This window comes from Felis catus, chromosome A3, assembly GCF_018350175.1.
Source record: "Felis catus isolate Fca126 chromosome A3, F.catus_Fca126_mat1.0, whole genome shotgun sequence".
In the NCBI taxonomy this organism is placed as follows: Eukaryota; Metazoa; Chordata; class Mammalia; order Carnivora; family Felidae; genus Felis; species Felis catus.
Window position 1 is genome coordinate 101433126 of NC_058370.1, and position 72089 is coordinate 101505214.

A 72089-nucleotide genomic window follows, 5' to 3' on the forward strand; every position below is an offset into this window, starting at 1 on the left:
TAGCAGGTCTCACGGACTCTGCACCAAAAGATGAGGCCACCTCATTACTGCCAGGTAGTGCAGAAGTCAGGCTACCCACCTCAGTCTCCGCCGATACTGCAGGTGGTGGGGATTGGGAGTGGGGAGGTAAAAGAGGAAACTTATTGCCACTGGGCAGGGATAAAAGCCTAGGCTTCCACTCGACCTCAGTTGTTGACAGGTACTTGTTTTTCTCATGGTGTTTGGCTAGAGTAGAGTGAGTATTTTCAAAAATGTTTTTGATCTACTAGGCCTCTTTTCTTCCAATCCTTTGGCTAGAGATTTTCTTGGAGATTAGTTTTTGTTTCTGTTTTTGTTTTACACCTTTTGGTGTTTCCAGAGTGAGGGAAGCCATAATATACATAAGAAGAGAGAATAAGAAAATCTAGGAACTTATTACCATGTCGTTCCTCAAATCCAGAGGTTCCTATCCAACTTCCCTTTTCACCTCTCAGAATTTTCTTATATTTGTCTTATTTATTATGTCCAGGGTGTTTGGTTTACTTGGAGGAAGAGGGATAAATGTGTCTATTCCATTTTGTCTGGAATCAAAAATCTCTATTTGATAACATTAAAAAATTATTAGGGCTTTTCCAAATTTTATTGAGATATAATTGATGCACATTCATTTTTTTGAAGTATAATTATGAAACTGTGCTTTTTAAATAGTTCTTTTTGGGGTGGCTCAGTCAGTTGAGCATCCGACTCTTGTTTTCGGCTCAAGTCATGATCCCAGGGTCATGAGATCAAGCCCCATGTCAGGTTCTGTGATGAGTGTGGAGCCTGTGTCTCAAGATTCTCTCTCTCTCACTCTGTCTCTCTCTCCCTCTGCCCCTCCCCCACTGCATTCAAGTGTGCATGTGCATGTGCTCTCTCTCTCCTCCTCAAAAAAAAAAATAATAGGGGCGCCTGGGTGGCGCAGTCGGTTAAGTGTCCGACTTCATCCAGGTCACGATCTCGCGGTCCGTGAGTTCGAGCCCCGCGTCGGGCTCTGGGCTGATGGCTCAGAGCCTGGAGCCTGTTTCCGATTCTGTGTCTCCCTCTCTCTCTGCCCCTCCCCCATTCATGCTCTGTCTCTCTCTGTCCCAAAAATAAATAAACGTTGAAAAAAAAATTTTTAAAAAAATAAAAATAAAAAAATAATAATAATAATAATTCTTTTTGAGGTACATACTGAAATATTTATGTATGAAATAATGTGAAAGCTGGAATTTATGGCAAAATAATTCAGTGGGGATGGAGGCTGGCAGGGACATAGGCGAAACTAGAATGTTCAGAAGTTGGTAATTGTTGAAGTTGAATGATTCATTTAAAGTGGGAATTCGGGGTCACCTGGGTGGCTCAGTCAGTTAAGTGTCCAACTGTTGATTTCGGCTCAGGTCATGATCCCAGGGTCGTGCTGAGCATGGAGCCTGCTTGGGATTCTCTCTCTCTCTCTCTCTCTCTCTCTCTCTCTCTCTCTCTCTTCCTCCATCCTCTCCCCTACTCACACTCTCTCTCTAAAATTAAAATTAAAAAACGAAAAAAAAATTAAAAAACGAAGTGGGGAGGGGCACCTGGGTGGCTCAGTTGGTTAAACGTCTGACTCTTAGTTTTGGGTCAGGGCATGATCTCACGGTTTGTGGGTTTGAGCCCCACATCCGGCTCTGTGTTGATGGCACAGAGCTGGCTTCGCTTCTCCTCTGCACTTCCCCTGATTGCTCTCTCTCTCTCTCTCTCTCTCTCAAAATAAATAAGTAAACATTAAAAAAAAATGAAGTGGGGGTTCAGTGTTCTATATCAGCTTAATTCAATAGAAATTTAATGTGAGCTATATGTATAATCTAAAAATTTCTGGCCACATTTAAAAAGGAATGAAAGGTATTGTTAACTATAATAATACAGTTTATTTACCCCACCAAACCCAAAAAAATTAATATAAAATTATTAATGAGATGTTTTACATTTTTTATACTGTTTTTGAAATCGGCGGGGATTTTACACTTATAGCACATTTCAATTCAGACTAGTCATATTTCAACTATTTAAGAGTCGCATGTGGCTAGTGGCCACTGAATGAGACAACACGGTTTTTTCTTTTTTTTTAATTTTTTTTAATGTTTGTTTATTTTTTTTTTTTCAACGTTGATTTATTTTGGGGACAGAGAGAGACAGAGCATGAATGGGGGAGGGGCAGAGAGAGAGGGAGACACAGAATCGGAAACAGGCTCCAGGCTCTGAGCCATCAGCCCAGAGCCCGACGCGGGGCTCGAACTCACAGACCGCGAGATCGTGACCTGGCTGAAGTCGGACCCTTAACCGACTGCGCCACCCAGGCGCCCCAAATGTTTGTTTATTTTTAAGAGACAGAGAGAGAGCTCAAGTGGAAGAGAGGCAGAGAGAGAGGGAGACACAGAACCTGAAGCAGGCTCCAGGCTCTGAGCTGTCAGCACAGAGCCCCACACGGGGCTCAAACCCACAGACCGCGAGATCATGACCTGAGCCAAAGTCAGACACTTAACCTACTGATCCACGCAGGCGCCCCAGAGACAGCACAGTTTTATATTCTCTTCTTTTGTTAATGTTTGAAACTTTTCATAATAAAAAGTTTGTTTAAAAAATCTAGATCTGGGGGCGCCTGGGTGGCGCAGTCGGTTAAGCGTCCGACTTCAGCCAGGTCACGATCTCGCGGTCCGTGAGTTCGAGCCCCGCGTCGGGCTCTGGGCTGATGGCTCGGAGCCTGGAGCCTGTTTCCGATTCTGTGTCTCCCTCTCTCTCTGCCCCTCCCCCGTTCATGCTCTGTCTCTCTCTGTCCCAAAAATAAATAAACGTTGAAAAAAAAAATTTTTTTAAATCTAGATCTGAATTCAAACCCTGTGCTCCTAACTCCTATTTTCTTTCACTCCTGCAGCCTTGCTCTATAATTTGGGACTCCTTTAAACACTGCCTAGCAGGGGCGCCTGGGTGGCACAGTCGTTTAAGCGTCCGACTTCAGCTCAGGTCGTGATCTCGCGGTCCGTGAGTTCGAGCCCCGCGTTCAGGTTCTGGGCTGATGGCTCAGAGCCTGGAGCCTGCTTCCCATTCTGTGTCTCCCTCTCTCTCTGCTCCTCCCCCGTTCATGCTCTGTCTCTCTCTCTGTCTCAAAAATAAATAAACGTTTAAAAAAAAAATTAAAAATAAAAAAATAAAATAAAATAAACACTGCCTAGCAAAGAGTGACACACATCGGTCTTGGGAGAGGCACACACCTCACCAACTTCTCGTTTCTCTGCCGCTGCCCTTTGCACAATCCAGCATCTATCTCCTGCTGTGTTTTTGAAGGTCAGACAGGTCAGAGTTCAGGCGCTGGCTCTCCCTCACACCCAATACGTACTCAGCACAAAATTCACGTGTCATGTACAGTGACTAAGCAAACGAATGTTAAGCAGGAGACAAGAGCTCCTGCATATTGTGAAGTGGGTGACAGCAAAAGAAAATTGAACACTTGAAATGTGTTACAGGCATTTTCACACATGAGATCTTATCAAACCTTTGCAAAATATACGTGCCTGAAGTATTATCATCACCCCCCTGCAGATGAGGAAATGACTCAGAGTGTCTAAGTTACCGGTCATTACGTGCGAAAGCCAAGCTTCTGGCCAGATGTGCCTTGACCAAAGCTCCATCACACCATCTCCCCGGAATTTGCCCAGCAGCTGGAAGGGAGTGCACGATAATCCGCCCTCTCTTGCCCTCCTCACTTTTGCCCGGGTTGACCTTTCTCAGCATGGGGTGGACAGAATAATGGGCCCCAAAGATGCCTATGTGCTAATTCCCAGAATCCATGACTTGTTAGGTTTGATGGCAATGCAGAATTAATACTGCACAATAAATTAAGGCTGCTAATCAGCTGACGTTAAAATAGGGAGATTATCCTGGATTAAGCAAGGGGGCCCAATATAATCCTAAGGGTCCTTAAAAGTGGAAGAGGGGGTTGGAAGGGGGAACCAGAGATGTGGCAGCATGACAAGGACTCAGCCTGGTGTTTCCTGCCTCCAGAGCAGGAAAAGGCAAGGAAACGGGTTCTCTTCTAGAGCATCCAGATGGAACGTAGCCCTGTGGTTACCTCAGTTTTAGCCTACTGAGACTGGTCTTGGACTTCTGACCTTCAGAACTGTAAGACATTCTGTTTTATTGTTCAAGCCACAACATTTACGGGAACTTGTGGTAACAACAATGAAGAACTAATACATAGCCCTTGCCCTGGCCCAGCCACCCTCAAGGTCCAGAATGAGCTGCCATTCTCATTCATTGCCTTGCTTCTCTTGAACCCTGATAGGCCAGCTGGCATTGAGTCAGGCGCCATGGAGGTCTTGGTATCTCTGATACCTTCCAGCTCTTTTCTGGTCCTTCCTGCCCAAAGCTTTTGGGGTTTCTGAGGTGTCGTTGGCTCTTTAAGTCAGTTGCGTCCTTTGTGGTGAGTCTTGCCTGGTGCCCGAACTTTCTGCAGGCTGCCTGGCATTTTGTTACTCTTTGCCCTGTGTTTCCGTGTGGATGGGTCCTATCCTGGCCTGTCTTTAGCAGGTGTTCAGATGAAATTCCTGCAATAACCTGGCCTGTATATCACAGCTGTATCCACTTGGCGCGGCACAGAGCTAAGCTGACTGTCTCCTCCTGGGTCAGAACCATTTTTTCCCCTGCAAAGCTGCGGAGGGTAGGAAAAAGGTTTTGGGGCCCCGTTTCAGAAGGTCTGGGTCAATGTCTGAGATTAACGTGGGCCAGTCGCCAGTTCACTCTGCTTCCTCATAGGTAAAGTGGGGATAATGATAATAATACCCAGCTCACAAGGTTCAGTGTTCAATTTAACTCACAAACAGTTAGAATTAGTAAATAATGACTAATCGCAATTGAGTGATGTGTGCTCCAGGTATTATGCTGAGCATTTGACGTATTGTTTAATCCTCAAAGCAGGTGTTTTATAGTTAAGGAAACACTGTCATATTGAAGTAAGAATGCTATGAGCCTACTGTGTACATATGTCCTCTGTTTTTGTTCTTCCAATGCTCTTTGCTTCCATTAAAAAAAAAAGAATACAAAGAATCAATCTTTGTACAATTAATTTACAGTGATAATCACTGGTGACATTCAGCCTTAGAAATAAAAAAGAGGGAAGAAATCTGACATCAGCTAAAATGTGCACAGTGGAATCTGAAAACTGAAGCATCACATCGAGAGGGAAAACACCTCTGTTTATCTCTACTGCACTTCTGCGGTCATGGAATACTTCATTTCTGGTCACTAGGTGTGTGGGTTTTCCCCACCTAACAGCTCTGTAACACCCCCCAGATGTCCTCTAATTCAATTCTCATACTAACTGGAATTAGTTCCGACGCCACCGGGTAAGGGCTCAGGGCCACAAGACTGTCTTCCTCAACTTCAGACACCAGCTGCAAGTGGTGGGTCCCAGCTTACCTGCGACTTGTCCAAGTTGGCTCTAAATTGGAGGTTTGGGTTGGATCAAACCTTCCCTGGGTTTGACCATTTGCTAGAATGGCTCGCAGTAAACTCCCAAAAGGGTTTACCTATTAGATTACCAGTTTATTACATAGGATCTTGAAGTATAAGAATGAACAGCGAAGAGACACCTAAGGTGAGGTCCAGAAGGTTCTGGAACACAGGAGCATCTGTCGCTGTGGAGTCATGGTGCAAGTGGATATGTTCTTGTTCACCAACCTGGAGCTTTCCAAACTCCATCCTTTTTGGTTTTTTATGAAGACTTCATTACATAGGCACAGTTGATTGAATCATTGGCCATTGGTGATCAGTTCAGATTCCAGTTCCCTTTCCTTCCCCAAAGATGGGGTGGGGGCCTAAAAGTTCCAACCCTGTAATCATGTGGTTGGCTCCCTGGCAACCAGCTCCAATCCTGTGGTTATCTAGGGGCTTTCTAAAAATCACCTCATTAACAAACTCAGGTGTTGTTGAAAGACGCTCATTATGATCAAAAAGAAACATTCATTTACCCTTGTGTCTCTGGACCTATTTCAGAAACTGAGGACAAAAATCAAATATTATAACAAAAGATGCTCTACCACTCTAATAACTTAGGAAATTACAAGGTTTTAGGAGCCACAGGCAAAGACTAAAATGTGTATTTTTTTTTATTACAGTCACAATGTCAGATCTTTTGAGTAACATCAAAAATGCAAAAATTGGTCCAAGAAAAATTGGTCTGTGTAAAAATATTCAACACATAATTAAGCTGTGAATGGTTCAAGCTATATACAGTAAAATTGGTTACAGATTAAAAATTGGCAGAATTAAAGTTTCTTGGTAAAACTGCAAATTTCAGGCCTGACTAGGAAAATTAGATTTGGTGGCAATAGAAACCACAAAGCAATAATCACAGCGCTGGGAGAATGGTGTCATTGTTTAATTTGACAAAAATAAAGTCTTGACTGATGAGCAAGTCATCTGTCATTGTTTAGTTTTAGAGCAAGAAGAGAAAACACAGGATCCTGATTAAAATTCTTCTGTAAAATAAAAATGAAAATAAGGGGGAAACTGTATAACTGTGTTGGGTAGAAAATTGATCTAGAAATCATACCAACTTACTGAGACTTGCTCCTGAAAATTCTCTCTTGGTGAAAAGTGTATTAATATTGGTAGAGTTCTATTTCTTACATTTTATATTTACAAACCCAGAGTCCAAACACGTTCAGGTCACTATGATGATGTATCATTGGGGTTTCAGCACAAAAAAGAAGAAAAAAATACTTTGCATATTTGAAGAAGGAGGGTTTACTGTGGGGAACGAGGAGCTAAGAGTGAAGAAGCCATCAGGGACCATTAGATTTTGGTCAGACTGCCCCTGCAAGTTTTAATCCAGAGGTCAGAACGTGCAAGAACTTGCTTCTGCCAGCACAGATGACCAGTGGACGACGGGAAAGCCAGCTGACCGCTGCAAAAACTCACACCTGCAGAAGCTTAAGTACGCTCTAGTCCCCGGTGCTGGAGAGAGGATGCCTCTGCCTTGCTTCCGAATCTCCTGCAAGTTGGTCCTTTGGCAGAACCATTACCCGTATCCTTGCTGGCAAGGGAGACTGGGATATGTAGTTCTCAGGTTTCTAGCCTCTGCAATATGCTGGGGAGGATACAAGGGGGGAGGAATGCATGGTGATCACCTTCAAACGACATCCAACACCGGAGGGGAGTGATGGCTAATTTTATGAGGCAACTTGTCTGAGCCACGGGGTGGCCAGATATCGTTATACATTGTTCTGGGTGTTTCTGTGAGAGTGTTTTCACACGAGATTGACATTTGAATTGGGAAGACTGAATAAAGCAATTGCTTCTTCCAGCTGAAGGACTGAATAGAACAAAAGGCTGACTCCCCCGCCCCGCCCCCCCACACTGGCCCCCCGGAGTAAGAGAAAATTTTCCTGCCCGACAGTGTTCCACCTGAGACATTGGAAGACCTGATTCTACAGCCCTTTCCAGCCTTCACAGACATGAACTGGACCATCAGCTCTGCAGAATCTGGACTTGCCAGCCTCCATAATCATGTGAGCCAATTCCTCGTAATAAATCTCGTTATACGTATATATAAATATACATTCTCTACATAACTATTTGTGTATTAATATCTAATCTTTTATACGGATATAGAATGAACATCCCGTATGTTCGGTTTCTCTGGAGAACCCCGACTAATACAGGGGCCAGAACAGCTTGTTTCTAGATAAGTCTTAGAGAAGTTCACCTGACTAAGATCACCGTGTGAGGTGTGGGGTCACGGAGCCGAGTGAGGACTGGGCCTGCCCTCTCCGAGCTTCCTGTGGGTGGAGGGAGACAGACACGGAGTATCTTGTGAGGCGTGGCCACAATTGCACGCTCACAGTGGCGAGCTCACAGTGAAGCCGCGGGGAAGGAGCAATTCGTACAGTCTGGAACAAGTGGAGTCAAGAAAAGGTTTGAAAAGCCGCCAGTCTTTAGTTGGGCGTTCAAAGGGGGCTGCCTTCACAAGGTGGAGAGACCTTGGGCTTGCCAAGAGGAGGAAACAGCCCGAAGAAGGCCCGGCAGTACCTTCTGCATTTGGCCGTGCCCTTGGGCTCTGAGGAGTTAAGGCCTCAGGCACTCAGCTGGCTGGAAGAGGACCCAGCATGGTCAGCAGGGCACTGATGGGTGTGCCCCTGTTGGCCGCAAGCTGTGGAAGGAAGGCAGCCGTCGAGTAGCAGCCAGAAGCCCCTTAGAACTCACCAACACAGGGCTGGGCCCTGTAACCATTCTGGGCCATGTTCCCCAGGGGCACGGCATTGCAGGACTGACTCCCATCTCTTCCTCCCCCCGCCCCACACAGATTCAGTCCTCTATTGTAGCTAATCCACCTCCCCGTACTGCTTTCTGCTTTCGGGCTCTAATTTCCTAAACTTCCAACAAGTAAATGCTTTTTATAATCTTCCAGATTTTCCAAATCCATCTACCAAATTAGCAGTTCCTGGGGGGTGGCTGCTCCAGCCGGTGCAACACTGAGAGATGGGTTGGGTTTTTTCAGTCATAACTAGCTTTTCACAGCTCTCTGAGCAGACCCTACAGTTGGTGAGCCCTGAACCCTGGCCCAAGGGGCCCGCTGATTTCATGCGACCAGATATTCGACAAGGTTGGAGAAAAACTGGCACGGACGTAACTGAAAAGGTGATGCTGCAGAGCGCAGAGCCTACTAAGGCCATTCACTTTTGATATCCCTGTAAAGTAGGTATAATCATGCCCATTTTACAGATGAGCTAACTGAGTCCCCCCTAGGTAGAAAGAGGTACGGCTGAGACTTAAACTAAGCTCTTTGCTTCCAAGTCTAATGCTCTTCCCACTGAACCACAGGGCAAACCCCTCATTTGATGGCCCTTTTCCTCTATCTTCTTTGATATTCATCCTTGAAGGATGTTCTATAGTTAATGTCCAGACGGGGATACGATTTGGTGACAAATGGTGAACTTAGGGTGCTAGGACAACAGATGCAAACCTGACTGTCCCTTTCAAACTGGGCTGCAGGGTCACACTATTTATAGTGAGCCGAGTTTGATGTGCAAGGTGGGTTGGGGGCGGGGTGGGGGGGAGATGTGTGCATGTAAATGTACATATACAAACAAGAGTATGGGCAGATTTGTCCTAGGAACAACCTAGAGATGGAGTACAGGATATGGATAGCTCTAGGCACCCCTGGGAATGTATCTACTCCATCCCATCCTGCTTCTAAAATGCTTAGAGATCATCCATGGAAGGCCCCCACCTGGATGCCAAGCTTCCCTGCCAGGCACCTCCCTCCCTCCCCCAAATCTATTCTCCCTCCTGTAATCTCCATTAATATTCTGGTCTGAACTGTGTCCTGTTAGGAGGCAGCAGGAAGCTCTGCCTGGATTAGCCAGGCAAAGTGAGATTCTCAGGGGACAAAAGACGTCCAAATCTTGCAGGTGTGGCTGAATCCCAAGTCTGCTTGGCAGGAGAAGGGCTCCAGAGGTTTCCAGGGATATGCACATTCTCTCTCTCTCTCTCTCTCTCTCACACACACACACACACACACACACTCAATGTAAAATCTTCCCTTTAAGTTTGAGAAGTCAGTCGCACAAGAACACGATGGAGAATATCAAACCTCACTGAAAAACATCTGAAGGTTCTTCCCTCATCCCGTGTGTCACCTGAGCTGGCTGGGTGATAGGCTTGCTAAAAACACTCCTCTGAGGTTCAGTTTCACCATCTGTAAAATAAGAATAATATTTAGAGGGCAGAGGGTAGAGGGGTGGGCAAAATGGGTGAGGGGAGTGGAAGACACAGGCTTCCGGTCACGGAATGAATAAGTCACAGGGATGAAAGGTACAGCACGGGGTATAGAGTCAACGGTATTGTAATAGCTGTGTATGGCGACAGATGGTAGGGACACTTGTGGCGAGCACAGCATAATGTATACACTTGTCCAATCACTGTGTTGTACCCCTGAAAAGGCTGTAACCCCGCATGTCAACTGTACTTCAGTTCTTTCAAAAAAGAAAAAAAAAATATTTCATTCAATGAATCTTTGATGGCTCCGCTGGTTGTACTTCTGAAAATACATGATAAATTCTAGGGTTAATTCAAATGCGCGATGTGGTGACAATGAGGACAAGATGGTAATGAAAAAGGATGAAGAGGAAGAGGGTGCTGGTGAGGATGTTGGTGACGGTGATGATGGTGACGACGAAGATGAGGAGGAAGAGGAACGTACGAGAATGCTAATAGTTGAGGGACAGACCACTGGAGAGTTGTCTTCAGATAGTTGAAGAGCTGACAGAGGGGCAAAGAGTAGGTATAATCTTTCTAGCTCCAGACTAACACAAGGGAGGTAAATCCGCATTTCTGGAGCACCTGCCATGTTTCAGGGGTGCAAGGAGCCTTCACAGCCATGCCTTGCTCACCTCCCAACTCCCCAAAGTCTCCACATCAGTCTTTTTTTTTTTTTTTAATTTTTTTTTTTCAACGTTTATTTATTTTTGGGACAGAGAGAGACAGAGCATGAACGGGGGAGGGGCAGAGAGAGAGGGAGACACAGAATCGGAAACAGGCTCCAGGCTCTGAGCCATCAGCCCAGAGCCCGACGTGGGGCTCGAACTCACAGACCGCGAGATCGTGACCTGGCTGAAGTCGGACGCTTAACCGACTGCGCCACCCAGGCGCCCCTCCACATCAGTCTTAATAGGCAAAGCGATTTGCCTAAAGTCATGTGAGCTAAAACAAACAAAAAGAATACGGTTGGGGTGCCTGGGTGGCTCAGCCAGTTAAACCTCCAACTTCGGTTCAAGTCATGATCTCACAGTTTGTGAGTTCAAGCCCCGCATCAGGCTCCGTGCTGACAGCTCAGAGCCCAGAGCCTGCTTCGGATTCTGTCTCCCTCTCTCTCTCTGCCCCTCCCCGACTTGGGCTCTGTCTCTCTGTCTCTCTCTCTCAAAAATAAATAAACATTAAAAAAAATTTTTTTTTAAAGGCAGAGCCAAAACTGAGGCATTTGGGGTTTTATAAATTCCACCTTTATATTCTATTTCCATGCCAACAGAATGGCATCTTTAAGAGAAGAGAGGAAAACATTACAGGAAAGTCCAGAAGCTATACAAACATCTGCTTATGGGGGTTATCATCTGGTGAGTCAAGCCAGGTGTCCTCCTGAACTGTCAGCTCTGTGTCAGAACATACATACCTTGGTGCCCTACTGACATTCTGTACCCCCTGGAATGACCAGTTGGGTTCATCTCTTTTGGCACTATAAAATGGTGGTTAAGGCCCAAGATTCTGGAGTCACAGAGATCTGGGTGCAGGTCCCAGCCCGCATTTTATAGATAGGCATGGAAGGCCCAGAGAGGGTAAGGCCCTTGCCCAAGAATGCCTACTGAGGCAGCAGCCAGGTGCAGAACCCAGGTGTCCTGGTTCATCATATTCTTCCCTAAGAGACCAAGCCCTCCTCTGTGGTTGCCAATCTATGCTGTCTACACTGCTTCTCGAAGTGGCATATTTAACCAGCTCTTCTGTATTTACCCAGCCAGTGGGCTGATGGTCACATGGGTGCCCAGAGGCTGTTACTGATTTCACCTGCTTCAAATAGCTCATCATGGGCCTAAATCAACCAGAATCCTGGCAAACGGACAAGGGTGCTCCTGTGAAGACAGACAGTGGTGTGTGTGTGTGTGTGTGTGTGTGTGTGTGTGTGTGTTGCGGTGACTGTGAGGGCAGCTGGTCTACCTCGGTGATTTTATGTACACCTCAACCACATCTCAGTGAAGCAGGCAGGGCAGGGATAATTATCTCTTGTTGACAGATGAAGAAACAGGCTCGCTGGGGTGACCTGCCAGTTACTCCCCTCTGTGGGCCTCAATGTCTTCACCTGGGCATAAGGTCTTTTTCAATTCTAATAGTTAACGCCTCTATAGTTTGTCCAAGTCGACACAACTGTTTAGATGCAAAATCAAAACTAGGACACAAGTCTTGGGGCTCCGAGACCAGTGATCTTTTCAACGCTGGTTGTATTTGTTTCCTAGGGCTACCACAAACTGGGTGGCTAAAACCAAGAGAAATGTACTATCTCATGGTTGTGGAGGCCAGAAGTTTGCAATCAAGGGGTTAGCAGGGCCACGTTCCCTCCGCAACCTCTAGGGAAAGAGCCTCCCTTGTCTCTTCTAGCTTCTGGTGGCTCCGGCTCCTTGGCTTACGGCCGCTAACTCCAGTCTTTTGTCTCAGTCTTCACGTGGCCGTCTTGCCTCTATGCCTGTGTCTTCAAGTGGCATTCTCCTCTCTGTGCACATCTGAGTCTCAATTTTCCTGTTGGCATAAGGACCCCAGTCATACTGGATTAGGGCCGCTCCTAATTTCGTCATCTTAGCTTGATTACATCTGCATAGACCCTATATCCAAATCAGGTCACATTCACAGGAACCGGGGGTTAGGACTCCAACGTATCTTTCTGGAGGACTCAAGTCAACCCACGACACTAATAATGCCTAACATTTATAAAAAGCTTTTCCTTTATGCCAGGCTCTTTTACGTGGATTATGCCATTTAACATAGACGTGCCGTAAGCGTTATTATTATCTCCCTTTTACACATTAGGAGACCCAGCAGAGAAGCGGAGTTGACTTGTCCAAGGTCAAATAGGTCCTAAGGGGCATAACTGGGGCCCAACCCTGCCTCAGCTGACTGCAGAGGCTGCACCCCTAGCCACCAGGCAACCCCGCCTCTCTGTTCCCTGTGGCCCTGTGGTCGCCGCAGTGTGGTTTCCTGTGGGGGTGGCTACGAGGAAGGTGCGTCTGGGTGGTAAAGAGGACCAAACATGGCTGGTAATTTTGTTTTCTCAGCTGAAACGCCAACACACAGTGAGTCGATATTGAGTCTGGCGTCTTCCCCACGATTCCCTGAGTGGCTGTGGGTTCCCAGAGCAGCCGAGGCCCGGGGTGAAGTCACCCCGGGTGAGTGGGCATGACGTGAGTCCTAGGGAGGCAGGAACTCTGGGAACTTCGTCTCAATGTTGGGCTTGGTGCTGGAGGGAGTGCAAAATGCATGCATAGGGGAGCAGCCCAAGCGAGGCAGAACATGAGTGGTTTGCGGCAGAGTGGGTATAAGCAGGGCCTGTGGATTCAGACAGCCCTGGGATGAGATCCTTGATCCATCACCTATTAGCTGTGTTACCTTGGGCAACTTACCTCAATTCTCTGAGCCCAAGCTTCCTCAGTTGTTCAATGTAGATCGTAACTGTCTCTACCTCATGGAGTTGTGAAGACACACAGGAATAGTATGAGAGCCCAGAACCTAGCACAGAAGAAATGCAGCAAATGCCTACACATGGTGGGTAGTAGCACAGGTTTTGGGTGTGCCAGAAAGTGGGAAAGAAAATGGAGTATTGATCCCCTCAAAAAACTAACAGACAAGAGGTTGTACAAGAAAGTGGTCGTAGTACATTTAAAGGAAATTCAGATTAAATTAAAGCTAAGACTTGGAGGTTCCATGGAGAAATGGACTCCTGAGAAAGCTCTTAAGGAAGGTAGGAGGAAAGACTGGAACAGGTGAAGTATACAGGGTTCAATAGCCCTGAGGGTTCTAGAACTTTCCACCAGCAGCAGCAGTGCCTGGGAGATGCTCATTCTCCTCCGGGGACCTTGTTCCAGACATCTCCTGAGATGGCCAAGCTCCTCCTTCCCCTTCTTCCTTCCTGCAAATCACACAGTGTACCACCCTCAACGCACACACACACACACACACACACACACACACACACACCCCTACCTTTCCATGCTGCTTTTTGTTTGAAGAGCCACAAAGCTCGGGTTTTCCCTGGGAAGGGCCTGTCAGTCAAGAAGTGTGTTACCCAGAACTAATGAGTAACTCAAGAGAGATCAAAAGATAGAAGTGATGCCTTCTATTAAGCTCGCAGATTTATTATAAGTGAGACAGCAGGACCACACAGGTCTCCTGTCCCGGTGCAGGAGAACGAGTGCGTGTGTGGTCTGCAGCAGTCGAAAGGCAGTGAGACGGCGGGTGTGAGCCCAATAAAGGCTGTAATTGGCACCTCTTTTCCCACAAAACCCAGCGACCACCTTCTCCCATTGCCAGGCTCTCTCCTGGGGGGGCGGGGGTAAGTGGGGGAGTTCGGCCCAGGGGAGGAGCCTGGAGTGGGCAGGGGAGGCTTCAGCTGATGGGCCATGGCTCCGAATGTAAGGGCGGCAGGGAGTGGGGTGCTTCCTCCTGGGAGACTATCCATCGGGGGAGTCAGGAGGTGTTTTCAGGGACCCCCAGGCTGGACACAGTCATTCAATTACATGCCCCTCTCTCAGGATGGAGGACAGGGAAGATGAGTCATTTCTACAAACTACTGTCTGGTACGTTATTAATATTAATATTTCATTGTCATAAATATAACACAATTATAATATTATACTATAATAAATATATGTTATGCTGTGTTTATTATAACATATTATAATAAATATATATTATGTTATACAATATTTATTATAACATGCTATAATAAATATCATAAATATTTGTTGCAGTAGCAACAAAATTTTCTAAAAAGCTGTAACCGTTGGCTTCCACTCCCACAACCTCCATATTCCAAAAGAAAGAAAACAGCAGCGTGAGTCTGTGTGAGTGTGGAACCCTCTGCCCAAAGGTGACGCACAAGAAGTTGGCATTGCCTCAAGACTTTCACGAGATGGGCTTAACGCTTTGTGGACATCTATCCCTATTTTGGCCAAAGCAGGACACTGGACTTCCCCTCTCCGAATGAGCCCTAGAAAGCCAGGCCAATGCAATGAGGTTCTTCCCTCATGAAACATGCATGTCCTTGGCCAAGTCAGAACATGGCTGGGCCTCAGTTTTGTCATCTGTACAATGAGAGAGTACAGCCACTCGATGTGGAGGACTTTTCTAGCTCTGACATTCTGAATCTGAGCCTACTAGCAAGGCCCATCTGTCACTCAAGGGCACAATGGCTTCAGTGTCCCTCCACTTCCCATCATGACCCAGTGACCCTTTGCCACTGTCCTTCTAGCCCTCCCCTGCAGCCCCTCACCCCCGCCCCGGCTCCTGCCTTGCTTCCAGCAGTCTCTCCATCTGCACGCCGCCCACCTCACGCATTAGAGCCTGGCTAATTCTGCTTTGGCAAAGCCACAAGCCTGATAATTCCCCCCGACATTCCTTGGCAGGCTTTCCTTCTCCTCCTCAGCAAAGACTTAAGAGCCAAGAGCAGCCATGAGCTCATATTCTGGTCCAGCTTTATTACTTCTAGAAAGTCAGCTTCATTTACTAATGTGCTATTAATTATTGCTTCAAACAATTGAATCTAAGTTGAATATTCTGAGACAGCCATAAAAAACTTCAGTCCAGGAAGTTTACTCTGAATACCTTCTTATTACTTACTCTGCCTTAAGATTTTACTTTTACAGCAAAAAAAAAAAAAGAAAGAAAGAAAGAAAAGAAAAGAAAAAGAAAAAGAAAGAAAGAAAGAAAAAAAAAGAAAAGAAAAGAAAAGAAAAGAAAAGAAAAGAAAAGAAAAAGGTTGCTACTGATAACCAAACAAGGGCACTCAAAATAAGTTTTGCTATATTGAGAGACAATAACAAGAGACTCCAGAGATGGAAAGGATAAAGAACACTAACATTAACTAGACATTTCATATTTGTCCGAAAGGATAAAGAACACTAACATTAACTAGACATTTCATATTTGTTCGCTCATTTCAACACCAGAACAGGTGATCTTTATTATTTCCAGCTTGCAAGTGAAGGGACGGAAACTTCAAGAAGGTAAGTCCTACAACCCATGGCAAAATGGGATATGGAGCCAGGCCTGTCTCATTGCAAGCGCTGTGTTTTTCTGTGATGCCCATGACCTTTATTCACTCGGGCTGAAGTTTCCCCAGATATAACTGCAGGGACGTCAGCCCTCCGGAAGTGCATATAGGGAAGTCCTTTCCCTCCTATAGCCTGTAGTACCTGATCACTTGTTTCATCCAAAAGCAGGGACTACTGAACACTGTTTGACTTTAGAGAAAATCACTTCACATTTTGAGTAGGTAAGAAAAATTTTGCATAAAATACAGGCATTACAGTTAGCAGGAAATGATTTCTACTTCATAACATAACACTAGAGAAAAAACTGGGTAGGCCTATGCTTTATAGAACTGAATTTTAAGTCATGTTCTCCTCCACAGGCCCTACCACTCCCAGGTACCCTATTTCCATTATTATTTTTTTTAAGTAATCTCTATGCCTAATGTGGGGCTTGAACTCATGGCCCCGAGATTAAGAGTCGAATGCTCTACTGTCTAAACCAGCCGGGTGCCCCCCACTTACTCTATTTCTAAAACAACCTTACTCTATAGAAAACTCTAGATGTTCCTTAATCCTTCAGCTATAGAAATGTGAATGTGTGGTTAAAGAATTTCGAATACTAATTTCTTGAATGCTAACATGAGTGTAAATACAACATTTAGTAGAGGAAGGCAAGGCAGGAGCTAAGAAGGAAACGTATGGATGAAGGAAGGTATGACTGTTTGCCTGGGGTAAAGTTAGAACATGGGGTTGGGGGTGGGTGGGAAGGGGAAGGCAAGAGGGAAGGGAGGCTTGGAGACCCGGCTTCTTGCAGTAATTTTCACTTATTCCTTTAGACCTGGGATCAGCGCCCTTCAAGCCATGTGCCAAATCTGAGCCACCACCTACTTTTGCATAGCATATAAGCTAAGAATGGTTTTAAATTTTTTAATAGTTGAAAAAAGGTGTACGACAGCAAGAGTGAACCCTAATCTAAACCATGGACTCCAGGGGTGCCTGGGTGGCGCAGTCGGTTAAGCGTCCGACTTCAGCCAGGTCACGATCTCGCGGTCCGTGAGTTCGAGCCCCGCGTCGGGCTCTGGGCTGATGGCTCGGAGCCTGGAGCCTGTTTCCGATTCTGTGTCTCCCTCTCTCTCTGCCCCTCCCCCGTTCATGCTCTGTCTCTCTCTGTCCCAAAAAAAATAAATAAACGTTGAAAAAAAAAATTAAACCATGGACTCCAGGTGATAACGACGCGTCAATGGAGGTTCATCAGTTGTAACAAATGTACCCTCTGGTGGGGATGTTGATCATGGCAGAGGCTATGTACGTGCGGGGGCAGGAGATACACAGGAAATCCCTGTACCTTCCTTTTAATTTTGCTGTGAGCCTAAAACTGCTCGAAACAAATAAGTCTTTTTTAAAAAATCAAAGGAAGAATATTTTGTGACACATGAAAATGAAATGAAATGTAAATTTCATGGCCCATAAGTACGATTTTATTGGAAAAGAGCCTTGCTCATTTGTGCATTGTCTTGCCTGCTTTTCTCCTACAACGGCAGAGCTGAGTAGTTGTGACGGAGACTGCGTGGCCCGTAAAGTCTAAAATATTTACCAGCTCGCCTTTCACAGAAAAAGTTTGCTGACCCCCAGCTTTAGCTAGCTCCCGCTCCCAACCATACTACCATTCTCCTTCTCTTTCCTTTTTCTTTCTCTTTCCATCTCCTTACTGTCCCCCTTACCATCACCGAGGGAAAGAAGGATGGTGTCTGTGTGGAGTTGCAGGTTGCCTTCGGGGTGATTGAGGAGTGTGTGTGTGTGTGTGTGTGTGTGTGTGTGTTCAGTCTGATAATGCTTCATTTCATTTTTACTTTTTGTGGCTCAAGGAACAAATTTCAATCATCAGGAAATTCCGTCCCCTGCTCAGTCACTTAGATAGACACTGTGTTAATCAGGTCCACATTGTTTCTTATTGGGCAATGCCCCATAGATGAACTTGTAATGAACGCAGAGGATTTCAGGCTCACCTAGACATATGAGCTAGGGTCCGAACAAGAAGTAGAGGTGAAGTAATTGTCAGGATAATTTGAGCCCCTACCTCAGCTCTTTAAAGAAAGGAGGAAGCAGGCCGGCATTATCCAGAGAAAAGGCACTCACTGGGAGATTACACCATCGACCCGTGACCTGTGTGTGGTTGGTGCGGCCTTCAAAGTGCTACACTTCCACTGGTCTATCTTATCCCATGCCCATGGGCAGGGAGGGCACTGGGAGACCAGTGTGAGGAGGGGACAGCCCATCCTGACCCATCAGCTCCAGGAGGAAGAGTCATTCGTGTGCCCTTCTCAGGGCCCCACACTCTGGGCCACTTTTCTGCTTCCCAGCTCGGCGGGTACCATGTCCTCCTTGGCTCGGTTGGCTCTGAGATTCCTGCCTCTTGCCACCTCTCAAAGACTCGGAGTTCCTTCTGATGGTGAAATGACCTTGGCATTCCAGGCTCGGTCACGCACCCCCTGTGGACCACTTCTCCTGGGTCCTCTTTCCCCCCTAGCTGCCGGCGGTGGGTGATTTCAAGTTTCATTTCATTTGTACATTTTTCTTGGAGAACACATTTCCGGGAATTCACACATCCCTTCCACACTGATGACTCTACCCTTCTCTAGAGCAACGAGCATACATCTCCAATGCGTATATTTGTTCATTCTCGTTAATTATTCACTGAGCGCTTGCCCTGTTCTGGCAGTGTGCCGAGCACAGTGGTGTGGGGGTGTCCAGGCAAATAGGAGCCCCGTCCTCAGGGAGAAGGGAGACAGAAGTAGGCAAGTGGTTGCACACAGTACAGTTATTTTACACAAAGTGTCACAGAGCGCTGTGATAAATGCCCCTGGGAAAGGGAGAAAGGTACATCACGCTCTGAGGTGCACAACAAGGGAACTTGATACAATTCGGAGGCGGGTGGAGAACTTTACCAAGGAATGGGATTTCAAGCTGAAGTCTGAAAAACTCAAAAGAGTTAACAAGAGAAAGTAGACGGAGCTCTGGCTAGCAGGACCGAGGCGGGTAAACACCCAGAGGTGGGAAGGAGCGTGGTATGCTCGGGGGACAGAGGAAGGCCACGGTGGAGTAGTTTTCGAACAAGGGGGGAGTGTTTTCAGATGCCACTAGAGGCAGGCTGCAGGTCTTTTTATCAGTTAGTGTGCTTCTGGCTGCGAGTAACAGAAACCTAACTTCCCCTGGCTGAAGAAAATGAGCAAATGTAATGTTTCACAGAACCGGAAGCCCTCCCCGCAAGCACCCTTGAGAACTGACCTCACCTAATGACTCTGTGTTAGTTAACAATTGCTGCGTAACAAGTTACCCCGAGACTTAGAAGCTGAAAACGACGTTCTCATCTCGCATTTCCTCCGGCTCAAGATCTTTCATGGGGTTGCAGCCGAGCCACTGACCAAGGCTCTGGTCATCACAAAGCCGTGCTTGGTGCTGAGGGATCTGCTTCCAATATCAGCTGAGCGGGTGTTGACAAGATTTGGTTTCTCACGGGGTTAGGCTGAGAACCTCCGCTCTTCACCGTGGGGTCCCTTCCACGGGGACGCTGGCAACCGGACTCGCCTCCCTCAGCGCAAAGAGCCGAAAGAGAGAGAAAGGGCCGCGTCTGCTTGCCTGGTAAATTCTTGGAGTCTAACAAGAAACAGGACGGGTCAGTCACGGAGGCTGTGGGTTTGGAGTTAGCCTGTCCTGGTTTCCCATTCTGACTCTCCCAGTTACTAGCTGCATGAGTTTAGGTAAGTTACGTAATGTCACTGAAGCTCAGAGAGGTTTCCTCACTATAATGTTGTTGGCAGCAGGGGGGGTGAGGGTCTGTGTGTCCGTGTGTCTGTGTTTCTGTGTGTTTCTGTGTGTATCAGGGTATGGGTCCTGACAAGAACTTCAGGGAGATGAGTGCCTGGCAAGGGACCTGGAGCCCAGTGGCTGACGTGATACCAGGCTTTTGGTAAATGGTAGCTGAGGGGCACCTGGGTGGCTCAGTTGGTTAAGCATCAGACTCTTGGTTTCAGCTCAGGTCATGATCTCACGGTTCATGAGTTCGAGCCCCATGTTGGGCTCTGGGCTGTCAACACTGCTTGGGATTCTCTCTCTTCCTCCATCTTTGGCCCTCCCCTGCTTGCTCTCTTTCTCTCAAAATAAATAAACTTAAAAAAGTGAGTAAGTGGTGGCTGGTTACTATTAAAGTTTCTAATAAAATCACCACGGGAACATCCCCTTATTAAATCTCATCTGCTCCAGGCTACATGCCTTAAACATTTCATGTGGATAATTCACAGAGCCCACTGTGTTTATACTAGGTTTCCTTTGACTTCAGAGCAGAAATGAGTTTGGCAGTTCTCCCCTCTCCTTGTGGGAGACTCAGTGCCCTCTAGTGCGGGTGGGGGCGGGGGGGGCGCTGTGGGGCTTGAAGGCAGGGCTCCCTCCGGCTGACGTGGGCAGGCCATGGGTGTATCTTGGGTTGGCCACCGACCTGGATCACCCAGCAAGCACCACCGGAAGGGCGGGGGGGGGGTGTCCTGCAACCCCTGGCAGAGACTTTGCAGGGCCTCCGGCCAGGCTAGAGCTAGGGGTGCTGGTAAGGAGCTGGGGACCCCAGGCTTGAGGGCAGAGATACCTCCCAGACCTCCTCCACGGCCACCTTGCCATCTTTCTTTGTTCCTTCAACTCCCACCCCAGCCGGTTCCAGACCTCATTACTGTTCTCTCCTTCCCTCTCTGCCATCTGCTGCTTTGGATAGGTTTCCTCTCCCCCTGTTTTACTGTGGAACAGATGCAGGACACCTTAAAGGACGATCCATGCATGCTGCCCCAAAGCAAAACCCCAGTCCTTTGAGTTTCTAAGGCTTGTTGTGGCCAGTTACTCCAAAGATGAGGCTTCTGGGGTGAAAAGCCTCGGCTCTTCCATTTTCTTTCCCTCTCCCCCACTCCTCACTCCCTCTTTCTTTCCTTCCCTCGGCTCCCCTTCTCCCTACCTTCTTCCCTCCCTCTCCCCTACCCCTCTCCTCTTCCTCTCTCTTCCTCTCCACACTTCTAGCCCTAACCCTAACCAGCTTCTTTCGTCAGTCCGAGAAGAGGCATCAAACCCTTGTTGGGGTCCAGAGGAAAGGAACAGTGATATTTGTCTCTGTCCTTTCTCATCCGTGATTCTGGGATGCTGGGTGTGGTTTCCAGGTTAAGTAGGACAAGAATTGCTTTGCTTGCACAAAACAGGAAAACCTCTGCCAAGTGAGCCTGGCACATTTCTAGCTTTCACTCTGAAGACACTGGAAGGTGTGACAGTTCTCCAGCACGGTGTTTGAGGGCTTGGCTCAAAGTTCTGTTTCTTCCAGGAAATCTGGTCCAGGTGAGGGGTGGGGAGGGAAGGGGAGGGCCAGGGATATGTCTTAGCCTGACTTGGGGCTTTACTCCTGATTTCTGTGTTGGGAGAATCTGGACACACTCTTTATTTTATGACACGACTGGTCATGGATCATGGTGCACATCTGTTATTATGTAGTGATGTATGAACTCGAGAGAAGTATGTGTTTTACGCAATTACTCACAGTTACTGTGCCGTGGTAACTGCAAGGTGAACCGTGGTGTTGGGCATGGTGTTATTCACCATAGGTGGCAACTGAAATCCACGTGTGTGGAACCATGCAAAACAAGGGCTTTGATTTGCCGCTAGACAGCTCCACCGAGAAACTCAACAAGCACCTGAAAACCTGTCATCTCTCCCTTGAAACCTGCTCCCCTTCCTGACTCCCTGCTGCGCCCTGCACCAAGGCACTCAGGCTAGGAGCCTGGGGATCGTTTCATCTCCTGACTCTCCTCACTCTACCTCCCAGCCAGGACCCAGCCCTGTGATTCCAGCTCCTAAATATTCCACAAATCTGTTCTAACCTCTCTGCGACCCTCTCTCAGGCCCCGTCTTGCTTATAGGATGCAGTGAGGGTCCTGTCTCCCGGCCTCTGCCGAGGTCCCTTCAATCAATCCTCTGTACAACTGTCATTAACTAAAACGTAGAGCTGCTGCTGTGATGCCCTTGCTCAACGCCTTTCAATGTTAGTCCCTCGCCTAGAGAATAAACTCCAGGGTATCGCCATGGCAGACAAAGCCTTCCAGAAGCTGGTCCCTGTGGACGTCGGTTCTCTCATCATTCCCTGTCAGTACTGAATGGTTAGAACCATGGAACCGCACTGGATTGGTTTCCATGCTTTTTCCAGAATGTCCCCCTCCCCAGCTACTCTTCACCTGGCTACCTCCAACACATTTAAGACTCAGCACAAATGTCTCCTCCTCCTTCTCACCTCTGGACTGGGTCAGGTCCCCTCCTCAGTTCTCCCATTGTTCTCTTGGATGAGCCTATCACTGCTTTCACCACCACACGGCTTTATAATCAACTCCTTCTGTGTGTATCTCCTCTACCAGGAGGCAGGAACCATACCCTACTCACCTTCATGTTCCAAATGCAAGCTATAGAGCAGGTGCTTAATAAATGCTCCTTATACAATGAAATTAAAAGTTTGGAGTTGTACAAAGTTTGGACCTGTACTGGACCAACTTGAATGGAATGTTACAGCATGCAAAATGATTTCATGTATCTTGCGGATGAGAAAAGTGAGGTTCGGGAAGCCTTAGTGGCTTACCTAACATCATGTGTCCTTCGTGGGGCAGAGCGCTCTCTCAAACCTGGACCTTCTGACTTGAAGTCCAGGCCTCTCTCTCTGATGGATCCCAGTCCCGACCTTGTCTGTTGGCTAAGTGTTAGGGGTGTGCTTCAGGGAGACCAGGCATGTTGCTCATTTTGTTCACTGTTCTTCCAGTGCCTAGGGCCCATGGTTGACACTCAATACATATTTGTTGAATTAATTAATTCATGAGTTATTGAAAGTCGGCATGAAGTCAGGTTTTGTTGGTCGGAATGGAGAAGCCAGGCATTTGGGAATTGCAAAGAGTGGTATACAAGAGATATCAGAATAGCCTCAGTTCTAGGGGCAACAGGTAGAGGATCGCTTTCTCTCCTACACTCAGATAATTAGATGTCTGCAGGGTCCCTCAGGGCTGGAGCCCCCAACACTCCAGTCTCCGAACAGGTGAAAGGGAGCATTAGCAGGCAGCCGGCTCCTGCCACCCCAGGAGTGGGGTTCTTGGAAAGGTATTATCACTCCTGGCTGTCAGGATGGGACTGGAGCACACTGCCTTCCAAGAATGTGACTGACAGCAAATTTGAGTTCAAAAGAAGATTGGATTTCAAGGCAACTGGAAGCTATTCAGTCAAAGCCAAGTTTTATAGGGAGAATTTCCTCCCGTCTCCTCTCCTGTCCTCCTCCTCCCTCCAGGGCAGCCCGGGCTTGTTGAGACCTGAAAGAGAACTGACAGTGCCTCACTGTTTCCCTAATTGAGAAAAGGGGAGGCAGAAAACCAGACTTTGGACTTGTTTATGAGCCCAGGCAGGATCCAAGAAATACATCTCCCTGAGCATCCCTGGTGAAATGGCTACTCAGAGCGCGCCCAACATGGTGGCTGGCGAATGCCCAGTCTGGGCCTCAGCGCTCGTGTCCAGCATTCGGCAGCCTCCCTAGGGAAAAGAGGCCTTCACCATGCTTTACGCTGACTGTAAGGGGGGAAAACGGGCCGCTAATAACACATCGAAATCTTAGGTTTGTACAGAATTTTCCAGTTTGCCATCACAACAACATACATAAGCAGCTACGCAGTTAAACACTTTCCAGCAAAGAAATCTGGGCCAAGAGAGGTTACAGGACCCGATCATGGTCACACAGCCAGCAGATGGTAGTGCAGGCTTAAAACCAGGCCCTTGACGGAAGACCTCCTCCAGCCTGGTGTGTGTACCTGTGCACTTTGACACATTAAACCCTTAATCCTCACAGGAACCCTATGAAATGGATGCTATCTTTATCCCCATTTTATAGATGAGGAAACAGAAGCTCAGAGACATTCAGTAAGTTGCTAAAGACCATTCAACCACTAATAGGGGAGCCAGCATTTGGTTTTCAAGCACAGAGAGCCTGGCTCCAAAGTCAATTATGTAACCACTACTTGATTGTAAATTTCTAAGCTCAGAGGAAAATCTCACCAACAGTTACTTTGGGTCAGGGGCGGAGGGCACTAGGAGGCCCCATGTTTGAACTCAGAAGATATCACAGCTGCACCCTTCCCGATCCCAAGGTGGCCATCACCCTTGACCACGGCAGGTTGAGGGCCCTAGGAGAAGACCCCAACCAGTAGGCACCCAAATGTTAGAGCCAGTGTGCCAACGGTCAAAGGGCAGGTTGACAAACAGAAATCAAAGAAATGTAGTGAGGGGAGGACAAAGCAAGGAAGGATATATAAAGTCCACATGGCCTGAAGTCTGGGAGAGGAGGAAAGGACAAAGAAAGGGCCAGTTTCAGGGAAGCACATATTCGATTGGCTTGTTGATTTCAGACGGACTACTGAGTGTTGGTTTTGTGCACTATTCTGCCATGTAAACTTATTTAGACCTCACTGCAGATTTTTCATGGAAACCGAGTTCTGAAGATCTGAGTTACGACCACCCATCCTGCCATAGTCTTAGCAAAGATTTCCTGGCTGTTGATCTAAAATGATCTAAATTCTAAACCAGCATTATAATTTCCCAAGATTTCTACTGCTCATGGCTCCCATGGGTCCCATCCGTGAAAAATCTATAGCCATTTAGCATTCAAGGCTCTTTGCAAGGAGTCAAAAGAACATAGCATATGCACCGTTCCTGTCCACCAGGAGCTGGCAAATTCACTGCGGAAAGACCCCACTCAAGTTCATCTTTACATCTGGCTATCAACAGTGGGTGAACTGGCATTTTGTTTGGACAGCAAAGCAGAGTGTTTTTAGCATGGAAAATTCTAGATGTAAAGCCCCTGAAAACAAAACAAAACATAACAAACAAACAAACAAGTGGAAGTAACTTTTCATTCCCTCATTAGTACTAACTTTAAAACATCTATTAATAGTAATAAAACAAGAGGACTTAAAATATACCCCTCATTATGAAATAATGAAAAACATATGCCGTTCAAAAGCCTAGTGCAGAGGAGTGGGGACTTGCCTTTGCATAGAAGTGATACTATCCTCTAACCTCATCGTTAATTAAACTTAATTTTATTTATGGATTCCTCTTGGCCTTCCCCTTGTTTGGGTTCTGTTCCCATCTAAACTCATCCAGTTCTCTCCAACCCGTCTGCTGGACAGTTTTTCTCCTTTTGCATTTCCTTCAGGTCTTCTAGAGAAGTCTCCCTCATTCTTCTCAAGCCCAGCCCAAGGGGAAACCAGGTAAACAAACCAACAAAATCCTGCTTGCTTCACAAGGACACACATGAGGAGATAAAACAGGAAGTCACATGCAGTAAATGCTGTGTATCAAATGAAGGTTCTGGGCCTGAGGTTCCCAAACGTTAAGACAGAGCCTTTAGTGCCTTAGTAACTTTTTGATGGTGCCCCTGGGCCAAATGAAATACCAACAGTTCCATTTATGAAGTAATTAAGTAATTAGGTCCAAACAACTTAATAAGTATTTATGGCTTAACAACTTAGTAGCCACTTGAAAAATTAATACTCAAAAGATTGAAACAAAAAATATTTGTGTTTCATCATTAAATAATTACGGTTACTTATTTATGGGCATGGTACAATTTTTCAGACCATGGAATCAAGTCGGATACAACACTGTCACCCTCATTTCCTGCTGCACATTGATTTTCACATGAAACTTTTCTTTAATCATAGCAAGTGCAGAAATATGTTACCAAGGGGCTCCTGGGTGGCTCAGTCGGTTGAGCATCTGACTTCAGCTCAAGTCGTGATCTCATGGTTTGTGAGTTTGAGCCCCATATCAGGCTCACGGCTGTCAGCCTGTCAGCGCAGAGCCTGCTTTGGATCCTCTGTCCCCTCCCTTTGCCCCTCCCCTGCTTACGTGCATGCACACACGCTTGCTCTCTCTCTCTCTCAAAAAGAAATAAACATTAAAAAAATATGTTGTCATAAAGGATGTGGCGCAATAACGTTGGAAACCCTAATCTAGTAGTTTGCATGGCATCTGACAGATGTTTCTTTGAGAAAATCAAAAATATTGCCCAGCACCCTGTGAACCTGCTGCAGTGGCCTGGGCACCCCAGCACAGTTTGAGGATCACAGTTCCACGCACTAAATGCCATGAGGGTTCCCACAAAAGTGGTTCGCAGAAGATTTCATGGAGGAGGAGAAACGGGAGCCAGCTTGCGGGGGTGGCTGGGTGAAAAGGAAGCCATGGGAGCACAGCAGCATAGAAAGGGGTGTCTGTAGAGGGGGGCATGTGCGAAGTGCAAGGGAAGCCAGCACAGTTCCGCCGGACGTGGTTTCCATGCAAAATCTCCTGGGCGCGCTGGAGGTAGACGCCGAGTGGAAAGTGGGCTGCAGCATATAGCTGAGGGTCCTGGGCATCAGTGCGAGGGCTGCACCCGGCTCACCCTTCCCGTGGGCCACCCTTCACTGCCTCCACTTTGCCAAATCCTTACCAGTTTATCTCCTCAACAGCACTGACAGCTCTGGGGGCAGGGACTGTCTATATCCCTTTGTATCTCCCATACCAAGGAGGATAGAGCTTCTCGCAGAGTGCTCTTTCAAGTAGTGACCATACGGACACGCCCACTGTCACGGGGATGCTGATAATCCGGGCCTTTGCAGACCAAGGCACAGCCAAGGATTCCAGCACCAGGCGGGGCGGCAGAGTAAGGTCCGATTCCTGCTACACATTCCCATGTGGCGAGTTTGCAGGGAAATAATAGGTGAGGAAACTCAGCCGAGGTTGTTTTCAAGAATAAAATGGAAAGCGCCAAGAATGCTCATTTCCAGATCTCTTATCTGCTGCATCTCCAAAGTTTCACCAGGAAGGCAGGTCTTAGGGAATGTACTTGCTGCCAGCTGGGCCTCCCTAGCGTGTCTGTTCCCACGAGGCAGCCCAGATGTGACAGTAGCTCATCAGAGAGCTGTTTGTGTCTTTCTTATTTACAGTGTAAACAGCATTTAGGCTGCAGCTTTGGAAGGCCTCCGTCTATTTGTTCGGGTAAATCCATGGCCCTGGATGCGGTTTCTGTGCAAGATCTCAGGCCGTTAAGGCATAGGAGGTTTTGCGCAGGGGTTTCTGGATTGTTCCTCTTCACTGGCCATTGCAGAAAGAAGAAGTCCTTCAGCCCGCAAGGCTTTTGCACCAATTCTGTTTATTTACATTGCTCCTAAACGGAGTCTCCCAGGAGAGAAGACGGAGCCTGCTTTTCTGTACCCCTGTCCCTTCCTTCTGGAACACAGCACTGTTTATAATAACAAAGCTCTTGGGAAGGTAGCTTTATAACAAAGTTCATTGTGTCAAAAGCAACGTCAACAATAACAAAAGAAATTTGCATAATCAAGGACTGCGGAGCGATCTACATCTGCAGCTACGCAACGAAAATGTCTGTTTCTGAAAGAGCTGTGTCCTCAGAATTTGTTGGCTTCGGTATAAATATGGTACATTTGTCACCGGTGACATATGGTACATTTGTCACCGGCTTTTACTTTGTGAAAACCCTGAATTCTAGCAAAACTAACATAGAATGGATTCTGTTTCAAGAGAAGCTGATTGCTTTCCTGCTAATTTCCTTCATAAAAATGAAAATACTTTCTCTGCTTCTCACGGTCTCTTTAAGGTCTGAGTTTACAAAGGAGCAATCAAGAGACATTTCAATTCCTCCTAGGTATTTTGTCCTCAATTAGAGTAAATTACCACTAGTTGGATAGTAATGCTTCATGATTCAACCACCCAAGCTTCTCATGGAGTCCTGAGCCTAGAGAAAAATTCACATACTTGTCCTTTAAATGTGCCTTTAGGGACACCTGGGTGGCTCAGTTGGGTAAGCCTCCAACTCTTGGTTTTGGCTCAGGTCATGATCTCACAGTTCGTGAGTTTGAGCCCCACGCCAGGCTCTGTACTGTCAGCACAGACCCTGCTTGGGATTCTCTCTCTCCCTCTCTCTCTGCCCCTCCCCCTCTCCTCAAAACAAATAAACTTAAAAAAAGTTTTTTAAAGTAAATGTACCTGTGGGATGCCTGGGTGGCTCAGTAGATAAGCAACTGACTTCAGCTCAGATCATGATCTCATAGTTCATGGGTTCAAGCCCCACCTCAAGCTCTGTGCTGACAGCTCAGAGCATGGAGCCTGCTTCAGATTCTGTCTCCTCTCTCTCTGCCCCTCCCCCACTTATGCTGTCTCTCTCTCTCTGTCTCTCAAAAAATGAATAAACATTAAAAAAATTTTTTTAAGTAAATACGCCTTTAAAACAAAAAATTGTGGGGGTTTCTGGGTCATTCAGTCAGTTAAGTGCCCGACTTCAGTTCGGGTCACCATCCCATGGTTCCTGAGTTTGAGCCCCACGTTGGGCTCTGTGTTGACAGCTCAGAGCCTAGATCCTGCTTCGGATTCTGTGTCTCCCTCTCTCTCTGCCCCTCCCCCCTTGTGTTCTGTATCTCTCTCTGCCTCTAAAAAATAAATATTTTAAAACATTTTTAAATAAATAATTAAATAAAAATAAAAACTGTAACATCAGTTGTGACCACTAAGCAACATCGCCAAAGAAGAACGTGAAAGAAAGAAAGAAAGAAAGAAAGAAGAAAGAAAGAAAGAAAGAAGAAAGAAAGAAAGAAAGAAGAAAGAAAGAAAGAAAGAAAGAAGAAAGAAAGAAAGAAAGAAAAGAAAGAAAGAAAGAAAGAAAGAAAGAAGAAAGAAAGAAAGAAAGAAAGAAGAAAGAAAGAAAGAAAGAAAGAAAGAAAGAAAGAAAGAAGAAAGAAAGAAAGAAAGAAAGAAAGAAAGAAGAAAGAAAGAAAGAAAGAAAGAAAGAAAGAAAGAAAAAGAAACGAAGTCCAGATAAAATTTGGAACTCTCCTCCAAATTCTCTTTGTCATTAACCGATGTGTAAGAGAATTCTGATTTTCATTTTCCTCCAAGGTGGAATAGGGGTTTCTTAACTCACCCTGGATGTTAACACTTGCTCAACTCAAAGCCTCTTCTGCTGGGGGTGATTTAAATCTTGGTCTAGCCGAGTATTAAAAACAGTTACAAGCCGGGACGCCTGACTGGCTCAGTTGGTTAAGCGTCCGACTTCGGCTCAGATCATGGTCTCACTGCTCATGAGTTCAAGCCTTGTGTCAGGCTCTGTGCTGACAGCTCAGAGCCTGGAGCCTGCTTTGGATTCTGTGTGTGTGTGTCTCTCTCTGCCCCTCCCCTGCTCATCCTCTGTCTCTCTCTCTGAAAAAGGAAAAAAAAAAAAAAAAAAGAACCAACTGCAAACAAAACTCTGGCTTTTGTTCTGTTTTCCAGTTCCTTGCCCTCGTGAACTCCTCCCCAGCAGAACACAAGCTCTTCGAAGGCAGGGATTGTGCCTGTGTCGTTCACTGGTTTATCCCGAGGATCCGAGAGGAGGGCCTGGGCACACGGGCTGTGCTCAGTAGCTTCTTCCTGAGGAAGGAGTGAAGCAGGCAGCACATGGAGAGAGGTGCTGTGAAGTGTAAGACGGACCAAACCCACCGAGCGATACTCAAATCCAGGTTGTTTTCTTTCCCTCCCTCCTCTCTGGCAGCCTCTTAAATCCCCAAACATCAATCCTACTTCCCAGACTATTCACTGTTCTGGTCACCACACCTCTGCTTCGCTGTGACAGTGACAGCTCATTTCCTGTGGCCACCGCAGGAAATCACCACCATCTGGGTGGCTGAAAAGGACAGAAATTTATTCTGTCACAGTTCTGGAGGCCAGAAGTGCAAAACCAAGAAGCAAAGTCAGAAGTGGGCAGACCTGCACTTCCTCCAAAGGCGCTAAGGGGCCGATCCAGTCATTCCTTGCCTCTCACAGGCTCTGGGGGCTCCCGATAATCCTCAAATTTCCTTGCCTGGCTGCTGCCCCAGGCCAGTCCTACCTCCCTCTTCACACTGCCTTCCCCTATTTTGATAAGGACATCTGTCCCTGGATTTAGGACCCACCCTAAATCCAGATGATCTCACTTAACTTAATTCATCTTAACTTAATAATATAATAATAAATAAATATTATAATTTATTTATATATTAATAATATATAATAACTATAATAAAATTATTATATATAATAACTATATATATTTAACTTAAATATATATAATAAAAATAATAATAAAAAGGCAAGATTATATGTATATATATAATAAAAATAATAATAAAAAGGCAAGATTTTCCAGATTCTGAGTGGACATGTCTTTTGGGGGGCTACTGCTTTGCCCACTATAGTGAGAACCAAAGAGGTCTTGCTGGTGACCATCAATGGTCACCAAATGAGACCATCACTTAGATGACCTCATGATTTAATAAATTCTAAGATTCTTAAATGTTTCAGTTGCCAAGACCATTACTGGCTCAAATGAACTTGGTTGTCACATGAACACAGACTTTACACGGCTGTTAAGCCGGATCTCCCCACCTGCATTTATGTCCTTGTTCGTGCAGCAAAAAAGAGATCATCTTATTCCCCCATTGATTTCACGTAGAGAACATTTGGAGCCTTGACCTCATCATCCATCATTTTATCTAAGCTGCAAGTCTATATATCAAACACAAAGAAGCCAAAAGAGAGCCGTGAGGAGAAGTTAACTAGAATTCTATCCCTTTCCAGCACTCGTTTAATGAATATTTATGGTGTTTTCACACAGTGTGAGATGCTACACTGGGCTTTCTGAAGGACTCCAAGTTAAGGCGTAACTTATACAATATCACAGAAAGCTCACAAAGCCACCAATGAATATTTTTAGGCATACTTGAAGAATTCAACTAAAAGCATATGCTTTTGCATTATTCATAACAGTGAAAAATAACTTGCCAAATGCCTTGCTTGACATTTATGTCAAGATACATTTATCTACCAATTTGCCAATTCAATAACCAATCTTATCAGGAAGAGGCTTTTATTTGCCAGGGCTTATTTTTTCAGCGAACCTATATCGGTTCCTGATGATCACTGTTGGAAGATTGATTCTAAAATGATGGGGTTGGCACACACCAAGTTTATCAGTCTGCAGTTAGTAGAATAAAACTTAAAAAAAAAATTTCTCATATCCCATCAACTGACACTTCTTTAACTTTCCAGGAATTCCAAAAATTACCGACAGGGGCTTTTCCTGTAAGGAATTGACTCACCTGCGTGAAAGAAAATTTTTGTGTACAATGAGTCGTGTGTGTGTGTGTGTGTGTGTGTGTGTGTGTACAAGTGTGTTTGCAGAATATATGTGTGTGTGACTTCCTTTTGTCAAATTAACTCTCAGTGCAACCCTATAAGGTGGAAACTGCCCATTAAACCTACTTTATTGATAAGGAAAATAGTTGAAGCAAAACTGGGTGACAAGAAATACTTTTTCATGAAAGCTGGACATGAGTGAGCAGGGGAGGGGCAGAGAGAGAGGGAGAGAGAGAATCCCAGGCAGGCTCTGCACTGTCAGCACGGAGCCGGACGTGGGGCTGGAACTCACAAACTGCGAGATCATGACCTGAACTGAAACCAGGAGTCGGAGGCTTGACCAGCTAAACCACCTGTCGCCACTTGAAGGAAGCACTCTTTTTTTGAAAGATGAATTTTCTGGTCCCGGACAACGTCCTTTCATCTGAATAAGGCCACCCATGCACACAAGTTCCAAAGATGGTGGGTGTCGCTGGTGCCACCTGAATGGGGATGAGTCACAGATGAATGAGAATCTTGCCCTTGCTGTTGAAGGTCACTGACATTTAAATCAGGACACCATGCCAGTTACATTCATACCAGCTCACGTTTTCGTCTCGAAACAATTCCTTCTTAGTTGACCCTCTGAAATATGAACTGAAATGCTTTTTTTTTTTAATATTTATTTATTTTTGAGAGAGAGTGCCCGCGAGTGGGGGAGGGGCAGAGAGAGGGGCAGACAGAGAATTGGAAGCAGCCTCCGCGCTGTCAGCGCAAAGCAGGACACGGGGCTGGAACCTACAAATCGTGACATCATGACCTGAGCTGAAGTCAGACGCTCAACCGACTGAGCCACCCAGGCGCCTCAAACTGAAAATGCTTTTAAACAATCAATCCAGGTCAACAGTTCAGATGAAAGTCATCAGAAAACCTTATACAATAGCAACAACAATAAAACTGTATGTAAGCCCTTCTCCAGACCAATTAAAAGGGGTCAGTAGGAGTGAGGCAGAGAATCAACATTTTTAAAAGCTTCCTGGGTGATTCTAATGTGCAGCCAAGGATTTGAGCCACAGATCGAAAAATACCTCATCTAGAGGGGTGAGAGCAGAGTCTCTCAGACTTTACTGTGGATAAAAATGACCTAGAAGTGTGTTAAAAATGCAGAGGTACAGTTACCAATAGAGATTCTGACTCAGGGGGTCTAGTGAGGAGTCCAGGATCTGCAATGCAAGTATCCCTTCATCACATTTTTAAAATTTTATTTATTTATTTATTTATTTATTTATTTAGAGCAGGAGCAGGAGAGGGGCAGAGAGAGGGAGCGAGACAGAATCCCAAGCAGGCTCAGCACTGTCAGTGCAGAGCCCAATATGGGGCTCAAACTCACAAACCATGAGATCATGACCTGAGCTGAAGTCAGGAGTCTGACACTTAACCAACTGAGCCCCCCAGGCGCCCCTCCCTTGACCCCATTTTAAGAAACAACAAAATAGCAAAGAGGCATAGCAAGATGCCCTCTTTTGGCCTCTCTGGGACTAAAATGATTTCTCCTGGTCTTTCCTTTCCAATGTGAAGATCATCCTTATTTCCAAAAATATTTAAGTAAACTAGGCATCACGTTAGCCAGGTTAGGTTCTGCTACAGTAATAAACTCTCACACCATAGGGGTTGTTTTTTGTTTTTGTTTTTATTTAGTTTATTTATTTTGTAATTTAAATCCAAATTAGTTAACATATAGTGTACTAATGATTTCAGGAATAGAATTTAGTGATTCATCACTTACATAGAACACCCAGTGCTCATCCCAACAAGTCACCTCCTTAATGCCCATCACCCATCTAGCCCATTCCCCTACCCAACACCTCAGCAGCAACCCTCAGTTCGTTCTCTGTATTTAAGAGTCTATCATGGCTTGTCTCCCTCTCTGTTTTTATCTTATTTTTGCCTCCCTTCCCCTATGTTCATCTGTTTTGTTTCTTAAATTCCACATGTAAGTCACACCTTAGGAGTTTTCTACAAAGTTTATTTCTGGATACATCACTGACTTTCCCATCACATCGGGAGGTCTACTCCATACGGTCACTTAGAGACCGAAGTCAATGGAGACACCACTCTCTGGTAACACAGCCATATCAACAGGCGAGGAGCAGAGGACAAAGAACAGTGCAGAAAACTCCCAATGGCTTGATGTCCCTCGGATGGGAAATGACACTGGCACAGCCACTCACAATCCATTGGCCACCCCTAGTCACGTGACTCCCAAGAGGGAGAGGAGAGAATGTAGGGGAGCTTGGACGACAATTGATAAATGCAACTGTCTCTTCCAAGGGATTTGAACAGTTGTGCCTTATCTCTGGCTCCTTTCATCTGTTGACAATGTATTATCTTTCTCAATCAAGCAAGCATTTATTAAGCCCCAACTCTGTGATTAGTACTGTGCCAGAAAATAATCGAAGACAGGCTCCAAAAGAAATAAAAAAATAGGCCTCCTAGTCGTTGAGATTCTTGAGGGAGATAATACAGATAAGAAAGAGTTAGTGAACAATAGACAATATTGCACAACTGAGGGCCAAATTATGTGGGCGCCTCTGTGTGCAGTCGCTGCTCAGAAAGGGTGTGATCGTGAGGCCTGGGATGGTCAGGGGAGACTTGCACGGGCACTGGGAAGCTGGATCGGACTTGAAGGAGGCCTAGGTAACAGCTTAGAAGGCGTAGGAATCACGGACTATGAATCTTCTAAGAGGATCAAGGTGTTACACGTCCAGGGAGACCCGACTGGTCCATTTGCTACTTCTGAGTTTATTTTGGTTTCTATTAAAGCCCATAATTAACTGAACTCAGGATGTCAGTGGAAGTCAGCCACTGGCAAAGCGCAAACTCCACACAGTGGCTTGGAAATAGGACTAACTTCTACCTTTCCCTTAGTGAAGAGGGGAAGGGGGGATGGCTCAGTCGGTCGAGCGTCCAACTTCAGCTCAGGTCATGATCTCACAGTTTATGAGTTCCAGCCCCACGTCGGGCTCTGTGCTGACAGCCTGGAGCCTGCTTCAGATTCTGTCTCAGTCTCTCTGCCCCTCCCCTACTCACTTTCTGTCTCTCTGTCCCTTTCTCTCAAATATAAAAAAATAAAACATAAAAAAATTTTTTTTTTTTTAAAGAGGGGAAGGACCCTGGGAGAATCTGTAGAGCTTGCCTGTGGTGGCCTCTCTAACATCCCCCAAAGAGTGGCTCCTCCCGTGAAGGCCACGGGTAGAGTCCCGAGGAAAAGCTGAGTGCTTGGAGTTCACCCTGTCAGATGTGATGTAGAGTCGTCTCTTAAGACTCGAAGCTCTCCTGTCCTGCCATGCTGCCACTAATGTCACTGCCACCATCTTTCGGATTTCAAACTCCCGAGGCTTTCCCACCGAAGGCAGGACTCCGCCAGCCCAGTAAATCAGCAGAAAAATAATAAATAGATGCTCTCACTGCCCGTCCAGAGGAGGCTTGTGCAATCCCCCCCACCCCGCCCCATGCCCTGTGCTACTGTCACCACTCCTGCCGGGGACCCAGGGAAACTCGGGAGGGAAGGTGTGGGTGCCTCCGTCCCTGCAGACAAAGAGCCAAGTCTCCGAGATGTGTGAGCGTGTGCTGGAGGCAGTGCCCGAGGATGGGGTGGGCTGGGAAGATTGGGATCTGCCGGGCTGTGTTGAAACCGAGTCTCGTGCTGGGCCTGGAGGAACAGAGCGTCTGCAGATAAGCGAGCCGGGCTGGAAGTCTGGGTCAGGAGGGGGCTCACCTCTGAGAACAGCCTGCTTGGCGGTGCGGTGAGAACCGTGGTTTGGACATGCCTATTTGCTTGTGGCTTTGGCCCCCACAGCAAGGCGCAGGGGGAGGGGGAGGAGGGGGAAAAAGTGTTGAAATGTCAACAGGGAGGCTGAGGAGTTCTCATGGGTGGCTGCGTCAGGGTGGCCACTGGGGTAGGAAGGGAGGACTCGGGCCTGGGGTCTGGGAGGAGCTGCTCCTTAGGGACTGCGAAGGGAGAGACCGTACAGACCAGGTTAGAACATCTCCAACTCCTCTGCCTTATAAGTCAGCTCAGCGAAGCCCCGAGAAGGAAGCCGGCCGACCCCAGTCACACAGCTAATGGGGGCAGAGTCAGCATCGCCCAGTGTTCCAGGCTCATAGTCCAAAGCCACTTGTCCACCACGCTGTCAGGGCGAAGTCATGCACACACACACACACGGTTGTACAAACACACTTATGGAAAATCAGACAACAGAGCAGAGCTTAACTCAGGGTGGGCAGGCTTCTGCAAGATGGGGAGAGGGCCCCAGGAAACGCCCCCCACACCTCGTCAGCCTCGACGGCTTCCCCCTCAGGCTAGACAGTGCCATCTTCCAGCAACAGATCCTTAACCTCCCATCCCAGGTGAACTTCTGATTTTTCATTAAGACTCCTCATTCAAGAGGTAACTCACTGGCAGAGCTTTGATGGGACCACAAAGAAATCTCTGACACATCTGAACTGTCCACAGGATGCCTTGGCCTTGGAGCGAAGTTTTCCTGGAATTATTTTGGGGGAGGAGGGGCAGGAATTCTGCTCACTGGGTGGGATGCACATCATTTTCTGACTCTAGAGAAGCGATATGTTGAGTATCACACCCCTGCAGGAGCTGGGAAGTCACCGGAGGGAAAGGCCCACGGGCCTACACCACACTCGGCTGACAGCCTCAGAGGGTGCCTCCTTCATGGGAGCTTCTCCAGGAAAAGGCCACATGCTCTGACCCTACACTCTGCCCTCCTGGCCAGTCCCTTCCAGCCTCACTTCACTGGTGTCTGAGGCTGCTCTTCAGGCACTGGGTCGAGAGGTTGTGGGCCTAGTGGCTCGAAGCACAAACTCTGGAGCCAGACTGCTCAGTGCAAGTCTCAGCCCCACCACTCAGCTGTGTGATCTTGAGCCAGTTACTTGACCTTTATTCTTCAGGCTCCTTATCTCTAAAATGAGAATAACAGTAGTCCCTCCATTACAGGGTAGTTATTGGGGATTTTATTTATTATGTAAAGTACTCGGGGTGCCTGGGTGGCTTAGTCGGTTGAGCGTCCGACTTCGGCTCAGGTCATGATCTCGTGGTCGTGGGTTCGAGTCCCACATCGGGCTCTGTGCTGACAGCTCGGAGCCTGGAGCCTGCTTCGGATTCGTGTCTCCCTCTCTTTCTCTGCGCCTCCTCCACTCATGCTCTGTCTCTCTCAGTCTCTCAAAAACAGATAAATGAATGTTAAAAAAATTTTTTTAATATTATGTAAAGTACTTAAAATCTAGTGCAATGTGTTCCTTTACTATAATCAGAATTCCCTCTTCTAGACATAAAGTAAATTTCCTGTTTTGTCAATGGGACCAGCATGAGAGAAAGAACATGTGTTAAAGTAATAAAAATGTCTCAACCTCATTCACTCATTCATTCATTCATTCAGCATGCACCATGGCTGTGCTTGTTCTTTTCAAGTAAAAAAGCCACAGATAAAATACAACGATTCAAATATAGCTTCGGGCACAGCTTAGCTTCCACTTGTTTCTCCTGGATCTCCAGCTGTTCTCCGCAGACCTATAATTGTCCCAGCTGCTTTCTGAAAACATCAGCCCAGCCCCTCTCCCAGGTGAGTGATGGCAGCAGCCTGGCACGCCTGGGTCCCACCTGGGCACCCAACGGGAGCGTCTGCATCCTTCCTAGGCTGTTCTTTTGAAATTCCACACCAATAATTAAGGATTTCTAATTCTGTAGTAATTGAGCACTATTTGGGACTGATTAAGTAGATACTATCTAAATAATTATCTATTATAGCGTTGCTTTCTTTTGTGTGGGTTATGAATGGCTTGTCCAAAGCGAACATAAAATCTCTCTCCCACCTGGCTCTTATTATGTCTATACATTTTCTCTCCCCGTTCCCTCACTGTTTCTCTCTCTTTCTGCCTTTTCTCTGCTCTTTTTGCTTTCTCTTTCTCCTTCTTTTGCCTTGCTTTGCCACAGCGCCATACGGCCTCATCGCTTTGGTGATTTGGCGATAACATCAACCTCTAGTGTTTGCTCTGTGGAATTCCAAACCAAATAAACAGTAGGGCTGATTTTTATTTTAAGTGGTAGAATTGACTGGTGGTTAGGGGACCCTCGTTATATCATGTCCAGGAGTCAGGCACTTTATCAAGGGCAGTTTAATTATTATGTCTAACTTAATTAAACCATCACAACAATCCAGGAAAGTAGATAACATCAATTAAGAAGCGGAAGCAGAGAAAGTCAGGTAGTTTGCCCATGTGTGATATATGTGTAACATACATTAACACGCATGATAATGGAGGTTGCATGTGTATGATCATGTACAGAAAAATGAGCCCCCTTTTCATTTCAAGTCACTGCTGGAATGAAGCAGACCACAAATATCCCTCCCCACCCCAAGCCTGAAGGTCTTGCGTAACACTTCCAGATGCAGCAGAGGGTCCCTGGTAGTCAGAGGCCCCTGGTCGTTTTCACTTCCCATAACAGCCTGCGGCTCACCAAGGGCAGGGGCCACGTCCTGTCTGCTTCCACCCATTTCTTCAGCGCTCAAACCTGTGTTCAACACATACTTTTTGTGAATGCATTGAAGGGTTCGTTTGCAGGTATCTTAGTAGTAACACTTGCTCCACACTGATTCGGACCCCAGTAGGGAGCTTGTACTAACTGCCTCATCTCCTACTGTCTTGTCTGTCCAATAAGATGACACGCATTTCTTTTCCCATACACTATGGCACCGACAAGTGCTGGGGACACAGTGGATATTCAAAAAGTCCTTGCAAGGGTGCCTGGGTGGCTCAGTAGTTTAAGTGTCTGGCTTCAGTTCAGGTCACGATCTCACGGTTCACCAGTTCGAGCCCCACAGCTCAGAGCCTGGAGCCTCCTTCACCCTCTCTTTCTGCCCCATTCCTGCTCATGCTGTCTTTCTCTCTCAAAAATAAATAAACACTTAAAAAAAAAAAGTCCTTGGCAAATTAGACTGAATTGCTAAATGGATGGCAGCTCCAGGGTAGTTTTCATTTTTTTTTTCAAACTTTTCAAATTTCTTATTTTTAAGTGTTTATTTATTTTGAGATAGAGAGAGTGGTCATGCACACATGGAGGGGTGGAGGGGAGGGGCAGAGAGAAAGAATCTCAACCTCCTCACTGTCAGCCCAGAACCCATTGAGGGGCTTGATCTCACAAATCGTGAGATCGTGACCTGAGCTGAAATCAAGAGTTGGATGCTTAACTGACTGAGCCACCCAGGCACCCCAGGCAGTTTTTTAAAGAAAAATAAGGGTGCTTGTCCAGTCTCTGAGCTGAAAGCTATAAAGAACACCCAGCTTCCCCACCCCCCTGCCCACCTGTCAGGCTTACCTGTCAGTGCAGATTGTTGGTAGTGGAGTCAAAGTTTCTCCAAAGTACACATAGTTAATTAAATGGTTGACAGGCTTACTTATCTCACGTTTTAGAATCTCCAAGAATTCTTAGGTGATGGCCAGTTGATGTGGGCTGATCACTCATCAATAGACTTCCAATTGTTAAAACCATCCCTGCAGCAGGGGTAAAAATGTACCAAACATCTTTTGTTTGAGATCAGATCTAGCTTGAAAATATAAGACATTTGTCCCTGTAAGTATGAGACATCTTATGTTCATATGCCTGGGTCTCCAGAGACCAGATTCTGCAGACAAATTCCCTTCAAGCTCTCCCTGCATCTTGGGAGGGTTACTTCATGTCTTGAAGCCTTTTTTTCCAGCTTACTTTTTTTTTTTCAATGTGTACTTATTTATTTTGAGAGAGAGAGAGAGATGGAGATAGAAAGTGAGCAGGGGAGGGGCAGAGAGAGGAGCAGAGAATCCCAAGGCAGGCTCTGTACCCTCAGGGCAGAACCTGATGCAGGACTCGATCCCAAGAACCGAGAGATCATGACCTGAACTGAAATCAGGACTGGAATGCTTAACCAACCGGGCCACCCAGGCGTCCCTTGAAGCCTTTTTTCCGTCTGTAAAATGAGGATTTTGTTCTTTGAGTTCTCGTCCACACATCCAACTACTAAGACCCTATGATAGTGGAGGCTGTACAAGAATGAATCATGAGACTCTGGCTAGAGCGATAGCTCATAAATTTGACTACATTGGATCCAAAACAGCACTAGGCAAGAAAGCCTGGGAAGATGCAGCTCTGGGTAGGAAGAATAAACAAGAGATGAATGGAGGAAATAGGCAGTGGTGGAAGAGACTAGAAAGGATGTGGGGTAACAAGGTAGACGGTAAGCACTGGGAGCTGGGGTGTGTGGAATGTGATGCAGGTTAGGCCCTTAAGAGGAAGGGAAAGTTCCTGAGAGTGGGAAGGCAGCCCCTGGGCACCGTACAGAACTACCTGGGGAGCTTATTAAAACTACACATGCTCCTAGACCCACCCTTGGGGATTCAATTCCAGCAGGTCTAGAGTTGGCTGGGACACCGTTTTTATTTTAATTTTTTTAATTTTAATTTTTAAAGTTTATTTATTTATTTTGAGAGAGAGAGAGAGAAAAAAAGAAAGAGAGAGCACGAATGGGGGTGAGGCAGAGAGAGAGAATCCCAAGCAGTCCCCACGCTGTCAGTGCAGAGCCTGATGCAGGGCTCAAACTCACAAACCATGAGATCATGACCGGAGCCGAAATCAAGAGTCGGAAGCTTAACCGACTGAGCCACCCAGGTGCTCCGAAACCGTTTTTAAATATAAGCCCCAGGTACTGTCATGCGGCAACCTGACTTTTGTGTCTGGTGTTAAAGCTAAAGTAATGAGAGGACTTCCACTGGCAGGTGGGGGAGGGGGGTGGGTCCTGGAATTGTGGGAATAATACAGGCTACTTGTCCGGGTGCGAAGCAGGGCTTATGCTTTAGGAAAGAGGAACCTGATCCTGTTACTGGGCATCTGTCAGTGTGCAGAAAATGTGTGCTCCCAAGGTCCCTCGTGGCTCTGGTTGACGTTCATGCATTTGAGTACGAAGACTTGGGGATACATGGAGGAGGGCAGCTGCGCAGTTCCAAAGAGGTGCTTCCTTGTTGTTTTACAACAGAGTGCCCACAATTACCTTTCTCTTTGAAGAGGCGACAAATAGAAGAGTTAACAGACTCTGGTGCCAGGAAGCCTGAACTTGGACCTCAGGTAGGGTTGCTGATCCGCCCACAAAAATACAGGACGTCCAGTAAAAAGTGAATTTCAGTGCTGTTTCATCTGGCAGTTCTAATCCCAGCTCCAGCACTTAGCAGCCATGTGAACGTGGGCACTGCTGAATCTCTCTGCGCCTCAGGATCCCCCTTTGCAAAATGGGGCAACAGTAGTACTCACCTCACAGAATCGCTATGAGGGTTAAATAGGTTAAGATGTGTTAAGTGCTTAGGACAATGCCTGGCATATGCTAAGTGCTAGATACATGTTAGCTTTTACTGTTATCTGATGGTGCCCTTCTAAAGTTTTCATCCCCAAACCAGGCCAGGGGCAGATTGTTAAGACTTCCTGAAGTTGAAACATTCTTACTTTTACCCCAAATAATTGGATCCAATGTTCACTCCCTTTGGGAGCCAGCAGGCTTCACAGAGCAGGAATGTTCGTGGTCAAAAGCTGCACCAGTAATTCTGATCGGATGCCTCTCTAGTAACCGCTCTTGGGCACAGGTGAATTTACTAGCTGAAAATGGATTAGCTCACTCTATCTCTCTTACTGGCAGAGACTAGCCATCCCTAGGGCATGTCTCGCAGGTATGAGTAGTGACTGCTCACGTAGCAGAAACAGACAAAATACAGAATATGTGTGTTCAAAGGGCTTTAGGATGATCTAATTCAATCACAAATAGCACCACACAATAGAACTTTGTGCCGTAACAGACATATTTTACATCTGTACCACCCAACCCTATTGAGCACCAAAAATGTAGCTCAGAAACTGGATTTTTTAAATCTTTTTTAAAAGCGTTTGTTTATTTTGAGAGAGACAGAGAGCACACGAGCAGAGGAGGGACAGAGAGAGGAGGAGGAGGAGGAGAGAGAATCCCAAACAGGCTCTGCACTGACAGCCCGATGCAGGGCTCGAACCCACAAACTGTGAGATCATGACCCGAGCCGAAATCAAGAGTCAGACACTTAACCGACTGAGCCACCCGGGCGCCCCTGAAACGGAATTTTTTAATGTAGCTTCATGTGGCGAGCAGCTACCGGAGTAGACAACACAGGAAAGGAAGCATCTGGAACCCAGAAAGGTAAAATTGTTTCCCCAGGCCTCACAGTCAGTTATGTATAAGGTTGGAGCTAGGGCCCAGGTCTCCTGACTCCTTTTTCAGTGCTCTTTCCACCTGGAGCCTTTAAGAACGCGTGCTGTTGGGGCGCCTGGGTGGCGCAGTCGGTTAAGCGTCCGACTTCAGCCAGGTCACGATCTCACGGTCCGTGAGTTCGAGCCCCGTGTCGGGCTCTGGGCTGATGGCTCAGAGCCTGGAGCCTGTTTCCGATTCTGTGTCTCCCTCTCTCTCTGCCCCTCCCCCGTTCATGCTCTGTCTCTCTCTGTCCCAAAAATAAATAAACGTTGAAAAAAAATTTTTAAAAAAAAGAACGCGTGCTGTAAGGTAGGGAGACAGTTCCTCTGCTTAGAAAGCCTTGTACCGTTAAACTAGATTACGACGCATTCTTCCCTCTAAAACCCTGAGCGCGCTCTGTCAGGACCAAGGAGGATGAGATACAGAAACACAGCCTGCAGAGTTACAGACATTTCTTAAGGCTCTAATCCTCAAATAAATAGCTCTTTCATCTTCTCCGGGTGACACCCCCTTTGTTAAAGCTGTCAAACTCGGTGACACCTTAAGCCCAACTGGCTACATTAGTGGGCATGCTGCACAGGGGCCGACCTGGTTGGGTCACAGCTCCACGTGCACTGGCCCTTTATGTCCTTCCGCGCTGCCGCATTCCTAGGGATCCTGTCTGTGTAGGACAAGATGAGGCTTATCCTTGACAACAGGGGAGGCAGTAAAGTGTGGTGAGCTCCGCAGCCAGCCAGGACGCCTGGATTCAAATCCCTACTCTGCCATGTGCTGCGTACGAGCTGGACGACCTTGGGCAAGTCACTTAACCTCTCTGGGCCTCTAGTTCCTCATCTATAAAATATGACACAATAACCATACCCGTTTCATAGAGTTGTTGTGGGATTAAAAGAGGTACTACATGGAAGACATCCAGAACAACCACTGGCATGTAGGAGAAACATTTGATAAACACTAGGTGTTTGTTACAATGGGTCTTCACAAGGAAGTTGTGGTTGGGGAGAGAGGACTTCACGGGCTCGCTCTGGCAAATGGCTTTGAGCAGGTGGCCTAATGCTTCTGTATTTTTCGGTCTAAATTATGAGAACAATGAGGATCCCCGATTACGAGGATGACAGAGAACAGCAAGGAGGGAGTTCAATTCAAGGAACAATCATAATTTTATGTGACTGTGACGTGTTGGAAAAGCTTTCTCTGCTAACAATATTTTCTTAGAAGTTCAGGAAGTCCCACTTTTCCATTTCAGGGCAGTGGCCACATTTTACGTCTCACAGACCCTCTCAGAGTAAGATGAGATCGTGGAGTCTGAAGGATAGAAGCTGGGACCCACAGGGTAAATCCAGGCTGCAGATGTGTTTTGCTTGGCCTGCAGTGAAGACCCAACAATGTTTTTAAAATGTTTAATTAGTTGCCAACATTACGCGCACGCGCGCGCGCACACACACACACACACACACACACACGAGATTTCACATTTTAAAAATCCAGGTTTCCAGCTCCTCTTGCAAAACCAGATGATATGGCAACCCTGTCCCTGATTCAAGCCAGGCAACAACTGGCTGGCACAGGGCTAAGGCCCTCTGGGGTGCGACGTTCCCAACCTGGTCCACCTCACTCCGTGTGACCTGCCCGACTCCATCCATCAGCAGCCCTGATCTAGTCCAACCCTCCCTTCTACTGATGGGAAAACCTAGGGGCCCAGGTTCCCAGCCCCCAGGCCAGTGCCCCTCCTTTGTACCAGTGGTTCTTGAACTTGAGCCCGCATCAGAATCACCAAGAGGACCTTCTGAAACACAGATTGCTGGGTGGAAGTTTCTGAGCAGTAGGTTTGCATTTCTAAGGGGTTCCCAGGCGACGCTGCTGCTGTTGGTCCAGGGGAAGCACTTTGAGAATAACTGTTTCACATCCAACCACTTTCTATTTGCGAACTTATCGGAGTCGACCCAGCAACGGACTATTCCCATTGATCCCACCCCTCTTTTCCCACTGTCCTTTTTCCCTTTGAGTTTTTCTCACCTTTTTTCTTCTTAGCCATTTTTTTTTTACCCCCACCCTCACTTTTCTCAGTTACCTATTTTCTGGAGGTCAGCTGCGGCAGCGCCACGCGGCCCTCTCCGCATAATCTGCCTCGCACCCGCAGACCCCGCCAGGGGCAAATGTCGCCCCTCTCTGTCCAGTCCCAGAACTTCGGGTCCCTCGGAGCCCCCGCCTCCCCCGCCACGGGGTCCCGCTGTCCGCGTCTTCGCGGAGATCTGCAACCCCGCGGTCACAGCTGCCGCGCCGCCTCGGCATCTGTCTCCCTTCACACTCCTTCGGTCGTTTGGACGGTTTTGAGCCACCGGGCCGGGCTGCCCCCAGCCCGGTTGTCCCCAGAAGCCCGGCGGCCTCCTCCGAGCGGCGGGCTTTGGAAGGAACCAAAGCGATCGCGACCTTAATGGACGAATTTTCTCTTCTGAAAGAAGCCGAAACATGCTGGTGGGCAGGACAGGGCTTTGGCGGATCAGCTCCGGCCCCGCGCCCCCGGCGCCCCTCCCCCGCGCGTCCCCGCGCCTTTGATGTCGCCCCCCTCCCCGCCTGCTCCACCCCCACCCCAGCTCGGCCCGCAGGGCGCGCCAAGTTTGGGCTCCGGCTGCTGGCTGCTCGCGGAGCTGTCTGCCAATCCTCAGCCGCACCTGCCCCCAGGCCGGCCCAGGTCCCCGCTCTGCACCTGCAAGGGGCCCCAAACGCCTTTGGTGAGACTCCCTCCCCCAGGTGGCTCAGGGGTGGTGGGGTGTCTGGGTCAGGGGGAAGCCCCAGGTAAACTCGAATAAGGAAGGAGACGGGAGAAAACTTTCTTTTAAGGAAGGAGAAGGGGAGGAAGGGGATGAGCACCTTCTCTAATGACTTCTGGGATCATCTTGAGTCCCACCGTGTACCTAGTGCTTGCCCGAGTCATTGGCAGAGCTGGGCTTTCTCTTCTTTATTTTTTTTTTTTTAATGTTTATTTATTTTTGAGACAGAGAGAGACAGAGCATGAACGGGGGAGGGGCAGAGAGAGAGAGGGAGACACAGAATCGGAAACAGGCTCCAGGCTCTGAGCCATCAGCCCAGAGCCCGACGCGGGGCTCGAACTCATGGACCGCGAGATCGTGACCTGGCTGAAGTCGGACGCTTAACCGACTGCGCCACCCAGGCGCCCCCAGAGCTGGGCTTTCAAAGCTCTCTGTTCAGCCCTCGTCCCAGAAAGGAAGCTCCCATTGGACCTGGTGTTTGCACTTTGCACCCCTGCCCACCAACCAAGGATGAAAAGGGAGGATTTCTGGGTCAAAATACCCGGGGCCCCTGGTTGCCACTGATTTCTTCCGTTCCATAAGCTCTCTACCTACCACTCTGCCTCTCAGCACGCCAGTCCAAAGCCCAGCTTGCCTATATGGCATCAAGGAATGGTGAATCCTATTAAAAATAATCATAATAAAAATAGGAAATAAAAGGACTATGGGGGAAAGAGCAGATAGCAGACTGGGGTCTAGGGTTCGGGGGGTCAGGGGGAGGCATCTCCTGCCGTAGGATTTATGTGGTCTACAAAAATCCAGTAGGGTAACAATTGCTGGTATCTGGTGAGCATTCGCTATTCCCTAGACCCTGCACCAGGGGCATGACTTGTTTTCTCTCGTTTCTTTTACTTCTAATTTTTTAACACTTATATATGTAGTTAACATTTATTTATTTTTGTGCGAGAGAGAGACAGAGTGCAAGCAGGGGAGGGGCAGAGACAGAGAGGGAGACACAGAATCCGAAGCAGGCTCCAGGCTCTGAGCTGTCAGCACAGAGCCCGACGTGGGGCTGGAACTCACAAACCATGAGGTCATGCATGACCTGAGCTGAAGTCAGATGCTTAAACAACTGAGCGACCCAGGCACTCCTTGTTTATTATTCTTTTTTAATGTTTATTTATTTTTGAGAGAAAGAGAGCACAAGTGGGAGAGGGATAGAGAGAGAGACATACACAGAATCTCAAGCAGGCTCCAAGCTGTCAGCACAGAGCTTGATGCTGGGCTCTCCAGCCCACAAACCCTGAAATCATGACCTGAGCTGAAACTGGGCACCTAACTGACTGAGCCACCCAGGAAGCCCATGCCCATGTTTTCTCTCGTTTAAAACTACTGCTCTATAAAATAGGTTCCCATCGGGGTACCTGGGTGACTCAGTCAGTTAGGCGTCCGACTCTTGATTTAGGCTCAGGTCATGATCTCAGGGTTCCATGGGATCAAGCCCCTTGTTCGGCTCTGTGCTGACAGCACAGAACCTGCTTAGGATTCTCTCTCTCTGTCTCTCTCTGCCACTCCCTAGCTTGCTCTGTTTCTCCAAATAAATAAAATAAAACTTAAAAAAAAGATAGGCATCCATTGTACAGATGACGAAAGTAAGGCTTAGAAAAGGTTATGTATTTTTATGTATTTGCCCTTAACCATTCAGGCAAGTAGTGGGAGGAGATCCAAACTCAAGCTGGTTGACTCTGAAGCCTGCACTTGAACTCCTTGATTATCTGGCTTTCTAAACAGTGCCTCTGTGGGCAGGTGGGATCAAGAAGCCAAGGCTTCCAGGGAGGCAGAAGCTAGATGAGCATCATTGGCCTTGAATAAGACAATGAGATTTCTTCCCTTCTTCTTCTTCTTCTTCTTCTTCTTCTTCTTCTCCTTCTTCTTCTTCTTCAAGGAATAGAATAAGAAAATATTTAATGGTTAAATGTTCCAAAAATCTCAGGCCTGTCTTCATGTCCAAAAGTTTGTCCTGGTACATTTACTAATGAAAACATCTCAGACAAATGTTATCTGGGATCCAGATCGCCACTCAGACTTCTAACCTCTGGGGATGAAACCCTGAAACCCTCCTGCGAGTCCCACCTTTTGACATACAAATGACAGTTTCCTGTATAGTAGGAGCTTCCCCTCCTTCAAGAAAAGGAGTTGGAGAAATTTGGGCCCATTTTCATTTCACCATAACTCAGACAAAACATTTACGAGGATATAGTGAGGTTTCCCAAAAGCCTATAACTTTCCTTTATTTGTTTGTTTGTTTTTGGTGATCTCTATTCCCCTGTAATGATTTGCAGAAACACCTTGAGAGTTAAAAGTGACTTTACAGATTCTATCATCAAACTCCTAATTTTACAGGTGAACCCAATGAGGCAAAGGGACTAGGGACTCCAGATGGCTGGATTAGGCACTGGTCAAGGTAGTTGTGCTCCCGGGAAATGTAAACAGCCCTTGTGCTTGTATCATGTGGTGGGGGGTGAGAGGGGGTGGAAGCATCCTAGGAAGTAGAGTCTAGACTGTGGCTAGAGAGAGGGAGTCCTGGGAGAAGGGAGGGGAGCAAAGGAGGTGGGCTGGGCCCCAGAGGGCACGGAAGCCATGTGTGTCCCCGGCAGGTACAGATCACTGAGGGTTCTCATTAGAACAGTCTCTCCTTGTTCGGGTAGTTTGGCTCAGGTATAAAGCACTGAGCAAAGCCCTCCAGGCACTCCCTGTCACCCCTCCCCTTTAGTCTGCAGATCCATTACTTCTCAGAACCCTCACCCCCAGGTTATGTCCTTCTGACTTCTCAGACCTTTCATCCCTCCTGTTCTAGGGACAGGCTGCCTGCAGCGTCCCCCTTGAGCTCTGACTGAGAGGACATGTCTATTGGAACCCCCTACCCCCGCACAGGACCCTCCTGGCATCTCCCCTTGAGTTTTTCCTGTCTCTAGTGATGGCTGTAGAGCCACTGTCCTTCCAAGGGCCCGGACGTGGTTATGAGAACCTGGGAAGAGGGTCGCCACTGATTAGCAAGCAGATGATAAGCTCTCTATGTCCTGTTCTCCTTTCAGACTTGCTGTTCGCCCTGATACACCGCCAAACAAAACAAAACAAAACGAAAAAGTGCCTCTTTGAAGATCGAAGTAAAACTCTCTGCAGAAATTACCACAGTTTTGACTTCTTCTTCGTAAAGAACAAGTGAATTACATTTTAAACATTAAGAATGTTTGAGTTTGGGGGTGCCTAGGCGGCTCAGTCGGTTAAGCATCCGACTTCGGCTCAGGTCATGATCTTGCAGTTTGGGAGTTGGAGCCCCACATCAGGCTCTGTGCTGACAGCTCAGAGCTCAGAGCCTGGAGCCTGCTTCGGATTCTGTGTCTCCCTCTCTCTGCCCCTCCCCTGCTCGCACTCTGTCTCTCTCGCTCAAAAATGAATCAACACTAAAAAAATTGATTAAAAGGGGCGCCTGGGTGGCGCAGTCGGTTAAGCGTCCGACTTCAGCCAGGTCACGATCTCGCGGTCCGTGAGTTCAAGCCCCGCATCAGGCTCTGGGCTGATGGCTCAGAGCCTGGAGCCTGTTTCTGATTTTGTGTCTCCCTCTCTCTCTGCCCCTCCCCGTTCATGCTCTGTCTCTCTCTGTCCCAAAAATAAATAAACGTTGAAAAAAAAAATTTTTTTTTTAAATTGATTAAAAAAAAGAATGGGTTTTAAGGAATATATGAAAAAGAACTGTGATGGGTTTTAAAAGGTTAAGAAAAGCAGATTTAGCTACTTGGTCTTCTAAGACCGGTGCTGTGGCTTTCTCCTCCCCCCCAGCCTGTTCCTAATACTCATTTGGATATTTAGAATGTGTATCAGTGAGGACTGCAGGCCATAAGGTCTATGTAACAACTACTCAACTCTGCCTTTCTAGCATGAAAACAGCCATTACATGAATCCGTGGCTGTGGCTGTGTTGCAATAAAACTTTATTTACAAACACGATCAGCTCCTAGTTTGCCAACCACTGGTGTAAAACAACAAATGTTTAACTTCATGCTTGTGTTCCATGTCCATTGTGGGTAGTTGGGAGCTCTGCTTCATTTTACCATCATTCTTTTTTTTTTTTTAAGTTTATTTATTTATTTTGAAGAGAGAGAGAGAGAGAGAAAGCAGAAGCAGGGAGGGGCAGAGAGAGAGAGAGAGAGAGAGAGAGAATCGGAAGCAGGCTCCAGGCTCTGAGCTGTCAGCACAGAGCCCGATGCAGGGCTTGAACCCACAAACTGTGAGATCGTGACCTGAGCTGAAGTCGAACACGTAACCGACTGAGCCACCCAAGTGCCTCATTTTGTCGTCATTCTCAATCCAGGCCCCTGCTCGATGGACGAGCCTCTGAATGGAAGATGGCTAATCACCTAAGCAGAGGGGAAAAAAGTGGCCAAGTCTGTATTGGTCCTGCCCATGTGACACAACTATCCTGCTCCCATTTCATTGCCCAGAACAAGTCACAGGGTCCCACTTAAATTCAACAGCGGAGAAGTATGAAATCTAATCTTACCATGTGCTAAAGGCAAAGAGCACTAAACATCTGTGAACGGCCGTAGTGTTTATCAGCGAACGCAGAGTTGTAGGTTAAAGAAAATCTCCATCTTGCCTGAGAAAGTTCAGTCATTCTGCACACATTCACTGAATGCTCATATTCAGGGATGAGGATGAGGAAGTACTTTACAGTGTCTGTAAATCTCTACCAGTAACAAACAATGTCATCAGCACGGAGAGAGAAAAAGAAACCCGTGAAGAGAAATGGCTAGAGAGAAGAGGAAGAAAATCAAGAAAGCAAGATAAGGGAGGCAGATAACGTAGATAAATAGATAAATGGATTGGATAGCAAAAAGACCGGAAGGATGCTCATCAAAATGTTGCCAGTGGCTAGTTCTAGATAGCTGGGATTACCCCATTTGGGTTTTTATGTTTTTCGGCATCTTCCAACTTTTCTTCAGTGATCAAGCATTAATTGTATACAAGCCTACCTCGTTCTATTGCGCTTCGCTTTATTGTGCCTCGCGGATATTGCGGGTTTTGTTGGGTTTTTTTTACAAAGTGAAGTCTGTGGCAACCCCGCGTTGAGCAAGTCTGTCGACACCCTTTTTCCAACGGCATTTGCTCACTTCATGTCTCTAGGTCACATTTCGGTAGTTCTTGCAATATTTCAAACTCTTTCATTATTGTTACACTTGTTATGGTGGTCTGTGATCAGTGCTCTTTGATGTTACTATTGTAATTGTTTGGGGGTGCCACATTCATATAAAGATGGTGACTTTAATCGATACATATGTGTATTCTATTCCCCCGTCTGTCTCCCTCCCTCTCCTCGGGCCTCCCTATTCGCCAAGACACGACATTTCGCATTCAGATAGATGCTATGCTGGTGCACCATGCTCCATACGGTATATATGTTTCCCAAAATTTGTGTGTATTTTTTACAAGTCAAGTTCTATTTTCATTGCCCCACACAATACTACTAGCTAAAGGCGCACTCTAAGACACCTTAGTAGTGAGAATGCCTTGTAATCTATCCATTGTTTATCTGATTCAAATTTAAGATACTCGTAATCATTTTCTAAAATGGAGACTTATATTTTGTATGTTCTTTCTGGTTCTGTTGTGCTTTAAATCCAATGTCTGCGCCAGGTTTTTGGTGTCTGTGTCAGTGAGTGGCCTGGTCAAAGAAGGAATCAAGGAACCTGGAATCCTGTGGGCAGAACCTCACTCAAACCAGTAGGGGAAATCGGCTGTGCCCATTTTTTAGTCATGTGACTTGTATTGCTTCCTTCTTATTACCATGGCTTTAAAGTCCTGGAGACCAAGCCTTCTGCTGGACGCTCTTATCCTGGGTTATTACAATTTCAGGAAGCTACTGGGGTGGGGGGGGGGGAGTCTAAAAAGTTCTCTTTAGCAAGGTAATAATAATAATAATAATAATAATAAAGGAAGTTTAAGAGACACTGCTTTAAGAATTCATGGAGAAATTTAGACCAATTCTGGCTGAAGAAACTGAGGAGGTCTTGATACAGGAGGCAAATTTTGAAGAAGAGTTTGACACCCAAAAAGGATTTGGGTTGTTGGAGATTAGGGGAGGAGGCATTCTAGGTAGAGGGAGTGGGTAAATGGGATTATGGATGTAGGAAAGGAGCCGTCCTCCAGCTAAAACAGCCAATAGTTGACTCCCAATGGAGCAGAGGAATCCTGGAAACTTCCAGAGAAAATGCAGACTATTTCGTATGCATAGAAAACTATCTTCCTAACTAGATGGTGACTGGTGTTTTCTTTCTTTAATAGCTTTAACTCCCCAGTCCTACATATGGGCAGAATGTTGACCAAACTGGATAAGGAACATTTGTCTTTGACCTCGCCTTCTAAATCAGCACTTCATCCCATCGCCCTCCTGGTGGTGCTTGCTTTCTTCCCCCTGTGTGCTCTCAAAGTCTGTGAAAGAACAGCCCATGGTGATCACTGTATCATTTCTATAGGATGTGGGTCATTGTTACGTATGCATGGGACTTTTACGCTTCTCCATAGAAAAGGAAGATAGGAGATGTATCATTGCTACTCTTCTATGAGATTTGCTAGATACACTTCTCCACAGAAAAGGAAGATGCTACTTGGGAGAGGAGATGGGAGCAGGGCTGGGGCTGGGAACCTGGGCTGAGACAGGTTTGTGCACTCATTGGGATCTGGCTGATGTCAATAATCTCTCCTATGCAAATGAGCAAAAAAAAAAAAAAAAAAAAAGAAGTGTCTTGTCTAGACCAGAAACCAGACCTCAGTGGGAGGTCGCTAAAGGGTGTGGTGCGGCTGGAAACAGAAAAATTCGTTTCATCTGGCCTTGAACAGAACAGGATATTCATCAGACTAGCTCCGGGGAGGCAGGTAACAACACAGAGCCCAGAGGCCTCATAGATGAGAGGCCAAAAATTTGCTAATAGTCCAAGACCCAGTGCTCAGAGCCCCCGTGTCAGGCAAATGTGAGCTGGGAATTAGATCGCTAGCATCAGGAGAAACCTGCCCTTGGTAAATCTACTTTTGGTTATGATTTCTATTTCCTTTATTTCCCTTTGGAAATGCAGCTTAAGCGGGTCTTGCATGCTGTCTGGCAATCATTCTGTGGTTCCCTAGTCCGTTCGTGTTCCCGCTCTCCTAGAGCGCTATTCTATGTCTCTCTGCAAATCCCCTGGTCCTGAGAAAGCGGGGCAAGCAGAAGAGAAAGTCATAGACTCCTGCTGCCAAAGCCACTCAGCTACCAGCAACAACAGCCACGAATTCTGCTTTCCTGCGTTGCCGTTCTCTTTCCGGGAAAGCTGATTCTAACTGCGCACTAGCCGCTGTCCTGCTGCTCACGGACGGCCCTCCAGCTGGTCTCTGCCCTCTGCAGGTCTCCCTTTCTCCAGATTACTCCTATCAGTTTACAAACACATTGTTACTTCTCCCGTTTTAAACAACGACGTCTACAAACATCTTTTTTTTTTTATGTTTATTTTGAAAGAGAGAGACTGTGTGTGTGTGTGCATGTGTGTGTGTGTGTATGAAAGTGGGGGAAGGGCAGAAAGAGAGGGAGACAGAATCCCAAGCAGGTTCTGCGCTGTCAGCATGGAGCCCGATGGGGGCTCCATCCCACAAACCAGGAGATCATGACCTGAGCCAAAGTCAAGAACCAACTGAGCCATCCAGCTGCCCCTACAAACATCTCTTAACCGTCATCCCATTTCTTTGTCCCCCTTTTGCAGAAAACTCTTCAAAGAGTTACCTTCCACACTCCTAAGTCCAGTGGCAGAATCTCCATCCTCATCCTATCTGATGACACAGAGAGCGACAGATGACACGGCCTCCTGCTGCCTCCTCCTTGGCTCCCACGACATCCTGATCTTGGTTTTCCCCCAGCCCCACTGGCTGCTTCCTCTTCTCCTCTACCCCTTCACCTTGTAGGCGGTGTGCGTTTTCCATTGCTGCTGCAACAAATTATCACAAACTTGGTGGCTTACATAATACTAATGTATCATCTTCCAGTTAATAAGAGGTCAGCTGCCCAGTCCAGCAGTCTGGGAGCTATCTTTGACTCCTCCTTCCCTCCTGCACCACTCATCCTGCATGTCAGAAATCTTGTCTCTGCCTTAGAAATACTGTTGCCCCCCTTATCCATGGAGGACGCGTTCCATGACTCTGATGCCTGAAACTGCAGATAGCACTGAACCCTATAGATCTTATGCTTTTTCCTGTACATACATACTATGAAAAGGTTTAATTTACAAATCGGGCCCAGTAAAAGAATAACCACATCTCCTTTTCACCAATCTCTTCTTTTCCTTTAAAAGGTACAGAGAGGGGCGCCTGGGTGGCGCAGTCGGTTAGTCCGACTTCAGCCAGGTCACGATCTCGCGGTCCGTGAGTTTGAGCCCCGCGTCAGGCTCTGGGCTGATGGCTCAGAGCCTGGAGCCTGTTTCCGATTCTGTGTCTCCCTCTCTCTCTGCCCCACCCCCATTCATGCTTTGTCTCTCTCTGTCCCAAAAATAAATAAACGTTGAAAAAAAATTAAAAAAAATAAAATAAAATAATAAAAGGTACAGAGAATAACGTCCACCATATTCTACCAGGCAGATTTATCAAAGTTAAACAAACCGTGCCATATTTACGTCAAATTTTCTGTAAGAAATAAAGTGTCATAGGTGTGCCTGAGTGGCTCAGTCGGTTGAGCCTCTGACTCTTGATTTCAGCTCAGGTCATGATCTCACAGTTCGTGGGTTCGAGCCCCGTATTGGGCTCTGTGCTGACAGCACAGGGCCTGCTTGGGATTCTCTCTCTCCCTCTCTCTACCCCTCCCCCACTCTCTGTTTTCTCACAATAAACTTTAAGAAAAGAGAGAGAAATAAAGTGTCATAAATACAATTGGACCTCAGTGTGTCCTTCTTCAATCTCATTCACTTCTCTTCCTCTCCAGAACCACCTGCTATCTTGATTTTGGTGTTTATCATTCACATATATATTTCATAATTTTTATTGGTATTTTAAAAGCTCCCCCTCCTCCTTGTCATTCTGATGCTTTAATCAAGTTGAAACCTCCAAAGTCCCAAGAGGTCAACACTTGTCCAAGGTCACACAGCAAGGTGACGCCAGGATAGAACAAGAGCCCAGGACTTCTGACTCTTAGTTCAGAGTCTTCCTGATGCTCCAGGGTGTGTCTTTTCAAAATGTATGTAAATCAAATACATACCATCTACTATGTTCCCGAGACAGTCCTAGACTCTTTTAAAAATACATGGGTCCATCTAACCTCACAGGTGAGAAAACTGAGGCTCAGAGAGATGGAAGTCACTTTTCCAATGTCAGCCAGCGAGCAGGGAGCACAGGTAAAATGGGCACCCAGGACTGCCTGACTCCCAGTGCTTCCCTCTACTGGGTACTGCGTGGGAAAGGCACAGGTTTAGAGAGCAGAAACCCTTAGCTTGCATTCTGGTTCCACAACTTGCTGACCAAGTGAACCTAGACAAGGTAAGTCAGTTAAAACCACCATTTAGTGACTATCTATTAAGCACCAGCAGGTTTTATCATTTCATTTCATTTCATTTTATTTTTTAAATTTACATCCAAATTAGTTAGCATAGAGTGCAACAATGATTTCAGGAATAGATTCCTTAGTGCCCCTTCCCCATTTAGCCCATCCCCCCCCCACGCCTCCTCCAGTAACCCTCTGTTTGTTCTCCATATTTAAGAGTCTCTTATGCTTTCCCCCCCTCCCTGTTTTTGAATTATTTTTGCTTCCCTTCCCTTGTCTTCATCTGTCCTGTGTCTTAAAGTCCTCATATGGGTGAAGTCATATGATATTTTTCTTTCTCTGACTAATTTCGTTTAGCATAATACCCTCCAGTTTCATCCACGTAGTTGCAAATGGCAAGATTTCATTCTTTTGGATTGCCAAGTAATACTCCATTGTATGTATACCACATCTTCTTTATCCATTCATCCATTGATGGACATTTTAAGCACCAGCAATTTTTAGCAATCATCTTATTTAAACATCCTTAAAGACAGATATTACTTAATCTTTAGAGGGAAAAACAGACTCCAGGTGGTCATATCACTAATAAGGAGCAGACCCAGAAACTGAATTCAAGATTACCAGCTCCAGAGACCATGCCCTCCCCACCTTTTTTCCCTTCCTCTCTTGGCTTCAATGTTTTTTTGTTTGTTTGTTTGTTTGTTTTTAATTTTTTTTAATGTCTATTTTTTTTTTTTTTTTGAGACAGAGAGAGACAGAGCACGAACGGGGGAGGGTCAGAGAGAGACGGAGACACAGAATCCAAAACAGGCTCCAGGCTCCAAGCTGTCAGCACAGAGCCTGATGCGGGGCTCGAACTCACAGACCATGAGATCATGACCCGAGCCGAAGTCGGACGCTCAACCGACTGACCCACCCAGGTGCCCAGCTTCAGTGGTTTTTATTTTAATTTTTTTTTAATTATCATTTGGTTAGGGGTGCTTGGCTGGCTCAGTCAGTAGCATGTGTGACTCTTGATCTCGGGGTTGTGACTTCAAGCCCACGCTGGATGTAGAGATTACTTAAAAATAAAATCTTTATCATTTGGTGGGACATCACATATCTGATAAAGACTTATATACAAAATATAAAAAGAACCTTAAAACTCAACAATAAAAAAATGAATTAAAAATGAGCAAGTGATCTGAATAGACACTTCATTAAAGAAAATATACAGGTGGAAAATAAGTATAAGAAAAGAGATCAACATCATTTTCATTAGGGAAATGCAAATTAAAGCAAAAATGAGATGTCACTATACACCTAATTAAACTATCTAAAATCCATAGATCTGAAAATATCAATTTCTGTCAAAGATGCAGAGAAAGAGTACCCCTCATTCCTTCCTGGTAAGAATTCAAAATGGTGGAATCACTTTGGAAAATATTTTGGCAGTTCCTTAAAATGTTAATCATAGGTTTACCTTATGACCAGCAATTCCACTCCTAGCTATAAATCCAAGAGAAATGAAAATTATGTCCACACAAAACTTGTACACAAATGTTCACCTCAACATTGTTCATAGCAGCCAGAAAGTGGTAGCAATCCAAATGTTCGTTAACTGACGAATGGATAAACAAAATACAGTGTATCCATATAGTGGAATATTATTCAGCCATAAAAAGGAATGAAGTGCTCATTCATGCTACAGGATGGATGAACTCTGGAAACATGCTAAGCAAAAAGAGCCATTTGCTAAAGGCCACAGCTTGTATGATTTCATTTATATGCAATGTCCAGAAAAGGCAAATCCCTAGGCACAGAAAACAGATTAGTGGTTGTCAAGGGCTGAAGGGACAGGAAAAAGTGAGTGACCTATTTTGGTCACTCCTAACCTCCAGAACTGTTAAGATAACAAACTTGTGTTGTTTAAAGGTACTAAATTTGTGGTAATTTGTTACAGCAGCAATAGGAAACTGACACACTCATATACTCAAAGTACAACATCTTTGTGCTGCAAGCTCATGTATTGTTATGCAACGTGTACTGTGGAAATAGTATGTTCGTGTAAATCAACATGAACATACCTAGCTGGAAATTAAGTATTGCAACTCCTAAATTAAATATTACAACTCCTAAACATCTTTCAATTAATACATATATGTTGAGCGTTTGAACGCTTCCCAAATAGTGATATTAATCAGCACTCTTTACTCTTGCCCGGAGCTCAGGGCAGGAAGTTGGAAGGACGGTAAGGATCTTGGGGATGCTGATCTGTGGCTCCTATCAATCAGGACAGGTTGTGATGCCACCCCAAATGTCTGACAGCACGTTGGAAATCACAAGCTGTGATGGCACTTGGCCTGGATACATTCGGCTAGCTGACTTCTAGAAGTCTCAGTTCTAGTTCTTCCTGATGCTGAGGATGAGGTCCAGGAGGGGCCACGGATGTGGGCTCCAGGGTAGAGGGCAACAGCCGCTCACTACCCGGTGGAACAGGGTCGGTGAAGACCCCAGCTTCATCCTCGGGGTCTGCCCCAGAATGCAGATGGCCGGCAACATCACTTAAACGTCCTGCATGGATTCTCCCCGGAGAAGAGCAAGGGAGAGCCATGTCCCTGCCACCCCACACAAATCTGCCTGATGACTGGGCCCAGTGGGGAGGGGATTTGCCCAGCAGGCTGGGTGGAAGTTGCCCTGCCAGATAACCCCAGCTCCAATTAAAGCCATTAATGAGAAATGAAGCCAAGGACCATTATCCCTTGTTAGGCCCCTTTCACCAAAAGTCTCGGCTTTAAGACACAGTGGGTCAGCCTAGGAGCAAACACTCCATGAGGCACTTACTTTTCATCATTCACCAAATTCTGGTTGGCTCTAGAGTGACCAACCATCCAGTTTTGCCTGGGATCAATGCGTTTCCCAGGACAGGGTGCTCACAGAATCAAAACTGGGGAAATGCAAGGCAAATTGGGAAGAGATGATTACCCTACCTTCCACCTTGATGTTGCGGTTTTGTGCAGCACTGGACTATTTTCCTGAGCTATGAGAACTCTTTACGAATCATCAATTTATACCTAATTCTCTTAGATGCAAGGCTCTTCCCCCAAATTTCCTTGTAATGACAAGGGCTACCATCTACTGGAAAGCACTCTCCATTATTATTTCTGTTAATTCTCTTACTAATCCTAAGAGACAAGCAATTTTATTTTTATTTTATAGATGATGAAACTCAGGCAATGAGAGCTTAAATAATTGTTTAAGGTCACGCTGAAAGTTCGTGGCAGAGCCAAAATAGTCTCAGGTCTCTCTGACTGCAGAAAAGGCACTTATAACTATTGTGCCATTTGCCTCTACAGGGACGGACCCACGGGACAGTCAGTACCTTCTTTGGGGGAGGGAGCTTTTGTCTTGTAGCAATCACAGAAGTATGTGTATGCTTTTTTTTTTTTTTTTTTGTAGGCTCCACGCCCAGTGTGGAGCCCAATGTGGGGCCAAACTCACCATCCTGCTATCAAGATCTGAGCCAAGATCAAGGCCTGAGCTGAGATCAGAGTCAGATGCTTAACTGATGGAGCCACCCAGGCACCCCTGGGGCAGATGTTTTTCCATGTCATTTGTGACCCGAGGCTACTGTGGCTTAGTTTTTTGGAAAAGGGTCTTCCCCAGCCAGAAGCCAAGTTTCTGAGAACTGGAAAAATCAGAGCTTGCTCACAGGGTCAAAGTGGCCCATTTCAGTCCCCGAGGGGCCTCGATGCTGTGCGGCGCAGCAATCTCAGGACCCCACTTTCCTGATCCCTCACCGGGCAGTTTGAGATTTGAGGCTATCCGCGTCAGGCAATTGCAGATTCACAGCTGCAGGAGTCCTCTTCCTCAAGATCCCCTGCCGGCAGCCCCGTGGCAACTCCAGGCACCTCTGCTTGCAGTAAACATGACCTTAGCCTTCTGCCACCAACATGACATTGGCATGTCGCTGCTGATCTGTAAACACAATTGTGTTTTCAATCTTCTGACTGAATTTTGTTCCTGGGATCCTAACAGGCAGCAGGTCTCTGTTTATCTGTAAACAGCGGCCCCATTCCCCGGCAGAGAGGTTACGATGCTGTTTGTTTTTATTACTTTACAGTAAGAAGAAAAGGTGGTTTGTGACAGGCATCCACATTACCCCTCCCTCTCCTGAGTGTCTGAGAGGATAATCTCTCTCCTCTCTCTCTCTCTCTCTCTCCCCCTGCACACATAAGTCCATACCCTAGACCAAGAGAAGGAGTGGTCTATGTCTCACTCTGCCTTTTAGCATCTCCTGAAAGGACACTGGAGAATCTGGTGGCAATAATTCAGATAATAAGTGTCCAGTGCTGTGTGGAACAGCTAACACAGATTCCCATGTGGAGGAAGGAACGTGAACAGCTCCCCCAGGAAACTCAGTATCAGAGCCCACAGTCCCTAGGTCCTGTTTCTGAAGGTCACTCATTGCGGGCAGCCCTAGATGAAGTATGTGCTTTGAGAAATTTTTGTATTTCCTTTTTTTCCCTTAATTTTTATTTATTTCTGAGGCACAGAGAGAGACAGAGCGTGAGCAGGGGAGGGGCAGAGAAGGAGACACAGAATCTGAAGCAGGTTCCAGGCTCCGAGCTGTCAGCACAGAGCCCGATGCGGGGCTCAAACCCACAAACCGTGAGATCATGACCCCAGCCGAAGTCGGACGCTCAACGAACTGAGACACCCAGGCTCCCCTAAACTTGTATATTTCTACCTGTTACTCTTGAAGTGTCCTTCTGCAAAACTCAAGTTCTCTATTAAAATAGGTAGATTTCTTTTTCCCCAAAGTTTGTGTTCCAGCTAAAAGAATGTGATCTTTTAACAGAATGCATAAATAAACTGGATACTTGAAATTTTCCAAGAAAATTTCCAAAGTATTGATTCACCTATAAAATCTATAGTTAGTAGGTATAGATTTCAGTTTTCATTAACTCTAGCAATGGAAGACAAAAGCCAGATTGGTATCTCTTCTACAAAGCTAAGTTATCAAGGACATTGTGATTTCATGGGTGTCATAAGGTAGAGAAAATGATGGAAAAGGAAATTAAAGTATTTATTATGATTAGGTGAGAAAAGCAAAAAAAAAAAAAAGAATAGATACAATTCAAATAGTAAAATACTGGAAGATGAGAAGGACATATGACTAATTGAATTACAACAAAATATTCAAAATCAAGCCTGTTAATAAGAATAATTATTCAAGTTAGTGAAAATGGGAACTTGGATGCTTATTTTTTTCTTCCAGTGTGCCAAAGGAAACATCTTTTTAAGTAGGGTTATTAAAATAACTTGATAGTGTTATCAAAATAGTTCTCTAAATAAAAAGTTCTATTTTGTTGAGGCAGAGAAATGGAGTGAACAACTTACTATAAGAGTAAATTCAGTTGGAATCTACAAATCTAAGCTTAGAAAGTAATAAAAATCTAGTTCAACATGATGGATAGAGCATATGTTCTTACGTGAAATTGCATAATTTTCAAATAATAAATTCAGAAGAGGTCTGGAAAGTAAGACATGGTGCCATCAACAGCACAACAATTTGAAGAGATGGGTGGAAATTGGAAAACATATGTGATTAGGTTCATGGAGAAAGCATATCTGAGACAGACACAGTGAAGAATCCTCCTTCGAAAGGTCCCTAAGGAAACTCCAACTCTTCATCTCAAAGCACAGAGACCAGGTGGGCTGTCCAGGGGTGATCACTGGGGTAACTAGTTAAAGATCGCCTGTGCAGCTCCCCTCTCCTGCTCAGAGCGGCCAATGGGGGCATCATCCTCAGGTAAACCCCTGAGAGCAGCTCTCAAATGAACTGGAAGATCAGCTAAGGGAAGCCTGGTAACTCTGCACATCCATCATGGATGTGAGGAAGCTGAGAGGCATTCAGCTCTTCCCCACCCCCCCCACCCCCACCCCACCCCCCACAAATTAAATATACCTTAGTATTTCTTCTGTTAAGTAAAGCCTTCCTCTTGGACAGTCGTGCCAGCCTGCTGGTCCCCATTATGTGCTCTATAGGCACTGTCTACCCAGCCTCCTGTTCAAGGGTGAGGTCTGTTGGGGAAACAGACTTGAATCATGGCAGAGGAATTTGTCATAGCTACAAACACTTAGCAAAAGTCTTTCATTTAGAAATATGAACAGACAACCAAGGGTCACCAGAGACTTGTTAACAGCAAATGATATGAAACAGAAAGGTCAAGATGAACAAACAGGACAAGCAATCTTGAAAGGAATGGATGTAAGGAATGGAAAACAAAAGAAATGAGGAACGTTCTTGGAGATTATATGCACAATGGCAAATTTCAAAAATAGCAAAAGTTCAGAATAACTTCCAGATCAATGATATGATGCCTATGATTCAAATCTTAAACTTAAAAACAAAAGCTGGAGGTGCTGGGTGGCTCAGTCACTGAGCATCCAACTCTTGATTTCAGCTCAAGTCATGATCTCAGGGTCATGAGATCAAGGCCTGCATTGGCTCTGTGTAGAGCACAGAGCCTACCTAAGATTCTCTCTCTCCTTCTCTCTCCACACGCCCCCCCGACTTGCTCTCTCTCTCTCACATTTTTTTAAAATAAGTAAATAATTTTAGGGGCTCCTGGGTGGCGCAGTCGATTAAGCGTCCGACTTCAGTCAGGTCACGATCTCGCGGTCTGTGAGTTCAAGCCCCGCGTCAGGCTCTGGGCTGATGGCTCAGAGCCTGGAGCCTGTTTCCGATTCTGTGTCTCCCTCTCTCTCTGCCCCTCCCCCGTTCATGCTCTGTCTCTCTCTGTCCCAAAAATAAATAAACGTTGAAAAAAAATTTTTTTAAATAAAAAAATAAAATAAGTAAATAATTTTAAAAAATAAAAAGTAAAAACAAAATCTGACAGTAAAAGGAATTAAAAAGATATACCAAATACTAACCTAAAGAAAGCAAGTGTGGCTACATTAACATCATAATATTATTTAAGACAAAAAGCATCATTAAGAGTAGAGATCATCCTTACATAATGATAAAAGGTTCAGTTTGCCAAGAATATAAAACAATACACTTACAAACCCTTAATGCTCCAAAATATGTATAGTAAAAATTGATAGAACTATAAGAAGAAATGAATAAATCCACTATTATATTATAAGTTTTAAACACACATCTCTCAGTAAATGGTAGGTCAGGCAGACAAAAAAAAAAAAAAAGTCAGCAAAAACATAGAAGCTTTGGACAACACAATTAACAAGCTTAGATGAAACAACATATAAGAATATCTGTACCCAACTATTAGAGAATATACATTCTTTTCAAGCACAAATGGAACATTTATAAAAATGTGCCATGTAGGGGCGCCTAGGTGGCGCAGTCGGTTAAGCGTCCGACTTCAGCCAGGTCACGATCTCACGGTCCGTGAGTTCGAGCCCCACGTCGGGCTCTGGGCTGATGGCTCAGAGCCTGGAGCCTGTTTCCGATTCTGTGTCTCCCTCTCTCTCTGCCCCTCCCCCGTTCATGCTCTGTCTCTCTCTGTCCCAAAAATAAATAAACGTTGAAAAAAAAATTAAAAAAAAAAAAATGTGCCATGTAGTCATGAAGCAAGTCTCAGCGAACTTAAAAGAATAGGTATCATATAAATCTCTGCTTTTCAAGCTAATAGGTACACAAATCACCCAAACATCTTGTTAAAATGGAGATTATAATTTAGGCGATGATGCCTGGGATTCTGCTTTTTGACTAAGTACCCAAGTGATTTCTGGTGCTACTGGTCTGTAGACTGTACTCTGTGTATCAAGAATTATAGACAATGTTTTTCAACTACAACTTCTGTCTTAGTTTGAATTCCCCTAGAAGTGGACCCTAAGATAAAGATTCAAGAGCCAATGGTTTGCCTTACCGGTGAAGGCAACACCAACTGGGGAGTGAAGCTATGAAACAGGGTCAGGAAGACAGCTTTATTAAAGGGTATTATCAGGCTAACAACCCTTGAGGGCAACTGGAACTTACGACCCTTTAAGAACATTAAAAGCTAGTGTCAAACATATGCCTCACAGTCATGCCCTCAAAAGGCAAGGGAATTAGAGTGTCATATATCCACTTCCATCATTCATTTGTTATGGGTTATTCTCTTATAGGGAAGTATTAAGAATTTTAAGGCAGGTATTATTACTTTCCTTAATAAAGTAAAGCAGAATATACTCATAGCAAATTTTTAAATGTTTTTGCATTCATTTTTTGAGAGGGGAGCAGAGAGAAGGAGAGAGAGAATCCCAAGCAGGCTCCATGCTGTCAGCACAGAGCCCAATGTGGGGCTCAATCCCACAAACTGTGAGATTATGACCTGAGCTGAAATCAAGAGTTGGATGCTTAACTGACTGAGCCACCCAGGTGCCCCTGTTCATAGCAAATTTTGAAAGAAGCAAGTAAAAAAAAGACAAATTATATACAGTGTAATAATGATAATAGTTGACTCATCATCAGAAATTATGAAGACCAGAAGAGAGTGAAAAACACCTTAAAGTACTTGAAAGAAAAACTACCAAACCAAAATTTTATATCCAGCAAAAATATCCTTCAAGGCTACTGGTAAAATACAGACTTCTTCACCAGTAGAGGCTCACTGCAAAAATTAGTAAAGGATTTTTTCATGATAAATGAATGAAAATATTACCAGATTTAAACAAATATCTTTAGAAATGAATAGAGAGCATTGGAAATGGTTCATATCTGGGAAAATTAAAGACTGGTTTTTTTATTTGTTTTCTCTTAATTTCATTATACACATGGCCGTTGAAAGCAAAAATTATATCTTCTTTGTGGGATTTAAAACCTGTGTAGATACAGGACATATAACAGCTATAACATAAAAGAAGGAGGTAAGGGGCATATATGGTTATCAGGTTTCTATATTTTTCAGGAAGAAAAAAAATCAGTAACTATAAGCAGATGGTGAAAAGATAAAAATGTATATTATAATCCTAGAATAACCACTTAAAATCAGTGCATAGAAGTATAACTTAAAAAACAAACAAAAAAAATGTTAACTGGAATTCTAAAATATATTCAAGTAATTAAAAAAAAAAAGAAGGGCAAGAAAGAAGGAAAAGAAAAACAAAAAAACCAGAGGACATAGAAAAAAAATAAAATTATAAGCCCAAGCTCAAATATATCAACAATTACATTAAAAATTAATGAACCTGGGGCACCTGGGTGGCTCAGTCAGTTGGGCATCTGACTTCAGCTCAGGTCATGATCTCGCAGTCCGTCAGTTCGAGCCCCACGTCGGGCTCTGTGCTGACAGCTCAGAGCCTGGAGCCTGCTTCAAATTCTGTGTCTCCCTCTCTCTGCCCCTCTCCCACTCATGCTCTGTCTCTGTCTATCAAAAATTAATAAAAACACTTAAAAAATTAAAAAAAAATTAATGAACCTGAAACTTCAATTAAAGGGCAGAAATTGTCAAAATGGGTAAAAAAAAAAAAAAAAAAAAGCAAGACCCAACTGCTATGGACTTAACTGTGCATCCTTCAAGTCCATATGTTGAAGCCCTAACCCCACACAGAGTGTGACTATCTTTGGAATAAGAAATTAATCAAGGTTAAATAAGGCCATAAGGGTGGATTCCTGATCTGATTAGTGTTCATATAAGAGGAGACATGAGAGTTTGCTCTCTCTCTTTCCACTGTGTCAGAACACAGGAAGAAGGTGGCCGCCTGCAATCCAGGAAGAGAGTCCTCACCAGCTACTGACTGGCCAGCACCTTGATCTTGGCATTCTCAGCCTCCAGAACTATAAAAAAGTAAATGTCTGTTGTTTAAGCCACACAGTCTATGGATTTGGTTATGACAGCCCCAACTGACTGAGACAACTACAGGCTTTTTTTAGAAGCTGAAAATAAATGGATGAATATATACCATTCAAACAGTAAGTAGCATAAAGCCGAAGTGGCTATCGTCATATCAGATAAGATCTGTTTCAAGACAGAAAGTACTAGGAGAAATGAAGAGGAACATTTCATATAACAAAAAGATCAACTCAGTAGGAAGACTCAACAGTCACAAATGTGTGTATACGTAATTACAGAGCTTCAAAATACATGAAGTAAAATTTGCCACAATTAAAGGGAGAAAAAGACAATTCCATTATCATATTTAGAGACGTTAAGACCTCTCTCTCAGCAGTGAATAGATCAGACAAATAAGATCAGCAAACTCACAGACAAATGAGCAACACTACCAACCACCTTGACCTAACTGATTTTTATAGAACATTACATCCACCAAGTGCAAACATACATTCTTTTCAAGTGCACCAGAATAGACCACATGTTGGGCCATACAACACATTTCAATGATTGTGCCACATGATCACAGTTAATTTAATCGTGCACACTCACGCATGCACACACACAGCATCCAGGCAGTAACACTTCATAGTTTGCTTCATGATCTGGCCTGCCAATTATGGTTTAATAATCAGCACATTGATCCATTCTACTTGTTGTTGGTCTATACCTGCCAAGATCATGTAACCTAGCAACATTCTATTTTCCTTGTTTTACAGGGGAGGTTCTTAGGTTCCAAGAAGGAGTAAGCTTTGTCCAAACTTACCATTCGCTAGCAGGTGCCCTGCCCCAGCTCCTATAGACTGCATTCTGGATTTTCTATTTCTTCACCTGGCCAAGGCTTGTCCTCCTCAGCTAGCGTCCAAAGGCTTACTTATTTTCTTCATTTACAATCTATCTTGGGGTGCCTGGGTGGCACAGTTAAGCGTCTGACTCTTGGTTTCAGCTCAGGTCGTAATCTCACGGTTTCGTGAGTTTGAGTCCTGCATTGGGCTCTGTGCTGACAGTGAGAAGTCTGCTTGGGATTCTCTCTTCCTCTCTCTGCCCCTCCCCCACTCGCTGTCGCTCTCAAAAGTAAATAAATAAACCTTAAAAAATTTTTTTTTAATCTATCTTTGCTACCTAATTGCTATCAAACACCTCTGTGCTAGAAAACAAAATTGAAGTTAATCGTTTAGTGAGTAACATGTGGATTTCCACTCATGGCTATATTACAAACCCCCAGAGTAAGACGGGAGACAGAGTGCCAACCTTATTACAGGTGTAGGTGTTTGGGGACCGTAGGGGTGGATAGAAGAGATCCAGTCACTTGGGGACAAGCTTACAGGATCCAAAGATCACAAGTTTAGGGCCCTGGGAGCAATTGATGTTGTAAAGTCCCAGGCACAGAAGGTCCCCCTCCTTCTCGCCTCCCTCAGGAAGCTCGTCCCATAGCCAGACAGCTCTGTTACCCAACACCTAGCCGAGGAGCAGCCGGCCGCCCGGTTTATGCTGTCGGTGATCTCATTAGGAATGAGATGAGTCAACATTCACACAAAGACCTTCTGGCCTGCAATCTGAGAACAGGTTTAGGAAGAACAAAGCAAAAGGGAGAAATGTAACCACGAACTATCTCTTTATTGCTTTTGAGTTGTTTAAGGGGGTTTTAAGGGATTAAGGCTAAAGAAATGTTGACTGTAGGGAGAGGAGCAGGATATCAGTTGAACAGAATAGAGGCCTTTGTGCTAAGAGGGGATGCACCTTAAAAGAAAATCTCCTCAGCCTGGTTGCTTGCAAGGGGATAGGGCTGGAAGTCAAAGGTGAATAAGAATGCCAGGTTTCTAGCCTGGGGGAGAAGTCAAGGTATAGAGGCATCTTTGGGGGCCCTGGTGGTTATGAGCAGACAACCAAAGACTACCAGTCCCCTGGCCCCGCCTTTCAATCCCTAACCAAATTCTCAACCAAAACCCTGGGAGAAACCTCATCGTAAGCACAGAGAGGGGCTAAGCCCCAAAAGCAATGTGCCAGGAGGTCTAGAAAACCCAAGGGCCAAAAAAAACATCAAGGAGACGCATAAAGTGGACTTGGAGGATAATAGATTCTACCTCGTTCCTTTCTTCTGTTTCCTATTTCTCCCTCCCTATGGGGCTTTTCTGTTTCTATAGTTGTATCAGCCAATGCCTGTCTTTATTCTCTCCCTGTGTTTCATTCATGTCCGTCCCTCCGTTATTCTCTGGAGATGTTCCTCCCCACACAGATACTATGCATACGACCCCCCTCTCCCTGCGATGGTGGCATGACCAAGAGGGGAATTCCACTGAGGAGAAAGTTCCTCACCACCCCCTTCTCTGTCCCGACCTGCCACACACCCACCGTCAAAGGCATGAAGAACAGATAAGGGCTCTGGGCAAAAGGAATGATTTATTCTCTTCTTTCAAGTGAGCAGCCTCAGAAAGCCCAATAATACTTTCTATTTTTATCCCTCACCAGATGTTACCTTCCCATTCTTCCAGCAACTCTGCCAGATAGAGTTACTTTCATTGGGAAAACCCTTCCTGGCTGCCCAGGCGGGGGAGGGGGTGTGGTGAGGGTAAGGGGTGGGAACAGGTGTTGCCCTTGTCCCTTACTGACCTTCCCCAGGCCTGTTCTGCCTTCAAAGGATCCATATTTGCTTCCTCCCTTTTTCCTTTCAGGACTTCCCTTATCGTTGGAAGTTTGATCTCTCTGGTTAGGCAATCACTGTGCCGTGAGAAATTCTACTTTCCTTCTGGCCCATTCATTCAGAGACCTGAGTTGAAGCCCTGGCTTTGACGCTAGGAAGGTGTATGAGCTGGGGACAATGATTGCTGACCTCTCTTGGCCTCCTTTTCTCAACCTCCAAATGAAAAGGGGTGATAGGAAGTGTAAGTCTATGATTCTTTTTTTTTTTTTTAATTTTTTAAAGGTTTTATTTCTTTTCGAGAGAGTGCAAGAGGAGGAGGGCCAGAGAGAAAGGGACACAGAGAATCTAAAGCAGGCCGTGCCCTGACAGCTGTGACTCAAATGTGGGGCTTGAGCTCACGGAACCTAGAGACCGTGACCTGAGCCAAACTAGGACACTCAGCTGACTGAGCCACCCAGGTGCCCCAAGTCTGTGATCCTAGTCGGAGCTCCATGTGGCCTCTTTGAGGGCAGGAACATTTAAACCACTCCTGCGAAGGCTTGTAAAACATCCGATCCTATCCAGGATGTGCGTTAAAATCACTCAAGAAGCTTTTAAAACTTAATTTCACATAAATATCTCTCCAACATAGGAAATTCTGATTCTGTAGCTTTAAAGCAGAACTTGGAGAGTATTCTCTTTCTTTTTCTTTTCTTTTCTTTTCTTTTTTTTTTTTTTTTTTAACTTCTCTGATGATTCCTCATTGACTGACAGACCAACCGACAATGATCTCCTTGCTTGGATCTCCAATACAAAGTGAAACGGATGTATCTACTTATTATCTCATTATTAAGTTTACCTGAACAACCACAATTACCAAAGAGGATAATTCCTGACAGAAAAAAGAAACCCACAGCCTGTCTTCTGCACCCGATCTTTTGCTGGAAACTTGGGTAAGGTTTCAAATTGCAACAGCCAAAATCAAAACAACCTACAGTCGAACTCAAAGAGGTTAGTTTATCCACTCTGACAGAAACTTTAATGTCAGAAGTCCGGGGAGCTGGAGCATGACAAAGGACAAAGACAGCAGCATCTCTATTTGCTTTGTGTTGTCATTCCCTGAGAATCGACAGAAAGAGACTTGTCAGGTATTGAGAGTCTGTAATAAGGTGCTATGGGGTGAAGGAGATGGGCTGGAGGGGGGTTGATCTCCAGGAACTATAGTCATCTTAAAGATGACTGCAGGTCAGGGGCAGAAATGGGTTAGTGGGTTCTAAGTTCACTGTGGCTGAAACCAACAGGTACCAGCCCATAAGATGTCGAACCTCAGAGTTTCATCTCTGCATCTCCCCCTATTTAGGCTCTACTCCTTAGGATGGAACTCTAGGACTTTCACAAATGTCTCAGCCTCAAGAGGAAAGGCAGGGAGGGAGTGGCATGAGATGGGTCAGAGAGAAGGTCAGAGAATTTGATTTGGTAAGGCTTTGTAGACTAGGATATAGACATATGATGTGTATGTCAGGGAAGCTTTAGAGGAATTTAGAGCTCATTCATGTTTCTAAAAGATCATTCTGGCCACCATATAGAGGATGGAGTGCAGGGGATTCACAAGAATGGGATAAGGAATGGGATACCTTCTAGAAGGTTACTGCAGATGTCCAGGTTAGAGAACATGGGGGCTTGGACCAGCATGTTAGTGAAGTACATGGTGAGATGTGGGAATATTTTACAGATCAAAGTATACTTTGGAGACATCTTTATTAGGACTTGCTGATGGACTGGATGCAGAGAGCAAGAGGAAGAGGGACATCAAATCTCTGTGCTTCTTTACTTGGGGTACTGGCTGGATAGTTGTGTAATTTATTGCAAAGGAGAAAACTTAGAAGGAGCCTTGTATAGGGGGCATGGAGATAATATGGAATCACAAGTTCTGTCTCGGCCATGGTAAGTTTGTGATACTAAATTGTCAAGTGGGGATATCAAGTAAAGAGTGAAATATATGTCTGGAATTCTCGTGAGAGGCCAGAGCAAGAGATATGAATTTGGGAGTCACTGGCATATAAGTGAGATTTAAAGCCATAGACAACATTACTTAAAATGAGAGCCTGGATACAGAAAAGATGCAAACTTGGGACTCAGTCTTGGTTTACTCCAAAATTTCAAATAGGCCAAAGGTCTGCATCAAGTCGAGAAGGAGAGAGAAGAGGTAAATTAATATGTACACATACACAGAAGTGAAGAAGCAGATAAGCCTAGCTCTTAGAGTCTTAATTCTGTAAATGGTCACGAAGAGGTAGTTGACTTCTATGAACTTCCTTCTCCACAATCCCTTCTATGTTTCCTTTTACCTGCCCACGTGCCCACGTGCCACAAACATTCATTCTTGGAAGGTCTGAATCTTCAGTGTCTTTGTCTTTGTCTTTTTTTTTTTTCTATTTTCTTTTGGTTATTGACATTTTCATTGACTTTTACCATTACAAGTGGAAGTATATAGAGATAGCCCAGGGAACCTCTTAGGTTCCAAACATTTTCTTCATGCCCTGCTGTGTAGCAGCAACTCAATTCCTTCTTGGTACCAAGATCGCTCACCTTGTCTCCACAAAGAATAGTAACACTTTTCCTTGTCTGCTGACTCTTTGTCATGAGAGGACCAAAATGGCCAGGTGGTAGTTTTACCTATGAGTTCGATGGAATTGCCAATGTGTCCTTTGGTGAAAGCATTTTTTCCTTGGGAATTAAGACTTTAAAATCAATAGAACCTGGGGCAGCTGGGTGGCTCAGTCGGTTGAGTGTCTGACTTCAGCTCAGGTCATGATCTCATGGTTCCTTGAGTCTGACCCCCACATTGGGCTCTCTGCTGTCAGCGCGGAGCCTGCTTCAGATCCTCTATCCCCTCTCTCTGCACCTCCCCTGGTTGCACGCTCTCTCTCAAAAATAAATAAACATTTAGAAATAATATAAAATAAAATCAACAGAGCTCGACATGGTGGAGATGGGAAGCAAAAATTCTGCAAGTGGGTTATTAGGTATAGTACTGACGGGCCCCCGTTTATTTCTACCTCCTGATTTCCAGACCAATTTCTGTATTTGTCAGGAACCATCCAAGCGACAGAAACAGTACCATTAATTAAATAGAGGAAATATAATATTAAAAAATGTTACCTAGGTAAACATTTGTTAACGAGGTGACTGAAAGGGTATATCCTAACCCTTGAGGTATCATAAGGAAAAGAATTACAGGAAGCTTCTATCATTCCCAGGGCTGAGCTTCTATCATTTCCACAGGAAAGAGGTTAAGAATATAAACGTCTAGGGGCGCCTGGGTGGCGCAGTCAGTTAAGCGTCCGACTTCAGCCAGGTCACGATCTCGCGATCTGTGAGTTCGAGCCCCGCGTCAGGCTCTGGGCTGATGGCTCAGAGCCTGGAGCCTGTTTCCGATTCTGTGTCTCCCTCTCTCTCTGCCCCTCCCCCGTTCATGCTCTGTCTCTCTGTGTCCCAAAAATAAATAAATGTTGAAAAAAAAATTAAAAGAAAAGAATATAAACGTCTAGGGGCGCCTAGGTGGCTTAGTCGGTTAAGCGTCCGACTTCAGCTCAGGTCAGGATCTGGCAATCTGTGAGTTCGAGCCCCAAGTCAGGTTCTGTGCTAACAGCTGAGAGCCCAGAGCCTGCTCCAGATTCTGTGTCTCCTTCTCTCTCGGCCCCTTCCCCGTTCGTGCTGTCTCTCTCTCTCTCTCAAAAATAAGTAAACATTAAAAAAAAATAAAAAAGAATATTGACGTCTAGAAATTTAGAAGAGGGGCACTAAGGAGCTGAAACTCAAAATCCTAAGAACGAGGCACTGCTTAACCAGTACCGGTGTCTCTGAGATCAGAGGAAGGTCTGAGCCCAGCAACTAGAGACTTAGGAGGGGGCACCAGCCAGCTCATGCTGGTATTTCTGAAATGAGGCACTAGTAAGTTAGTTCTGCAAGTATTAAGTGCTTTGCATTCTTAACACACATGCAAAGCACTTCTCACAATGCATGGCCTGTAGCAAGTTCAAATTCTCATCACTGTAAGTAGTAAGTATAGTAGTTATAGGAAGGCAGCCGGTACATGATGGGTTCCCAATAAGTGATGATAGTTTTTAAGTGTTCCTACCCATATCCCCGAACAAGCACAAAACTTCAGACAAAAAGCCCATCGAGATGTATTAAATGGAATATCTGGATGTGCCGACCTGCGGAACCCCAGGCTTAACCACTTTTATTCTTCTTTTAGCCCTGTTCTTTGAACATTGTTGTAGGCAGAATGGCGATGGAGAAAGATGCCCTTATTTTAACCTTTGGAACCGCTGAGTTTGTCACTTTACATGGCAAAAGGGATTTTACAGGTGTGCTTAAGTTAAGGATCTGGAGATGGAGAGATTATACTGGATTATCCAGGTAAGCTGCTATGGTCTGAATGTTTGTGTCCCTCCAAAATTCAGAAGTCGAAACCCACCCCCTCAAGGTGATGGTATGAGGAGTGGGGTCTTTGAGGTGACTAGGTCATGAGGGCAGAGCCCTTGTGAGTGGGATTAGTCCCCTTACAAAAGAGACTTCCTCTGCCACCGGAGGATACAAGAAGTCTTTGACCCGGAAGAGGGGCCTCACCTAGCGCCCTCGTCTCAGGCCTCCGGCCCCCAGAACTGGGAGAAACAAGCTTCTGCTCTTTGTAAGCTGCCCAGTCTGTAGTGTTCTGTTGCAACAGCCCGAAGACACGGGCCCAGTTTAATCACATGGGTCTTTAGAAGCAGAGGACCTTTCCCGGCTGTGGTCAGAGGGAGATGTTGTGACGGAAGAACCACAGAGCGGGCCCCATGAGAAGGACTCAAGCTGCCATTGCCGGATTTGAAGGTGGGGGCGGGGCATGACTCAAGGAAGGCGGACAGCCTCTAGAAGCTGGAAAACTTAAAGGAGTACATCATAAATCCTCCTGTGGAGCCTCTAACACCTTGATCTTACCCAACCTGACCCATCTCTGACTCCTAACCTCCAGAACTGTAAGATAATAAATTGGTTTTGTTATAAGCTACCCAGCTTATAATTTCAGCAGTAGCACTGAGTACCGGCATTGTGGTTTCCTTTACTCCTTGCTGGGTTCTCAGCCCCTACTCCCAGGAGTGGCCGCTCAGTGCTCTGATGTCCCTGTGCCCTGAGAATCAGTTTTGGGCACTGATTCAGTTTTGGGCACTGAAGAAATGTCCCGGTGGTCATTTCTTCCCCGCGTCCCCAGCAGTGGAAGAGAGGGTCCTGGCTGGGCAGGCAAACAGACAAAAGGCTCATCACCCACCAGGTGCTCTCCAGACCCTCACAAGGAGGGTGAGCATACTTTCCATCAACAACGGTGTCTGCATTTATTGACCTTGTTCAGCACCACGATTACAAAAATCCTACCTTTCGTTTATTAAAATCAAACTTGTTGTTGTGACCTATCAGGTCTGTAACGTCTGGCTTCCCCCACCAACTTTCCTTCATACCGTGCCTCACGTCATCACTATAAACTTAGCAGTTGCTAAGATTTCCCACCTCCGGGCCTTTGCACCTGCGCTTCCTTCTGTCTGGGACACTTACATGCCACTCTTTACATGATGGTTGCTTCTCATTCTTTACATTCCAGCTCAAATCTCACCCCTTAGATCCTCTGATCCCTCCCCCCCCCCCCGATATTCTCTATCAGGCCAGCTGTTAATTTTTTTCCCCCAGTATTTATCACAATTAGGAGCTAATTTGTTTTTGTGTTTACTCATTTACTTTTCTGTTTACTACATTTACTAGGATGTAAGTTCCATGCCATCAGGGACCTTGTCTGGCTTATTTGCTAGTCTATTTCCAATGCCTGGAATATCACCTGGCAAATTACCGACATTCAACAAATACTTTGAAAGAGAGGAAAGAAGGGGAAGAAAAAATTCCTGGTTACGTTCCCATTTCCTGATCTAGTATGAGAATCCCTAAAATCA

At 45.7% G+C, this 72089-nt stretch overlaps 1 non-coding gene across 1 annotated transcript; it reads left to right on the forward strand.

Annotated features, from left to right (window-relative positions):
* Positions 1 to 36104: 36104 nt before the first annotated feature.
* TRNAR-UCG lies at positions 36105 to 36188 on the forward strand. Its single transcript has one exon. It is a non-coding gene; the product is annotated as a tRNA-Arg (tRNA).
* Positions 36189 to 72089: the final 35901 nt, after the last annotated feature.